Genomic DNA, 72,089 nt, shown 5'->3' with positions numbered 1-72,089 from the left:
TTCGTGGAACAGAAGCTGGAACGAACTCTTCCATACAATACATTTTTTTTTTTAAATTTGTCAATTAAAACAAAATTATTCACCACCCATTGAAGTTATTATTCAGGAATATCTTAATAGCCAAGTTAGTTTTTATTATAATATTATTAACATGTATCGAAGTAGCACCTAATTTTTTTTTTTCTTATCTAGCAAATTATTCAAATTTATATTTCAAAATTTTGACAAACAACAAAAAAAAAAATTATTTACTCCAAAATGTTAATTTGAAATTACATATCTGCTTCAATAATCAACATATTTCAATGTTTTTTTATCCAAAATAAAGAGTAAGTTGTGCTGCAGTTTTAACCACCAAACTCGAAATTCGTACCTCAAAAATAACTACAAAAATAAAAAAAAAAAAATATTCACTCCAATATGTTTCTATACTGCCTCCAAAAATAAAAAATTTTAAATAATCTTCTTTTATTTTAAAATTGGTGGTACAAACTTACTCTTTATTTTGGAATAAAAAACATTGAAATACGTTGATTATTAAACCCAGATATGCAATTGTTAAGGTTGATTCCCAGTCGCATCACCGAACCAATATTTATGCCACAAAGAGCCCGTATATCAAAAACGCTATTTTTTATTCCCGTGTCCTAAAATTTTTTGTGGCGGCACTGATGAAAAAACTAAGTTCTTTAGTAGTATGTGTGTGCGTGGCTACACACTAGCAAGCAAAGATTACATCGTACACTGGAGCCATGCTTGTTTCATGTCTGTGTGCTGCACTTCTCACGAAATTTTTGAATTTTAAAGTTATTTATTTTTTAAACACAACAGATGAAAAAATAAAAATTCATATCAAAAAATTTGTCTCTTCTAGCACTACAAACTGATAGAAATTCAACGTTTTCTGTTCCGTTTTGAATAAGTTATTAATGAAAATATGAGGTACCACCTATAGCTTGCGTGTTAAAGTTGTCAACTTTGACAGTAAATATCTCAAAAAAACCACACAAAAAAAAATTGAAAAAAATTGACAATGTAGATTCACATTTCATTTATATATGAGATAAAAATAAAAAAAAACTGTTGTGATTTCAGATTTCCAGAATCACCTTAAGGTCGAAAGCAAAGAAAATTTCCCTTCTATGAATTTTTGGTCTTAAATGAAAGCCTGAATAATTATCTATTTCCATGAATTATTTCAAAATTTTCTCACTAGTTTTTTTTAAGATAATTGATGTCAAAGTTGACAACTTTAACACACAAGGATAGGGATAGAACACACATTTACGCTTGTAATTAAAAAAATTTTTTATGAATATTGCTTTTTTTTAAATCACTTTGTAGTACTTTTTAATACGGATTTTTTAAGCCTTCATAGATCATTTTCCACCTACGATTTTAAGAGATATTCAACTTTTAATTATTAAATTTTCTATCATTAGCAGTCTTTCTATTTCTTTTATTCGTCGTGCTGTCTCATGTTTTTTGGCTATGGTAGTATGTGTGTGCCTATCCAGATGGAATACAGACACGCATACTACCAAAAACCTGTCAGTATAGTGAATATATTTTCGACAGAGAGGGGCACTGAAAATATTTTTTATCACCATATGTAGGTGCGCACCCTCTTGGGCCCAAAGTTTATTCGACGATGGGATTTACTTTCGACCTTAATTAACATTTTGGGGTAAATAATTTTTTTTTGTTGTTATTTTTGAGGTACAAATTCCGGGCTTGGTGGTACGAATTAGTACAAATCATTCAGCGTTTGTAGCATTTTCCTTTCCCTCTTCAGTCATCTAGAAAAAAAGTCGAGTTTTAACCCTTTCTCCGTCTTATGATTTTGAGGTACAAATTAAAACAATTGTTGGAAAAGCGTCGGAGGGAAAAAGCTCTAAATTGTAATGCCCTGTGGGCCCTGTGAATATGGATGTAGAAGTAAATTTTTGAGTTTTCGAAAGCTTAGTATAGGTAAGTGGCTCAATCTAGTGATTTATTAAGAAACTTTGAATGGAAAGATGCCAAGATGGCTACCGAGTCTGGCAATACGGCACAAGCCACAAAAGCACGCAAAAGTATTAGCTCTGTCGTGTCACGAAAAATTAATTATTAATTAATAAAGCACACGTCATCTACCGCAAGTAAATAGCTGGCTAAATTATTTTGTCTTTTTTCATTACTGGGGTAAGTGAAAAATCATTCAATATTTTTAATTTTAAATTTGTATAATTGAAAATGTATTTTTTAACCTCAATCTCATTTTAATGACTATTCATAGCAATTCATAGCTTGATCAATAGGAATCTGACCTATGGACGGGCTTTGGTCGCTCACGCACACTTTTATTGTGTAAAAGCTTATCTGTGAGACAGTATGGCGCAGATGGCGCATTCCAGATCGTTTTACTATAGTATGCTATCGTCAACAAACTATACTATATAAAGTTTTTACACTGTCCGCCACCAGATGCCATGGTGTAGAGGTCAGATCGCTATACATAAAAAAAAATAATTATAATTATTTTTTTTTCCTTTTATAAAGAAAAAATCATAATATTTTTTTTTGGTCATATATTAAGGAGGTATGTTAGTCCCAAGGTAGGACGATTCTTTAGGTTCAAAAAGGCACCCTTGTAACCATAGTTTATAAAGAATTAATAAGTCCTCTCTAATGTCTAAAATTTCTGCACTTTATTGCCGCGTCTTGAGATTTAAGAAGTACATATGAGTGAGGGCGGCCTGTAATTACATACACTAATACTACTTCAGCAGATTTTCAATCAATTTTCAATGCTTCGCCCGGTACTTTTTGACTGTTTTTAACCCTAAATTTTCGTCTTAAATAATTAATTAACTTTAAAATAGTCCATGGGCTGATGGCAAAGAATCCGAACAGAACCGCATCGTACAAATATCTGTTAAATGATAGTTTTTGAGACCAAAAACACGTTGCACCTAGTGTCAAGCAGTCTTTTTTGTCGCCCGTCCACAGGTATGACAGGTAAAAAATCAATAATTTAAACAACTAATAATTACATAATTTTTTGTTTAATACTTGTAATTTTATTATATCAAGTAAATTTTGAAACTACAATTCAATTAATTGTCACCCGGCCGAGATATTAATTTTTGAAAATTGAAAAAAACACCAATTATAAAGTACATTAAAACATATTAGTGAGCTAGGGTATTTATTTTTAAATGTATTTTAAATATAAAAAAAATCTCAATTAAAAAAAAGTGGTTAAAAGGGTTAAGGTTGAATGTAAATACAAATTTCCTCTACTCGATTTTGCTAATTTTTTTTTAATCGCTAGCTAGATTAATTCTCTATTTTATAGAATTTTTTCAGATTTTTCGACATTAAAATAAAGTTGACCGATTTTACAGGGCCGTAAACAGAAAAACCCACGTTTTGATCTGTATCTAAAAACCTCTCTGCTCGAAATTACTAAATTAGATTACTAAATCAAATTTGATTCAGATTTGTAGTTCTTTTAATTACGAAAATGAAAAAAAAAAATTATCAATTTCGACCACGTTTTTTAGAAGATATTCAATCGCAAATGATTAATTAACTCCGAAATTTACTTCACTTTACTGCTGCAGTCGTATTTGTGTGTGTTCGTATAGACCGGGTACACTTACACTACTACAGATGTGATAGTAACGGACACAGATGGCACCAATTTATTTTAAAAAAGCATGAACTGGGGCGAGCCCCTTTGGCACAAAAAAGTTATTCGGTGATGGGACTTACATTCAACCTTAAAGAAATTATCAAACATTTTGAATTGTAGAGCAATGCAGGGGCTGAGTGGTATGGAAATTACAGAGGGACACGAACATAATAAAGTGACGGGGAAATTTTTCTTTTTTTTTTTCTCTATAGTTTTCCTTTTCTAATATAAACTCCAAGCTGACTGCCAACAAAAAGATTATCATACATAAATTTCAATTACTTAAATATTTAAATACATACATTGACTTTTCATTATTTATTCCAAAGTATTTGTTGATAATACTATCATAAACTTATATTATACTATGTAATATAAATATATATATATTTGTTGATAATGATGATTTTTTTTTCTTTTTTTAATTTTTCAAGTTTTCAAATATTGTCCTATTGTGTCATCACCGCATCATCTCAATCAACAGTACCTAACAGACGTTGAGGAGTATATTTTCTATCGAAGCTGAACATAAAAATCTATATTGATATATTGACGAAATTTCGAGTAAGAAAATTTATTCATTATTTATTATTATTTATTTATTAATAATTAATAACCGAGGAAATAATACTTAAACCACGAATCAACACTGACAATATACGTATTTTGACAATCAGCATAAAATTGTTGATCAGTGTACGTTGAAATAAATAAAATCATTTTTTTAATTTTAGCTTTTTTTATTGATAACGGATATTGATTGCCAAATATTAGTAAGTTTTCAAATTTAATTAATAAAATTTTAATTTAGTGTTATTAAAACTCAAATATAAAACTTTTGAATATTTAATTATGTTTTAGTTATGGATACGAATATTTCAACTTCAAGTATTAAAAGCAATAATAAATACTTTTGTAACCAAGAGTCACCTTATTATGATCCAAAAATTTGTGAGTTGCTGTGTAATAATGCTAAAGAATGTGAATTGAACATTTCTAAGAGAGCATTAACTATCCTTCCAAGAGATTTATTTCATGGTCTCAAGGATCTTCAACCTCAAAAATTGAATATTAGCAAGAACAAGCTGACAAAACTGCCAAAAGATGTCTTTAAACTTCTTGATGATCTTCGTACGTTGCAAATAGAGTCTAACGAACTGAAGTATCTAGAGCCGGGTATTTTCTATGATTTATTACAACTCAAAGAACTTGATCTCAGCTTTAACAAACTTATAACTCTATCAAAAGATATATTTAATGGTCTACAAAATTTATCTTGCCTAGTATTAAGTGCAAATCAACTAATTCATCTTGAGAAAGGTACTTTTGATGATTTATTGAACCTAAAGTGCTTAGGTATCAGCAACAACAATCTCACAACTTTATCAAAAGATATATTTAGTAGTTTGAAAGAGCTTTGTTTACTTCATTTAAATTCAAACAAACTAAAAAATCTCGAGCCAGGTTGTTTTAATGGTTTGTCAAAACTGTCTGAGCTTGATATGAGGAACAACAGTCAGCTAGCAACATTAACCGAAGGTGTTTTCAATGGTCTTGAAAATCTTCAGATACTAAATTTATCTTTTAACAAGCTACACAATCTTGAGTCAGGTTGTTTCAATTGTTTATCACAACTTCGCGAGCTTGATATAAGCAACAGCGAGCTTTACAATCTTGAGTCAGGTTGTTTCAATTGTTTATCCCAACTTTGCAAGCTTGATATCAGCGATAACAGCCTAGCAACATTATCCAAAGATGTATTCAATGACCTTGTAAATCTTCATGACTTAAATTTAAAATCAAACAGATTAAACAATCTTGAGTCAGGTTGTTTCGATGATTTATCACAACTTGAGAATCTTGATATCAGCAATAACAGACTGACATCATTGCCCGAAAGTGTATTCAATGGTCTCGAAAATCTTTGTTACCTACTTTTACAATCAAACAACCTAGATAATCTTGAGTCAGGTATGTTCAATAATTTACCAAGGCTTAAGACACTTTATATCAATAAAAATAAATTGACAAGTTTATCAAAAGATATATTCAATGATCAACAAAGGCTTCAGACCTTACATTTAAATTCGAATAAACTACAAAACCTTGAGCCAGGTATTTTCAATTATTTATCACAACTTGATATACTTGATATTAGCGAAAACAAACTTACAACTTTATCAAAAGATATATTCAGTGGTCTACTGAGTCTACGTCTCCTACGATTAAATTCAAACCAACTGATTCACCTTGAGACAGGTACTTTTAATGATTTATTGAAACTAAAAGATCTTTCTATCGGTGAAAACAATTTGACAACTCTATCAAAAGATATATTTAGTAGTTTAAAAGAACTTTGTAAACTGGATTTGAATTCAAACAAATTAAAAAATCTCGAGTCAGGTTGTTTCAATGATTTATCACAACTTCAGGGACTTAATCTCAGCAAAAACAAACTGACAACTTTATCAAAAGATATATTTAGTAGTTCAAAAGGGCTTTCTAATCTTGATTTGAATTCAAACCAACTCCAAAATCTTGAGTCAGGTTGTTTCAATGATTTATCACAACTTCATGGACTTTATCTCAGCAAAAACAAACTGACAACTTTATCAAAAGATATATTTGATGGTTTACAAATGCTCGGTGTCTTACATTTAAATTCAAATGAGCTACAAAACCTTGAGTCAGGTTGTTTCAATGATTTATCACAACTTCAGAGACTTAATCTCAGCAAAAACAAACTAACAACTTTATCAAAAGACGTATTAAATGGTTTACAAAAGCTTTTTATTCTAAATTTAGATTCGAATGAACTACAAAACCTTGAGCCAGGTATTTTCAATAATTTATCAGAACTTCATACACTTATTATTAGCGGAAACAAACTGACAACTTTATCGAAAGATATATTTAATGGTTTGCAAAAGCTCCGTACTTTAGATTTAAATTCGAATGAGCTGCAAAACCTTGAGTCAGGTTGTTTCAATAATTTATCAGAACTTCATACACTTGATATTAGCGGAAACAAACTGACGACTATATCAAAAGATGTTTTAAATGGTTTACAAAAGCTTAGTGTCTTAAATTTAAACTCGAATGAACTACAAAACTTTGAGTTAGGTAGTTTCAATAATTTATTAGAACTTCAGGAACTGAATATTAGTAGAAACAAACTGACACTTTTATCAAAAGATTTATTATATGGTTTACAAAAGCTTCGTATTTTAAATTTAAATTCGAATAAACTACAAAACCTTGAGTTAAGTATTTTCAATGATTTATCAGAACTTAAGCAACTTGATATCAGCAAAAACTTTACTTTTGATATAATTCATAAATCATAAGTGATTCATAGTAAATGTCATCGTAAGTTTCCCATCCTCGCACGTATTGCTAACACACACATTTTTTTTTTTATGTTAACACGATAATATTCGTGCATAAATAACTCGATAATATTGTGTTTTAATATGTTAATTTTATATTTTAGTTGATTCGTAATGACAAAAATGTATGAACTGAATTATTTCATATGAAAACACATTATAATAAAGATAAGTGGCAAGTGAATTTTAAACTTGGAATCGTCAATTATTTTCATGTCAAAATTATTTGTAATTCTTTCTTTTTCACAAGTATACATAGTTCATTATTGATCATCAATTTATCATTGTTTACATGATTCATAAATATTAAACTAATGTAATAAACGAATTTTTTTAATCTGTTTGACTGCAGCCAAATACATATATGAAATGTGTTATTCAAATTAACCTTCGAAAGTTTATTATGTATAATAAAAAAAACGTTTACTATAAATGTTTGATAACTTGATGACAATGCAAGTTATTATATTGATTGATTGAAAATTTTTTCCTCTTGATTATTTTTAAATTGCAATTTTTTTTTTTTAGTTTATTTCATGAAATAAACTAAAAAAAAAAAAATTTAGTAACGGCTGCATTCTCTTTGAAAATTGAAAAATTGAAAAACTCCGGTGGGAGGACGCTAATTTTTATTTATAATTTAATAATGAATTGTAATATAATAATTTATTATATTACAATTGTTTGTTATATTAAATTTATTTATAAAACTTTAACCTCAAACTTTCAAAAAACAGGATAAATACAAAATAAATAAACCAAATTGATTCATAGAATTGTTGAGTGCTACCATCTGCGATCTTAAAAAAAAATATCTAATGATAAAAATGAGTGGTTATTGTGATTAAGCTCTACAGTCACAAGTGCGCATGCGCTCGGCAAAAAAAATAATGAAAAAAAATAATAATCAATGTTAAAATCTTCATTAATTGTTTAAATAATTAACTAAAAAAATCTCATATTATAGTCAAAAAATTTGTTAAAAAATTTTCTACAACCTGATAAGCCAAATAAGCTCATTGAACGATTTCTTTGTGGTTCTTTTTATTTTATAAACTACTCACTCTGATATTTTTTATAAACAATCGTTAATTATCAAAAAACTAATTGTCGAAAAAATTTCGAGTATGGCCCTGGTTGTAGATTTTTCGACGAGGAATCCATTAAAACTGAAATAAAACCCCTTAGTTAATTTTTTATAAAGTTATGTATGTTCCAAAAAAACGTAGTTTCAGTTTTTCTTGAATAAACAAACGAATTTGATTTAAAAAAATTTAAACTTTTTTTAATTATCTTTATTTTACCATTTACTGTTATCTGTGAAATTTTCGCATCCATGATTTTTTCTTAGTTTTCTTAATATCTCGCTTCAAAGATTTCGTTACATTTTTCTTTTGTCATTTGTAAACTCAATAATTACCCAAAAAATTTTAATTTTATTAGAGGCTCTAGAGCTCGTCAAGACATTTAATTATTTTGGAAGCTATGAGCGGTATTCATAAAACATATAGTGAAAACAAAACTATGGTGGGACGCTTCGCGTCTATCCCACCTCCGTAAAATCAATCTCCGATAGATAAAATTTTTTTTTAGATTGTTGGATATGGTATATAAACGTGGATGATTCTATTAATGAACTTCTACAATTTAACATTCAAATAGTTGATCAATCTAAAAATTCAAACTAAATGTAAAAACTAAAAATAATTATTTTAAAGACCTTTGATATAAGGAACAAAGACAACAGTCATTGATTATATTTTACCGTTTTGACTCATTTACTTTTGGAAAATGCCAAATTAGTCCAAGGGAATTATGGAACGATAGTATGCTTGTATTCCTAACCACAAATGTAAATCGGAAGAAAAAAAATTTTCATCATCTCTCAGCAGAATCGTTTGCTTTAAACACACTTTGTTAAATTGTACAATGAGAAAACAAACAAACATTTTTTTCTGTGTTAGCATGTAATCGTCGGGCAAAAATCGATTTTTGGGTTTTTTAATGTTTTGATAAATAAAAAATACTGTGTACGAAGTAGAGTATATATAGGTATAACAAATAAAAATGAGCTAAATACAAAATACTTCGCCTTTACTACGCAGCACAGTAATTCTTCTTAGAATTTGGGGTAACGAATATTTTTATTTTTTTCTTTAAATAAGTCAATTTCACTTATTGCCGCACATATGTATAGAAATAAAAAGAATAAATAAAAATACAAGAATTTCAAATAATGCTGACAAAAAAAGACTTAGATAATTACTTCCAGAGTTCGAGTTGATGAGCTTTGGGAGACATTTTTTGTAGTCACCAGATGTATTCTCCTGTAATCAAATAAATGAAAAAAAAAATTGAAAACATAATTACTGTTGGTGGTGCTGATCAGGATTTTTTTTTTCTGAAATTAATAAATAGCAACTCACTGAAATGCGTTTTTCAAGAGTTTTCCTATATTTTTGATAAAAGGCTTCTTTATTATCTCCCATGTCAACTTCGGAACGTGTAACACAAATAAAAATCAACTTCTGATCTTTTGTTTCTATTTCAGACAACGAGTCATTTAATTGCTCAGCAAAATACAAAGCACTATTTTTTACACATTCCACTGAAATCATATAAAGACAAAATATTGATTCAAATATTCATTAAAATTTAAGTTGAAATATTGATTATCATTAAAATTTAAGTTGAAATATTAATTATTAAATTCAAAAATAATAATAATATAAATAACTTAAATCCGTTATCGAATTTTTGTCAATGACAAAACAAGGATAAAAGTTTAAGGAAAAAATATAAAAATAACAAAAAATACAAAAGTTTATAACAATAAAAAATAAAAAATGTTTTAAAAAAATACGTAATAGTTTCTAAAAACTAAGCAATTGTAAGAAGGGCTTTTTGGGTATTACTATAAAATTCACGATGAATCATAGTTGATATATCATGGTTATATAGTTTAGAGTATTCTTGAAAAATTAATCTCAATTGGTGTACATTTCATTGAGCAAAAATAAAATTGAATTCAAACTCATTTGTTCCCAAGTGACAAGTACTAGCATTGTGAAGTCTTGTTGCATCAGATTATGCAGATTTTATATCAGTTTGTGTACTTTGATCAGGTTGACCATTACACAATGATACCAATAATCTCTCAAAATGGCCTGATGTATTACTACGAATATCACTCTCCAACGATTTGCCATATTTGTTTTCATAGCTGGCACGTATTTGGTGGATATCTTGACTACTCAATGTGCAAAGAATAATAATAAGTACGTCTTTATCTGGACTCATTCCCGAAATGCTGTCATGAATTTCTTTGACATAATAATCAATAATTGGTGTCATCATCGCAACAATTAAATCCTTGAATTTACCACTCAGCTTAGACTTCAGTTCAACATTCAACTGTCCTAAAAATCAGGATGATGATGATCGTGATGATAAAATTACGACATTTAGATTTTCCAATGATATTAATTTATAATGATTAACTGCACAATACATTGCACAAATATGATACACAAATACATGCACAAAAATAATATGAATTACTAATTATCCGTGATTGTTGAAGAATATCTGCAGTTATAAAAAAAGAAAATAACGTAACATTATTAGCCGAAAAAAAAAAAAAATTTTCTTTATTAAATAAATATTTCAATTTACTCTCAAACAAAAATATTAATAATTTTTTTGAATTTTAATAAACTATTTTTTTTTATTACCAGCAGATTTTAGTTGCTAATAGATAAAGAAAAAAAATAAAAATTAAGTTTTCATATTTTTGGTTTTTTTATTACTAAAACAAATTGATTTTTTTTTTTTTTTACTTCTACATGGCCATAAAATACCTGATAAATATGATTTCTTTACAACTTTTACTAAAAAACAAATTTAAAACAAATTTTAAAAATAAAATATCAAAGTTATCAAGAGACTCGGTAGAGTCTCGCCTCAATTTTACTCTAGCGCGAGACCTTACCGTATAAGTATTTTAAGTCAGCGGTCTGTGACGTCACGATTTTTAATTTCTGTTCTATCTCTTTAATTAATGTTAGAAAAAAAAAACTAAAAATAGTTTCATTATATATATCGATGCCTCTCTTTCCAATAAGCCTACTCTCGATTTTTTCTACCGAATATTAAAAAAGATATACAACTCAATAAAAGCCAGGTAACAAATCTTACTAAAAAATAAATTTTCAAGTTGAAATGTCCACATTTCTTCGGATACGTCGCGCCATACCCCGCGCCTATCCCTTCCCCTGAATTTTTCTCTCCATGCATATACGTGTGTTTATGCAGAGGCATGTGTTGGTGATTTTACCATTGATGGTATAGCAGAATTTGTTTTTTATTTTTATTTTTTCATAGCTATACATATAATATATATATATGTGCTTTAATTTTCGATTCATTCATATACAAGAAGATTTGTTATTTCTTTTATATAATTAACAGTTATATTATTTCATCATGGTATTCACGGAGAAATTAAAATAGAAGATTTGTACAAATATAATTTTCATAAACTATTATTAGTTAAACAAAATGAGTGAAATAAAAACAAAACATAAATTTACAATTGATGTCCCCAAAAGCCTCAATTTTACATGAGCTGTTTATTTTTTTATCGTAACTTTAATAATCAAAAGAAGTGAAATAAAAAAAAAATGGAAAAATTTTGAAGTATAAAGTTGAATAATTTGCTGGATAAAAAAAAACAAAAAAAAAAATTAGACGCTTTTTTACGATAACGCATGATAATAATATTGATAGTAAAATTAAAAAAAAGTATGAAAACAAAATCATGAAAAAAAATACATGAAGAAAACTGTTTATTTTATTTCAATTCCACTAAGCCCTCAATTTTTCGTCGGGCGATGGGAGGGGGGGGGGGAGTCTCAATAGTGCACAATAGTTTTACAATATTAAGATAACTTAAACCTCAACTCAAAACTAAAACTTGTACCGTTACCCGTTACTCAAGTATGTGTTCAATTTTTAGTTTTTTTTTTGCAATGTAATTATCGAGTTAACGAATTGGTAGTTTGATCTTTCTACTGTGTTATATATTTATGGCATAAATAATTGTAAATACAGGTGAAAACATTTTCTGATATAGTCATACAACAACGCATTATTTCATTCAAGCTCTATGAATAAAAAAAAATATTTATTATCTATTGAAGTTATTATTTTTAAATGACGCAATAGCCAAATTAGTTAATTGTTAAAATTCAAATTAAAATAATAAACCCTAAATATAATTTTAAAAAAATAAAAATAAGAATAACATGATTCTGTGATTATATATTTTTGTCAATGACAAAACAAGATTAAAAAGATGTGGTAACGTTTGTTAGGGCGTGTGTCCGGCGTTACCGTTGAAAATTAAAAGTTTTCAATACTCCGGCGAAGGCTGTGTTAAATTTTAATTGTCAAATGATTTTTGAAAGTAACAATACAATAATAGTACATTTATTTTTATTTTTCTCAAAATCAATTTTTTTTTTTTTTTCCGTTCGAGTTAAGGCAAGCTATAACTTTTGTTAGAATCAACGGGATGACTTCGAATTAGGCTCAAAAAACGCGGTTTTCGAAAGTCTATCGCCTCTCAAGGAGTTTATCTTGATTCCAATAGTTAATTTTTTTCTATTCGAAAAAAAAATGAAAATATTTCATAAATTCTATTTTTTATGATTTTTAAACAATTTTTTTTTTTTCATTTTTTGCCAAATTTTCTGCGTTTGTAGCAATTTTCCTTTCCCTTTTCAGTCATCTAGAAAAAAAGTCGAGTTTTAACCCTTTCTCCGTCTTATGATTTTGAGGTACAAATTAAAACAATTGTGGGAAAAGCGTCGGAGGGAAAAAGCTCTAAATTGTAATGCCCTGTGGGCCCTGTGAATATAGATGCAGGAGTGAATTTGTAAGTTTTCGAAAGCTTAATAGGTAAAGCAGCTCAATCTAGTGGTTTTTTGAGAAACTTTTAGTGGGAAGATGCCAAGATCGCTACCGAGTCTGGCAATACGGCACAAGCCACAAAAGCACGCAAAAGTATTAGTTCTGTCGTGTCACGAAAAATTAATTATTAATTAATAAAGCACACGTCAAGATCTACTGTTGCCACGTATAAATAGCTGGCTAAATTATTTTGTCTTTTTTCATTACTGGGGTAAGTGAAAAACCATTCAATATTTTTAATTTTAAATTTGTATAATTGAAAATGTATTTTTTAACCTCAATCTCATTTTAATGACTATTCATAGCTTGATCAATAGGGATCTGACCTATGGACGGGCTTTGGTCGCTCACGCACACTTTTATTGTGTAAAAGCTTATCTGTGAGACAGTATGGCGCATTCCAGATCGTTTTACTATAGTATGCTATCGTCAACAAACTATACTATATAAAATTTTTCAATGTAGTTTGATGTAGTTTCAACAAATAGTTCACTGTCCGCCACCAGATGCCATGATGAATAGGTCAGATCCCTATACATAAAAAAAATTATTATAATGATTTAACCTCACTTTTCCTTTTTACAATAATCAAGTCTCTCTGGACTGAATATGGCATACCCATCAATTGCAAATTATAATATTAATTGTTATATAATTATTTGAAATTTATGACTGATAATTCTTATTTTATAGAAAAATGTTTAAAAAAATATTAATAACAATAAAAATTAAAGTTGTTATGATGTTTACCTTTTTCACTGTCTTTTTTTATTCATAAATTTTTCAGTTGACACCACGATTGAATTACTGTTAACATCATTTAATTATTCATAGTTTTTGACATTGGATAAATAATATTTAATGTTAATATTATTTATAATAAATTAATATTTTTATTGTTGAAAATTAATAAATAATACATACGCAGTATAAAGTACGCGCAGCTTTTGGTGCGCAGGCTCCTCCCTTTTTTGGTTAAAAACCAAAAAATTTTTAACCGCCGGTTATTAACCGACTCACAGCTCTAGCTTCAGTAAAATAGCAAAGCTTACACTCCTTATTCACCTCCATGGTCCTCTCTAATGTCTAAAATTTCTATACTTTACTGCCGCGTCTTGAGATTTGAGTAGCATGAGTGAGGGCGGCTTGTATTTACACACACTCATACTACTTCAGCAGATTTTCAATCAATTTTCAATACTTCGCCTGGTACTTTTTGACTGTTTTTGACCCTAAATTTATGTCTTGAATAATTAATAACTTTTAAAGTAGTCCACCTAGTGTCAAGCAGTTTTTTTTGTCGCCCGTCCACAGGTAAGACAGGTGAAAAATCGATAATTTAAACAACTAATAATTACATAATTATTTGTTCAATACTTGTAATTTTATTATAACAAGCTAATTTTGAAATTACAATTCAATTAATTGTCACCCTGCCGAGATATTAATTATATTAATTTTTGAAAATTTTGAAAAAAAACACCGATTATAAAATACATAGGTTAAAACATATTGGCGAGCTAGGGTATTTTTTTTAAATTGTATTTTAAATATAAGAACAAATCTCAATAAAAAAAACATGGTTGAAGGGACTAAAGAAATTATTAAAAATTTTAAATTGAAATATGCGGGGGCTAAGCGGCATGGAGATTACAGTGGGGCACGAACATAATAGAGTGGTAGGGAGTTTTTTCATCTATTTTTTCTCTATAGTTTTCTTTACTAATATAAACTCCAAGCCAACTGCCAACAAAAACATTATCATAGATAAATTTCAATTAATTAATTATTTATACAATCATTGATTTTTTATTCTTTATTCTATAGTATTTGTTGATAGTACTGTATCATAAACTTATATTATACTATGTAATATAAATATATATATATTTGTTGATAATGATAATTTTTTTTCTTTTTTTAATTTCTTAAGTTTTCAAATATTGTCCTATTGTGTCATCACCGCATCATCTCAATCAACAGTTCCTAACAGACGTTGAGGAGTATATTCACTATCAAAGCTGAACATAAAAATTAATATTGAAATATTGACAAAATTTCGAGTAAGTAAATTTATTTATTATTCATTATTTATTTATCATTAGTTTATTAGTTATTTATCATTTATTAATAACCGAGGGAATAATAGTTAAACTTCGTTCAATTTCGTGTTATTAAAACTCAAATATAAATTTTTCGAATATTTAATGATGTTTTAGATATGGATACGAATATTTCAACTTCAAGTATTAAAAGCAATAATAAATACTTTTGTAACGAAGAGTCACCTTATTATGATCCAGATATTTATGAGTTGCTGTGTAATAATGCTAAAGAATGTAAATTGAACATTTCTAAGAGAGCATTAACTATTCTTCCAGAAGATTTATTTCATGGTCTCGAGGATCTTCAACCTCAAAAATTAAATATTAGCGAGAACAAGCTGACAGAACTGCCAAAAGATATCTTCAAACCTCTTGATGATCTTCGTACGTTGAAAATAGAGTCCAACGAACTAAAATATCTAGAGCCGAGTATTTTCTATGATTTATTACAACTCAAAGAACTTTATCTCAGCAACAACAAATTAATAACTTTATCAAAAGATATATTTAATGGTCTACAAGATTTATCTTACCTAGTATTAAGTTCAAATCGACTAATTCATCTTGAGATTGGTACTTTTGATGATTTATTGAACTTAGAGTGGTTATGTATCAGCAACAACAATCTAACAACTTTATCAAAAGATATATTTAGTAGTTTGAAAGAGCTTGATCATCTTGATTTAGATTCAAACAAACTAAAAAATCTCGAGTCAGGTTGTTTTAATGGTTTGTCAAAACTATCTGAGCTTGATATGAGCAACAACAGTCAACTAGCAACATTAACCGAAGGTGTTTTCAATGGTCTTGAAAATCTTCAGATACTAAATTTATCTTTTAACAAGCTACACAATCTTGAGTCAGGTTGTTTCAATTGTTTATCACAACTTCGCGAACTTGATATAAGCAACAGCGAGCTATACAATCTTGAGTCAGGTTGTTTCAATTGTTTATCACAACTTTGCAAGCTTGATATCAGCGATAACAGTCTAGCAACATTATCCAAAGATGTATTCAATGACCTTGTAAATCTTCATGACTTAAATTTAAAATCAAACAGATTAAACAATCTTGAGTCAGGTTGTTTCGATGATTTATCACAACTTGATATACTTGATATTAGCGAAAACAAACTTACAACTTTATCAAAAGATATATTCAGTGGTCTACTGAGTCTACGTCTCCTACGATTACATTCAAACCAACTGATTCACCTTGAGACAGGTACTTTTAATGATTTATTGAAACTAAAAGATCTTTCTATCGGCGAAAACAATTTGACAACTCTATCAAAAGATATATTTAGTAGTTTAAAAGAGCTTTGTAAACTGGATTTGAATTCAAACAAATTAAAAAATCTCGAGTCTGGTTGTTTCAATGATTTATCACAACTTCAGGGACTTAATCTCAGCAAAAACAAACTGACAACTTTATCAAAAGACATATTTAGTAGTTTAAAAGAGCTTTCCAATATCGATTTAAATTCGAACAAACTACAAAATCTCGAGTCAGGTTGTTTCAACGATTTATTACAACTTCAGGGCCTTAATCTCAGCAAAAATAAACTAACAACTTTATCAAAAGACGTATTGAATGGTTTACAAAAGCTTTTTCTTTTGAATTTAGATTCGAATAAACTACGAAACCTTGAGCCAGGTATTTTCAATAATTTATCAGAACTTCATACACTTATTATTAGCGGAAACCAACTGACAACTTTATCGAAAGATATATTTAATGGTTCGCAAAAGCTCCGTACTTTAGATTTAAATTCGAATGAGCTGCAAAACCTTGAGTCAGGTTGTTTCAATAATTTATCAGAACTTCGAACACTTGATATTAGCGGAAACAAACTGGCAACTTTATCAAAAAATGTTTTAAATAGTTTACAAAAGCTTAGTGTCTTAAATTTAAACTCAAATAAACTACAAAACTTTGAGTCAGGTTGTTTCGACGATTTATCACAACTTCAGGAACTTAATCTCAGCAAAAACAAACTGAAAACTTTATCAAAAGACATATTTAGTAGTTTAAAAGAGCTTTCTAATCTTGTTTTAAGTTCAAACAAACTACAAAATCTCGAGTCACGTTGTTTCAACGATTTATCACAACTCCATGGACTTAATCTCAGCAAAAATAAACTAACAACTTTATCAAAAGGCGTATTAAATGGTTTAGAAAAGCTTTCTATTTTGAATTTAGATTCGAATGAACTACGAAACCTTGAGCCAGGTATTTTCTATAATTTATCAGAACTTCATACACTTATTATTAGCGGAAACAAACTGACAACTTTATCAAAAGATGTATTGAATGGTTTACAAAAGCTTCGTATTTTAAATTTTAATTCGAATAAACTACAAAATTTTGGGTCAGGTGTTTTCAATAATCTATCAGAACTTCAGGAACTTAATATTAGTGAAAACAAACTGACAACTTTATCAAAAGATGTATTGAATGGTTTACAAAAACTCCGTATTATGAATTTAAATTCGAATGAACTACAAAACCTTGAGTTGAGTATTTTCAATGATTTATCAGAACTTAAGCAACTTGATATCAGCAAAAATTTTACTTTTGATATGATTCATAAATTATAAGTGATTCAAAATCAATTTCATAGTAAGTTTTACTTCCTCGCAAATACTGCTGTGTCACACACATTTTTTTTTTTATTATGTCAACACGATAATATTCGTGCATCAATAATTCGATAATACCGTGTTATAATATGTTTATTTTATATATTAGTTGATTCGTAATGACAAAAATGTATTAACTGAATTCCTTCATATGAAAACACATTATAATAAAGATAAGTGGCAAGTCAAATTTAAACTTGGAATCGTCAATTATTTCCAGGTCAAAATTATTTGTGATTATTTCTTCTTCACAGGTATACATAGTCTATTATTGATCATTACTTTATCATTGTTTACATGATTCATAAATATAAAACTAATGTAATAAACGAACTTTTTTAATCTGTTTGACTGCAGTCAAATACATATATGAAATGTGTTATTCAAATTAACCTTCGAAAGTTTATTATGTATAATGAAAAAAACGTTTACAATAAGTGTCTGATAACTTGATGACAATGCAAGTTATTATATTGATTGATTGAAAATTTTTTCCTCTTGATTATTTTTAAATTGAAATAAACTAAAAAATCAATCTCCGATAGATTAAATTTTTTTTTAGATCGTTCGATATCACTCACTCTTATATAGTTTTCTTTTTTTTTTGAATATTTCTATTATATTTTTCTATTTATTTCGTTAGCAACAAAAAAACAGAATAAAAAGAGTGAGTGAGACGTAGTTTGTTTTTTTTGTCGCTAACGAGATGAATTGTATAAACAAAAAGTGATCTTCAAAGGATTAAATGTCAATAAAAGAAATCTATAAAAATCAATTTAAAAAATATATGATTTTAAAAAATGGAAACGAAATAGATTGACTGTAGGTGGAAGAAAATCAATAGGAATACACCTCAATCGTGTAATCGTTGTTCCAAAATAAACGTAAAATAGATCGGCTACAAGCAGGAGGAAATTTCAAGGAATGCATCTGACTTTGACTTACAGCTTTTTTTTTTTAGTTTAATTTATTACAAGCTAGCCTGGAATAGATTTAGAAGAATTAAAAAAGAATTTATCACCTGTGGTCAGAGGAAAATCTCATGACGTACACCTATTCTCGACATACCCAAAAATTAATTAGATATTATTTATCTTCATAATTGAAAAAATTATATGAAGAATTTTTTCTTCAATTTTTTCGTAAAATAAAGAATAACTAAGTAATTATTATAACTATATCGTGAAAATTGATGATAACACGCAAATTACAATAAATATAAGTTAAAAAATATTATTACAGGCACGCGAAGCGCGCCAATGTGCTCGTAAACAAAAAAAGAAATCATTAATTTGAATTTTAATAAACGATTTTTTTTTATTACCAGCAGATTTTAGTTGTTAATATAGATAAAGAAAAAAAATAAAAATTGAGTTTTCATTTTCTGATTCTTTGTTAGTAAAACAAATTATAATTTTTTTTTCATTCAGACATTGACATAAAAATACCTTCCTTTACACTAATTTCTACCAAAAACAGATTCAAAACGAATAGTAAAGATAAAATATCCAAGTTATTGATAATATTGACAGTAAAATAAAAAAAAAATATGAAAACAAATCCATAAAAAAGATTTGAGTTGTTAATATAGATAAAGAAAAAAAATAAAAATTGAGTTTTTATTTTCTGATTCTTTGTTAATGTGATTCACAAAAAAAAAAAAAAAAAAAACACATGATGAAAACTGTTTATGTTTTTTTAATGTCATGATGTTAATGATGAAACAGTTGCTGAAGCAACTGTGCCTGCCCTGCGGGGGGAATTTAAATTTCCTTATCAAAATTCGTGATTACAAATCTATTTTATTTTCTATTGTTACTATTAATTATTGTACTATTTATCCCCCTGTTAATTAGAACTTGCGCATGCGCGAGTACACTGATAAAAACCGGCGACCAAATGTCATGTTGAGGATTAATAAAATGTGTACAATGATAAACAATAACATTTTTCAAATAATCAACAACTAAGTAAATATCAAATTACTATCTTATCAATTCATTATAGAATTTAATAAAAAAAAAAATAAATCAAACTTCAATAGGTGCTTTCTTTTGTGTATTTATTTTTTTTCACTTCAATGCGCATGATCATGCACATGCGTATGTCATGCAAAATTGAAGAGAGAGCAGTGGCGTCGAAACAAATAATTCTTAAAAAATAAGAATTAAAACATGGCTGATCCAGCTCCTTATGTCCTCCGCTGTTGCAATCTGATTTTTTGCCTGCTGCGCATTCAACTGCGCATGCGCGAAAATAAACAGGAAAAAAAATAAACACCCAAAAGAAAGCACCTAATATCTGTTATTTTTTATCACTGTAACCGCGCATGCGCAAGTACTAATTAACAGGAGGATGAATAGTACAATAGTTTTTAATTAATATTTAAAAAAATAAAAATTATTGGACAATGACAAACGAAAAATAATGATGTACAAACAATTTGCTATCGATTAAGCATCTTATTACGATAAAAATATCAGCCATTTGAAAATTATAAATTGTCGGCTATCTGGCAACTTCAAATATTCATTAATTAATTAAAACTAATGAGGGGGTTGACAAACAAAACTAAATATATTACAATCATCTACAATCCAAGTAAAATCAGCTACAATTATTGTTTTTTTGTCGGCCCATTACTTGTCGGCTAACTGTTAATAAACTTTTTTTTCTCCCCTCATCTAGATAAAAGTCGAGTTTTAACTCTTTCTCCACCTTATAATTTTGAGGTACAAATTAAAACAATTGTGGTAAAAGCGGTGGAGGGAAAAAGCTCTAAATTGTAATGCCCTGTGGGCCCTGTGAATATGGATGTAGGAGTAAACTTTTAAGTTTTTGAAAGCTTAGTATAGGTAAGTGGCTCAATCTAGTGGTTTTGTAAGAAACTTTTAGTGGGAAGATAGCTACCGAGTCTGGCAATACCAGGCAATACGGCATAAGCCGCAAAAGTATTAGCTCTGTCGTGTGACGAAAAAATTAATTATTAATTGATAAAGCACTACACGTCAAGATCTACCGTTGTCAAGTAAATAGCTGGCTAAATTATTTTATCTTTTTTCATCACTGGGGTAAGTGAAAAATCATTCAATACTTTTAATTTTAAATTTGTATAACTGAAAATGTATTTTTTAACCTCAATCTCATTTTAATGACCATTCATAGCTTGATCAATACATAAAAAAAAATTATTATAATGATTTTTTTTTCCTTTCATTAAAAAAAAGTTATAATTTTTTTTTTTTGTCATTAAGGTGGTATTTAAGTCCCAAGGTAGGACAATTCTTTAGATTCAAAGAAGCACCCTTGTAAACATTGGTAACCATAGTTTAAAGAAATAATAAGTGCCTTCTAATGTCTCAAATTCCTATACTTTACTGCCGCGTCTTTAGAAGTATGAGTGAGGGCGGCTTGTATTTACACACACTAATACTACTTCAGCAGATTTTCAATCAATTTTTAATGCTTTGCCTGGTACTTTTTGACTGTTTTCAACCCTAAATTTTCGTTTCAAACAATGTAGCCCATGGGTTGATGGCAAAGAACCCGAACAGAACCACATTGTACAAATACCTGTTAAGGTTGTTTTTAAATCGCATGGCCGGGCGACGTTTTGGGTTCACAGGGGTACTTACAAACGTATGTTAAATAAAAAAATTATAGCGCCCCCTCATGCCTAAAATCTTTTCACTTTACTGATGCGTCATAAGTAGTGTGAGTGTTGCCGGCTTATATTTACAGACACTAATACTACTCTAGCAATAAACATTCAGGGGGAAGTTCCAAAACCGTACATTTCTTGTAAGAGAAGGATAGAAGAAGAGATAGAAGATTGAGCCAGAAGAGATAGAGAGAAGGATAGAGCTAGAAAAATAAAACTGAACGGCGGTATTGGAACGTACCCCAAATTTTCAATGTAATTCAGCCGGCTGAAACCCGTAAATTTAAAAAGTAATTAGCCAATATCTTTTAAACGGCACTGAGGAAATGGATAATTTTTTTTTCATTAATTTGTATTTATAAAATGTACAAATCTGTAGAAAAAAATCAAAATTTAAATTAAGAGTTTTAAAAGTACAAGCGCAAACGTACCTATACTCCCTATGCTTGCGTGTTAAAGTTGTCAACTTTGACACTAATTATCTGGATTTTGACGCAGAGGAAAATTACGAAAAAAATTCCACCAAATAGATAATTATTTCATTTAAACATTAAAAAAAAAAAATTAAAAATTAAATTACGGGAATTTCATTTGAAAACAACCTTAAATGATGGTTTGTGAGACCCAGAACACGTTGCACCTATAGTGTCAAGCAGTTTTTTTTGTAGCCCGTCCACAAGTAAGACAGGTATAAAGTCGATAATTTGAACAACTAATGATTACATAATTATTTGTTTGATACTTGTAATTTTATTATAAAAAGTTAATTTTGAGATTACAATTTAATTAATTGTCACCCGGCCGAGATATTAATTTTTAAAAATTGAAAAAAACACCAATTGTAAAGTACGTTGAAACATATTGGCGAGCTAGGGTATTTTTTTTAGATGTATTTTAAATATAAAAAAAAATTTCAAAAAAAAAAAAATGGTTAAAGGGGTTAAAGAAATTATCAAAAATTTTGAATTGTAGAGCAATGCGGGGGCTGAGCAGTATGGAGATTACAGAGGAGCACGAACATAATAGAGTGGTGGGGAGTTTTTTCATCTTTTTTTTCTCTATATCGTTTTCCTTTTCTAATATAAACTCCAAGCTGACTGCCAACAAAAACATTATCATAGATAAATTTCAATTAATTAATTATTTAAATTATTTCATAGTATTTGTTCATAACACTATTATAAACTTGTTTTATACAATTATGTTATATACATATTCAATGATAATGATGATTTTTTTTTTTTTTTTCATTTGTTAAGTTTTCAATTATCGTCACATTGTATCATCACCGCATCACCGGAATCAACAGTACCTAACAGACGTTGAGAAGTATATTTACTATCGAAGCTGAACATAAAAATCTATATCGATATATTGACAAAATTTCGAGTAAGTAAATTTATTCATTATTTATTATTATTTATTTATTAATAATTAATAACTGAGGAAATAATACGTAAACCACGAATCAACACTGACAATGTACGTATGACAATCAGCATAAAATTGATCAGTATACGTTGAAATAAATAAAATTATTATTTTAATTGTAGTTTTTATAATAAAATTTTAATTCAGTGTTATTAAAACTCAAATATAAAACTTTTGAATATTTAATTATGTTTTAGATATGGATACGAATATTTCAACTACAAGTATTAAAAGCAATAATAAATACTTTTGTAATCAAGAGTCACCTTATTATGATCCAAAAATTTGTGAGTTGTTGTGTGATAATGCTAAAGAATGTGAATTGAACATTTCTAAAAAAGCATTAACTATTCTTCCAAGATATTTATTTCATGGTCTCGAGGATCTTCAACCTCAAAAATTAAATATTAGCGAGAACAAGCTGACAGAACTGCCAAAAGATATCTTCAAACCTCTTGATGATCTTCGTACGTTGAAAATAGAGTCCAACGAACTAAAATATCTAGAGCCGAGTATTTTCTATGATTTATTACAACTCAAAAAACTTTATCTCAGCAACAACAAATTAATAACTTTATCAAAAGATATATTTAATGGTCTACAAGATTTATCTTACCTAGACTTAAGTTCAAATCAACTAATTCATCTTGAGAAAGGTACTTTTGATGATTTATTGAACCTAAAGTGGTTGGATATCAGCAACAACAATCTCACAACTTTATCAAAAGATATATTTAGTAGTTTAAAAGAGCTTTCTCAACTTCATTTAGATTCAAACAAACTAAAAAATCTCGAGTCAGGTTGTTTTAATGGTTTGTCAAAACTTTCTGAGCTTAATATAAGCGACAACAGTCAACTAGCAACATTATCCGAAGGTATTTTCAATGGTCTTGAAAATCTTAAGATACTACATCTATCTTTTAACAAGATACACAATCTTGAGTCAGGTTGTTTCAATTGTTTATCACAACTTCAGGAGCTTTATATAAGCTACGGCGAGCTATACAATCTTGAGTCAGGTTGTTTCAATTGTTTATCACAACTTTGCAAGCTTGATATCAGCGATAACAGTCTAGCAACATTATCCAAAGATGTATTCAATGACCTTGTAAATCTTCGTGACTTAAATTTAAAATCAAACACAATATACAATCTTGAGTCAGGGTGTTTCGATGATTTATCACAACTTGAGAATCTTGATATCAGCAATAACAGACTGACATCATTGCCCAAAAGTGTATTCAATGGTCTCGAAAATCTTTGTTACCTACATTTACAATCAAACAACCTGGATAATCTTGAGTCAGGTATTTTCAATAATTTACCAAGTCTCAAGAAACTTGATATCAATAAAAACCAATTGACAAGTTTATCAAAAGATATATTCAGTGATCAACAGAGGCTTCAGACCCTACATTTGAATTCGAATGAACTACAAAACCTTGAGCCAGGTGTTTTTAATGATTTATCACAACTTGATATACTTGATATTAGCGAAAACAAACTTACAAATTTATCAAAAGATATATTTAGTGGTCTACTGAGACTACGTCTTCTACGATTAAATTCAAACCAACTGATTCACCTTGAGACAGGTACTTTTAATGATTTATTGAAACTAGAAGATCTTTCTATCAGCGAAAACAATTTTACAACTTTATCAAAAGATATATTTAGTAGTTTAAAAAAGCTTTGTAATCTTGATTTGAATTCAAACAAATTAAGAAATTTCGAGTCAGGTTGTTTCAATGGTTTATCACAACTTCAGGGACTTAATCTCAGCAAAAACAAACTGACAACTTTATCAAAAGATATATTTGATGGTTTACAAATGCTCAGTGCCTTACATTTAAATTCGAATGAGCTACGAAATCTCGAGTCAGGTTGTTTCAATGATTTATCACAACTTCAAAAACTTAATCTCAGCGAAAACATACTGACAACTTTATCAAAAGACATATTTAGTAGTTTGAAAGAGCTTTCTAATCTTGATTTGAATTCAAACAAACTACAAAATCTCGAGTCAGGTTGTTTTAATGATTTATCAAAACTTCATGGACTTAATCTCAGCAAAAACAAACTAACAACTTTATCAAAAGATGTATTAAATGGTTTACAAAAGCTTCATATTTTAAATTTAAATTCGAATGAACTACAAAACCTTGAGCCAGGTATTTTCAATAATTTATCAGAACTTCATACACTTATTATTAGCGGAAACAAACTGACAACTTTATCGAAAAATATATTTAATGGTTTGCAAAAGCTCCGTACATTAGATTTAAATTCGAATGAGCTACAAAACCTTGAGTCAGGTTGTTTCAACAATTTATCAGAACTTCATACACTTGATATTAGCGGAAACAAACCGACAACTTTATCAAAAGATGTTTTAGATGGTTTACAAAAGCTTAGTGTCTTAAATTTAAACTCGAATGAACTACAATATTTTGAGTTAGGTAGTTTCAATAATTTATTAGAACTTCAGGAACTTAATATTAGTAGAAACAAACTGACACTTTTATCAAAAGATGTATTGAATGGTTTACAAAAACTCCGTATTTTAAATTTAAATTCAAATGAACTACAAAATTTTGAGTCACGTGTTTTCAATAATTTATCAGAACTTCAGGAACTTGATATTAGTGGAAACAAACTGACAACTTTATCAAAAGATGTATTAAATGGTTTACAAAAGCTTCGTATTTTAAATTTAAATTCGAATAAACTACAAAACCTTGAGTTGAGTATTTTCAATGATTTATCAGAACTTAAACAACTTGATATCAGCAAAAATTTTAATTTTGATATAATTCATAAATTATAAGTTTTTCATAGTAAATTTCATAGTAAGTTTCACTTCCTCGAATCCTCGCACGTATTGCTAACACACACATTTTTTTTCATGTTAACACGATAATATTCGTGCATCAGTAAATTGATAATATTAATATTGTGTTTTAATATGTTAATTTTATATTTTAGTTGATTCGTAATGACAAAGATGTATTAACTGAATTATTTCATATGAAAACACATTATAATAAAGATAAGTGGCAAGTGAATTTTAAACTTGGAATCGTCAGTTATTTTCAGGTCAAAATTATTTGTAATTATTTCTTTTTCACAGGTATACATAATTCATTATTGATCATCAATTTATCATTGTTTACATAAATCATAAATATAAAACTTATGTAATAATAGTATATTTCGTTACAAGTGCTCAGGCAGAGAGTGTGCTCACAACGAATTTGGAGGGGCAAGCACATGCCTTGGCGAGTGTTTCCCCTCCAAATGAGTTGTGAGCGGGCTCTCTGATTCATCATCTTCCAGCAGAATCGTCTGCTTTAAACACACTTTGTTAAATTGTACAATGAGAAAGCAAACAAACATTTTTTACTGTGCTAGCATGTAATCGTCGGGCAAAAATCGATTTGTGGGTTTTTTAATGTTATCTGATAAATAAAAAATACTGTGTCGATAATATAAATTACAGTACACATTATATCACTTATTGCTTTGCAGAATAGTTAAAATTCAGATATGCGAAGTATAGTATATATAAGTATAACAAATAAAAATGAGCTAAATTCAAAATACTCCGCCTTTACTACGCAGCACAGTAATTCTGCTTCCCTAGCGAAAATGCCGATAGTCGGATTGTGCACTGATCTCATACAAAAACGACACAAAACCGACACACGACTATAAGAATTTCTAAGTCACAAAAATAAATAGTAAGAAGCATTTAAAAAATAAAATATTATGTCTAAAAATTTCTAAATAATATTTTTATAATTTAAGACACATTAGAATTTTTTTTAAATAATTTTTTTATTGAAAAAACTCAATTCTGTTTATGTATTAAAAGTGAGGTTAGCTGTCAGAATCATCTGTACACGACTGTGAGATTTTACAATTCTCACACACCTACACGACTGTGAGAATTGTAAATCCGACACAATTCCGACACAAATCCGACAGACGTACGACAGTATATTTTTACTTTGTATTTAATATAAAAAGAGCATTTTATTAATAAAATTTTTGTCAATTTATAATATTTTAATAATTTTAGGCATATGAGATTTTTTGAATAAATTTTGACAAAATAATAATCGTCTGTGAGAATTCACTCACACAATTCCGACACACACTGTGAGAAATTTCCGACACAAACGCACAAATACAGACGTACGACAGTATATTTTTATTTTGTATTTAATATAAAAGAGCATTTTATTAATAAAAATTTTGTTCAATATTAAAGTTATAATATTTTAATAATTTTAGGCATATTAGATTTTTTGAATAAATTTTGACAATAAATAATTGGAATCGTCTCAGAGAATTCGAGTTACAAAAATACCAAATACGTGGAAACTGATTAAATGTATTAGTTTTGAAAAAACCAAAAAATGATCATTTTCTAATTAAAAATCTAATATGCCTATAATTATTAAAAGATTATAATTTTATTATTATAAAAAATTTTTGCAAATCGCAAATTCTCACAGACGATTCAATTATTTTTTTATCAAAATTCATTCAGAATAAAAAAATCTAATATGCCTAAAATTATTAAAATATTATAACTTTAATATTGAACAAAAATTTTTATTAATAAAATGCTCTTTTTTTATATTAAATACAAAATAAAAATATACTGTCGTATGTCTGTCATGTGTCGGAATTTCGGATTTACAATTCTCACAGTCGTGTGTCAGGTGTGTCGGAATTGTGTGAAATTGTAAAATCTCACAGTCGTGTACAGATGATTCTGACAGCTAACCTCACTTTTAATACATAAACAGAATTGAGTTTTTCAATAAAAAATTATTTAAAAAATTCTAATGTGTCTTAAATTATAAAAATATTATTTAAAATTTTTAATATTTTATTTTTTAAATGCTTCTTACTATTTATTTTTGTGACTTAGAAATTCTTATAGTCGTGTGTCGGTTTTGTGTCGTTTTTGTATGACATCAGTGCACAAACCGACTGTCGGACTGGTGTCGGATCGGTGTCGCCATTTTCGCTAGGGTAGAATTTGGGTTTAGGAAGATTTTTTGTTTGTTCTTTAATTTCATCGATAAACTCACATATAGAAATATATAAAATAAAAGATAATTCAAGAATTTCAAATAATATTGACAAAAAGCAACTTAAATGATCAATTATTGTATCACATATAGAAATAAATGAAACCAATAAAAATACAAGAATTTTATATAATGCTAACAAAAAGAAACTTAACAGATCAATTATTGTTGCACATATAGAAATAAATGAATTAAATAAAAATACAAGAATTTTAAATGATGCTGACGAGGAGAGACTTAGATAATTACTTTCAGACTTTAAGTTGAGGAGCTTTATGAGACATTCTTTTAAGTCACCAGATGTATTCTCCTGTAATCAAATAAATAAATAAAAAATTAAAAACATTATTACTGTTGATGGTGCTGATCCGGATTTTTTTTTTTGTTAAATTAATAAATAGCAACTTACTGAAATGCGTTTTCCAAGAGTTTTTCCATATTTTTGATAAAAGGCTTCTTTAATATCTCCCATGTCAACTTCGGAACGTGTAACACAGATAAAAATTAATTTCTGATCTTTTGTTTTTTTTTCAGACATCGAGTCATTTAATTGCTCAGCAAACCACAAAGCACTATTTTTTACACATTCCACTGAAATCACAAAATATTGATATTATTATCATTTAGATTCAAGTTAAAATATTAATTACTAAAACCAAAAATAATAATAATACAAATAACTTAAATCCGTTATCGAATTTTCGTCAATGACAAAACAAGGATAAAAGTTTAAGAAAAAAATATAAAAATAACAAAAATACAAAAGTTTATAACAATAAAAAATAAAAAAAATGTTTTAAACAATGACGTAATAGTTTTTAAAAACTTACCAATTGTAAGAAGGGCCTCTTCGGTATTCCCAGAAAATTCACGACTAATTGTAGTTGATATATCATGGCCATATAGGTTTAAGTATTCTTGAAAAATTAATCTTAATTGGTGTACATTTCTTTGAGCAAAAATAAAATCGAATTCAAACTCATTTGTTCCCAAGTGACAAGTACTAGCACTGTGAAGTCTTTTTGCATCTGATTTTGCAGATTTTATATCAGTTTGTGAACTTTGATCACGTTGACCATTACACAATGATACCAATAATCTCTGAAAGTGGCCTGATGTATTACTACGTATATCACTCTCCAACGATTTGCCATATTTGTTTTCATAGCTAGCACGTATTTGGTGAATATCGTGATTACTCAATGTGCAAAGAATAATAATAAGTACGTCATTATCTGTACTAATTCCCGAAATGCTGTCATGAATTTCTTTGACATAATAATCAATAATTGGTGTCATCATCGCAACAATTAAATCCTTGAATCTATCGCTCAGCTTAGACTTTAGTTCTTTTATGATATCTCTTCCATGTAGTGTTTCAAGACTATTTACAATATTTTGTCTGTGTTTGTTATTGCGATCACTCAATATTGAAATAATGGCATACTTGTCTGTTTCAAAGCCATCCATTGCTTTCCGTAAAGCTTCGGCATCATTAAGAGCATTGAAACTTGGGTTATGTAAAACAGTTGGTGTTAATTTACTAACAAATTGTGTGCTTGTTGCTAATGGATCGTCTTGACGAGAAGGTGCTGAAGGTAGATATGCATGTTGAGGTAGTTGCAAAATTGCTTCACCAGGATCACTAGATTGATCTTGTAGTGGTTGACTTGGATGTGTAGGTGAGTTGTTTGGATACGGTGTTGATTGAGCGGGATATGGTGCCGTTAAATATGGATATATCCCTGGCTGATTTGGATACGGTGTTGCTTGAGTTGGCATCGGCATCGGCATTGGCATATCTCCTATTGATTGATTATCAAATGGACATGGCATGCCTGATGAATTTTGACCTGGTGGTGGTCCTTGTGGTTCCTATAATAAATAATCAAACATATAAAAAAAATATACAAATAATACCAATTAAATTTATTTAAGATTATTTTTTTAAAACATTAAAAATATATAAAAAAAAATAAAAATTTATTTTCAAATTCTATATTTATTTTACAGTATAAAATTTTTTTTTGTTACAAATAGAAATTATGTAAAATTAAAAGAATAAATATTTTTTTTTTTTATAAATCTTACTTGTCCGTATTCGTATCCGTTCATATTGATGTATGATAAATTGAGTTTTTATGAGTTAAAAGGAATCGAGCTATGAACACTAAATCGAGCTGTAAACACTAGTCTGTACGTTTAAGTGAAGCAACCTGAAAACACTTGTTGACTTGTTGAAGATTTTTTTAGTTATGACTGTCTCGAGCCGCAGTTTGGTAAGGTGGCTATGAATGACTGTTCTCGCATCTACGGTTCTCCTATGATACTAACAACGTGGACCAATGAAACGCACGATTGCGAATTGAGTAGATGGGAGAAGATATACTGTTATACCAAGGAAAAACCACCACGTGTATTTGTGATTCCAATTGGTCCTCTCTTCCCAACTACACAAACAAAAAAATTTTTAGAGAGTAGGAAAATAATAATGATATAAACACAATATCACTGTGTGGTAGTGACGTTGAAGTTTGAGGCCATATTCATTTACAATGATTAACTGCACAATACATTTATGCACAAAAATAATATGAATTACTAATTATCCTAATTATTTGGAGAATATCTGTAGTTATAGAAAAAGAAAATAAAAAATTTAAAAAAAATTTATTTTTATTAAATAAGTATTTCAATTTACTCTCGAACAAAAATATACTTAAATAATTTTTTTGAATTTTAATAAACTATTTTTTTTTTATTACCAGCAGATTTTAGTTGTTAATAGATAAAGAAAAAAAATAAAAATTAAGTTTTTATATTTTTTTTTTTTTATTATTAAAACAAATCGTTTTTTTTTTTTTTTTATTCTTACATGGATATAAAATACCTGATGAATATTATTTCTTCACAACTTTTACTAAAAAACAAATTTAAAACAAATTTGAAAAATAAAATATTAAAGTTATTGATAATATTGATAGTAAAATTAAAAAAAAGTATGAAAACAAAATCACGAAAAAAAATACATGATGGAAACTGTTTATTTTATTTCAATTCTAGTAAGCCCCCATTTTTTGGTCGGGCGGGGGAGAGGGGAAGTCTCAATAATGCACAATAATTTCACAATATTAAGATAACTTAACTCTCAACTCAAAACTAGAACTTGTACCCTTACCCGTTACTCAAGTATGTTTTTAATTTTTAGTTTTTTTTTGCATTGTAATTATCGAGTTAACCAATTGGTAGTTTGATCTTTTTACCGTGTTATTTATGGCATAAATAATTTTAGATACTGGTGAAAACATTTTCTTATATAGTCATACCACAACGCAATATTTTTTTCAAGCTCTATGAATAAAAAAAAAAATATTTATTATCTATATTGAAGTTATTCCTTGATAAAAAAGGACAAGACACATTCAGTTAGCTTCACGTGGCAACGTTTATTCGTCATTCTATTGGCTGACGCTGACGACACATCCATTTTCATTACTTCTCAGACACACACATACACGTTATAGGTTCGATACATTAAAAAAGTCGATATATTTAAAATTAAATAAAGTTAATTTGACATGCAATTTAATGGCTATGAATACTATTGAGTACACTGTAAACAAAATAATAGAAAAATATCTTGCCCCATTGTCACAGTCGCAATAAGCTGACTGCCAACAAAAACATTATCATAGATAAATTTCAATTAATTAATTATTTAAATACAATCATTAATTTTTTATTATTTATTCCATAATATTTGTTGATAATACTATCATAAACTTATTTTATACTATGTAACATAAATATATATATTAGACCGTTTCAAAAAAAAAAAAAATTTTTTTTTTCTCTCCCACCCCCTAAAATCTTAGTATTCAACAAGACAAACAATCTACTATTTTCAATTTTTTTTTTTTTTTTTTTTTTAATGTCGCTCATCGACTTTGAATATTTTCCATTTAAAATACATGTAAGCAGAGTGTTCATTTTATACTTTTGTTTATAACTTTATCAATTTTTAAGCTAGAGACTTGGAAATACCATTCGAAAGCTTAAAAAAAAAGCTTTGAAATACATATTGAAAAAAAAATTTTGATCAACTGTTTCGCGGCTAGAAAACTACGTAAACGTTTATTTCTAAACAAACGATAATTTATTTATTCGAAGACCTCTGGGCATTCATATAAAATTAAAAATTCGGCATATAAGATATAATGTCTAAAGCTTTTTAATCAAGCTTTTTAAATAATCATCTTGAATTGAAATATATTGATTATTTCGAAAGTTATGATTTTTTGAAACACCTAACCGAAAACAGCATTCATTCGTTTATAAAAAAATTGCACAAATAACATTTTTTTTTTTTTCAGTATTTCAAAAAAGCATAACTTTTATAATAATCACTATATTTCAATTCAAGATGATTATTTAAAAAGCTTAATCAAAAAGCTTTAGACACTATATTTTATATGCCGAATTTTTAATTTTATATGAATGCCCAGAGGTCTTCGAGTAAATAAATTAGAAATAAACGTTTATAAAGTTATCTAGCCACGAAACAGTTGATCCAAATTTTTTTTTCAATATGTATTTTAAAGCTTTTTTTTGAGCTTTCGAATGGTCGTATTACCAAGTCTCTAGCTCAAAAATTGATAAAGTTATAAACAAAAGTATAAAATGAACATTCTGCTTTTATGTATTTTAAATGGAAAATATTCAAAGTCGATAAGCGACATTAATAGTAGATGGTTTGTCTTGTTAAATACTAAGATTTTAGGGGGTAGGAGAGAAAAAAAAGAAGATTTTTTTTCTTTCCCACTCCCCCAAAATCTTAGTAACAAGACAAACCATCTACTATTTTCAATTTTTTTTTTTTTTTTTACGTAGGCGAAGCCTATAGTATTAAATTCATACACGTTTTTTTTAAAATGATCATATCTTGTAAAGTAATAAAGGTAGAAGGATCGTATTAGGACCAAATTATTCGTCTATGAAAATACTAAAACCAGGGAATTACTAAAAGTAATTTTAATTGTTAGTTAATTTATTATTAACAAAAAACGATCACCGTGTAATTTTCAAAGTCAAATAATAAGAAAACTAAGAACAAATCATGGATGCGATTTTTTGCCAGGATATTAAGAATGACGGAATTTATAATAATCGAGTTGAAAATTGTTTTTAATGTCGTTGAAGATTGTTAATAAACAAAAAACAAAATTGTTTTTTATGTTTTGCATAACTCTTTAAAATTTTAACTTACAAGCTTTGTTTATAGCTCAAATTAATTGTCTTTTCGATACCGAGAGCCAGCCACTCTTGATAAAATTTGCTCTGATCATTCGTTAATTAGATATCAGCAATTGTTTATAACAATCACTATCAGCCTTTATGTTACAGTCGAAAAATAGTAACGAAGGAGTGATTTTAGCGATATTTTATCAAGACAGGGTGGCTCTCAAGATAATATCAAATTTTTGAGCTTATAAAACTTTTTATGTTAATTTGTTCAAAAGTTATCCGAAATATAAACAATTACCGATTTTATTTTGAACATTTTCTTCAAAAAGAGTTTAAAGCGCATGCGTAAAACTTTCTTTGCTGTGGTTACAATTTGCTTGATCGATAAAATAGTTATTTATATTACCATGTTATTAAAAAGAAAAAAAAAACTACGATGGACAAATTTTTATAAATAAAAGTAATAAACAAAATGGTTCTAAAAAAGATTTGTTTAGTTAAAAACAAAGTAAATTGAACGATTTATTTTTTTTATATTTGTATTGATTTCTTTTTTGAACGAATCTAATAAAATTATTAATTACAAGTGGTATAACCTCAAATTTTTTTCATCTGTATTTTGATTTATGTACATAATTTGACAGGTGAAAAACAGCGCGAAAAAAACAAAAAATATTTAATCATATAATTTAAAATTATTAATAAAAAAAAAAACTAAAATGAATTTGGAATAATCAAGAGGAACCACACGGGCTTTCGCCGGAGTCTTGAAAATTTTCAATTTTCAATAGAACGAATCCGTTACTAAAATTTTTTTTTTTTAATGTATTTCAAACCAACTGATTCACGTTGAGACAGGTACTTTTAATAATTTTTTGAAACTAAAAGATCTTTCTATCAGCGAAAACAATTTGACAACTTTATCAAAAGATATATTTAGTAGTTTAAAAGAGCTTGGTAAACTGGATTTGAATTCGAATAAATTAAAAAATCTCGAGTCAGTTTCTTTCAATGATTTATCAGAACTTCAGGAACTTAATATTAGTGAAAACAAACTTACAACTTTATCAAAAGATGTATTGAATGGTTTACAAAAACTCCGTATTTTAAATTTAAATTCAAATGAAATACAAAACCTTGAGTTGAGTATTTTAAATGATTTATCAGAACTTAAACAACTTGATATCAGCAAAAATTTTAATTTTAATTCAATTCATAAATTATAAGTGTTTCATCGTAAATTTCATAGTAAGTTTCTCTTCCTCGCACGTATTGCTAACACACACATTTTTTTTTTATGTTAACACTATAATATTCGTGCATCAGTAAATCGATAATATTAATATTGTGTTTTAATATGTTAATTTTATATTTTAGTTGATTCGTAATGACAAAAATGTATGAACTAAATTTTTTTATATGAAAACACATTATAATAAAGATAAGTGGCAAGTAAATTTTAAACTTGGAAGCATCAATTATTTTCAGGTCAAAATAATTTGTGATTATTTCTTTTTCACAAGTATACATAGTTTATTATTGATCATTACTTTATTATTGTTTACATGATTCATAAATATAAAACTAATGTAATAAACAAATCTTTTTAATCTGTTTTACTGTAGTCGAATATATATATGAAATGTGTTATTCAAATTAACCTTCGAAAAATTATTATATCCTGAAAAGAAAACGTTTACTATAAATGTTAATAACTTGATGACAATGCAAGTCATTATATTGAATGATTGAAAATTTTTTCCTCTTGATTATTGTTAAATTGAAATAAACCAAAAAATTATTTTCCGATAGATGAAATTTTTTTTTTTTAGATTGTTGGATATAGTATAAATGTGGATGATTCTATCAATGAACTTTTACAATTTTAGAATCTAAAAATTCAAACTAAAAATAAAGACCTTTGATAAAGAACAAAGACATGAGTTATTGATTATATTTTACAGTTTTGACTCATTTACTTCTGAAAAATGCCAAAGTTGTCCGGGGGAATTATAGAACGATAGTATGCTTGTATCCCTAACCGCAAATATAAATCGGAAAAAAAAAATATTCATCATCTATTAGCAGAATCTTTTGCTTTAAACACACTTTGTTGACTTGTACACTGAGAAAACAAACTAACATTTTTTACTGTGCTAGCATGTAATCGTCGAGCAAAAATCGATTTTTGGGTTTTTTAATGTTCTGATAAATAAAAAATATTGTGTCGATAATATAAATTACAGTAGGTACATCACTTTTTCCTTTGCAACATAGTAAAAATTGAGATATGAAGGGTAGTATATAGGTATAACAAATAAAAATGAGCTAAATACAAGATACCCCGCACTCACTACGCAGCACAGTTATTCTACTTAGGATTTGTGGTAATATTAAAGTTTTTTATTTCTTTTTGCAGATAAGTCAATTTTACTTGAGTACGCATATATGATAATGTAAAATCATCATGGCAATTACGGCTATAAGGAATAATGCCAACAAAAAGTAAATTAGATAATCACTTTCAGAGTTCAAGTTGATGAGCTCAATGAGACATTTTTTAAAGTCACCGGATATATTCTCCTGTAATCAAATGAATAAAGAAAAAATTGAAAACATTATTACTGTTGGTAGTGCTGATCCAGATTTTTTTTTTAAATCAATAAATTGCAACTTACTAAAATGCGTTTTTCAAGAGTTTTTCCATATTTTTGATAAAAGGCTTCTTTAATATCTCCCATGTCAACTTCGGAACGTGTAACACATATAAAAATTAATTTCTGATCTTTTGTTTCTATTTCAGCCATCGAGTCATTTAATTGCTCAGCAAAATACAAAGCACTATTTTTTACACATTCCACTGAAATCATATAAGGAAAAAATATTGATATTATGATCATTAAAATTTAGGTTAGAATATTAATTACTAAATTCAAATATAATGATCATACAAATATTGATCATCAACAAAAGTTTATAACAATGGAAAATTAAAAAAATTTTTTAAAAAATGATGTAATAGTTTCTAAAAACTTACCAATTGTAAGAAGGGCCTCTTCGGCATTTCCAGAAAATTCACGACTAATTGTAGTTGATATATCATGGCCATAAAGTTTTGAGTATTCTTGAAAAATTAATCTTAATTGGTGTACATTTCTTTGAGCGAAAATAAAGTTGAATTCAAACTCATTTGTTCCCAAGTGACAAGTACTAGCACTGTGAAGTTTTTTTGCATCAGATTTTGCAGATTTTTTATTAGTTTGTGTACTTTGATCACGTTGACCATTACACAATGATACCAATAATCTCTCAAAGTGGCCTGATGTATTACTACGTATATCACTCTCCAACGATTTGCCATATTTGTTTTCATAGCTGGCACGTATTTGGTGAATATCGTGATTACTCAATGTGCAAAGAATAATAATAAGTACGTCTTTATCTGAACTAATTCCCGAAATGCTGTCATGAATTTCTTTGACATAATAATCAATAATTGGTGTCATCATCGCAACAATTAAATCCTTGAATCTATCGCTCAGCTTAGACTTTAGTTCTTTTATGATATCTCTTCCATGTAGTGTTTCAAGTCTATTTACAATATTTTGTCTGTGTTGGTTATTGCGATTACTCAACATTGAAATAATGGCATACTTGTCTGTTTCAAAGCCATTCATTGCTCTTCGTAAAGCTTCGGCATCATCAGGAGCATTGAAACTTGGGTTATGTAAAACAGTTGGTGTTAATTTGCCAACAAATTGTGTGTTTGTTGCTAATTGATCATCTTGACAAGAAGATGCTGAAGGTGGATATGCTTGTTTTGATGGTTGTGAAATTGCTTCACTAGGATCACTCGATTGAGCTTGTAGTGGTTGACTTGGATGTTTAAGTAAGTTGTTTGGATACGGTGTTGCTTGAGTTGGCATTGGCATCGGCATACCTCCAATTGATTGATTATCAAATGAACATGGGATGCCTGATGGATTATGACCTGCTGGTGGTCGTTGTGGTCCCTGTAATAAATAATTAAAAGACAGAAAAATAAATAAATAATACTGATACAATTTTTTTTTTTAAAAATTAAAAATCTCAGAAGAAAAATAAAAATCTATTGTTAAATTCTATATTTTTTTTAAATATTTGACTTTTATTTGTTATGAATAGAAACGATGTTAAATTATCAGATTTGATATTTTTTTTTATAAATCTTACTTGTCCGTTTTCGTATCCACTATTTTCGACCCATTTCACTGAAATCATAAAGAAAATTGATATTATTATTATCATCAAAATTTAAATTAACATGATCATAATGATAGTAATAAAATAATTCCGTTTATCATCAAATTCATTGTCAATGACAAAATTACGATAAAAGTTTTCAAAAAAATTGAAAAATAACGTGCTCAGAATTACTTAGTGTTTATCATCAACAAAAGTTGATAACAATAAAATATTAAAAACTGTTTTAAAAAATTATGTAATAGTTTCTAAAAACTTACCAATTGTAATAAGGGCCTTTTCGGTATACCCAGAAAATTCACGACAAATCGTAGTTGATATATCATGTTCGTATAGTTTGGAGTATTCTTGAAAAATTAATCTCAATTGGTGTACATTTCGTTGAGCAAAAATAAAACTGAATTCAAACTCATTCGTTCCCAAGTGACAAGTACTAGCACTGTGAAGTCTTGTTGCATCAGATTTTGCAGTTTTTTTGTTAGTTTGTTTACTTTCATCACGTTGACCATTACACAGTAAAACCAATAATGTCTTCAAATGGCCTGATGTATTACTACGTATATCCTTCTTCAATGAATTGCCATAATTGTTTTTATAATTGGCACATATTTGGTGGATTTCCTGATTCCTCAATGTGCAAAGAGTGATAATAAGTACATCTTTATCTGTACCAACTCCCGAAATGCTGTCATGGATTTCTTTGACATAGTAATCAGTTGGCTTTGGACTGATTGGTGGTGTTTGTGCCATTGCTTTTCGAATAGCACTACAATGTTCCTGGTCAGGAGCTGGATATGGTGTTGTTATATATGGATATACCTCTGGCTGATTTGGATACGGTGTTGCTTGAGTTGGCATCGGCATTGACATATCTTCCATCGATTGATTACCAAATGGACATGGCATGCCCGATGGATTTTGACTTGGTGGTGGTCCTTCTCGTTTCTGAAACAAACAATTTAAAAAAAAAATTATAATTAAATGAAACTAGTTCAATTTATATTAAAAACATTTTCTAGAACGTTATAAATATACAAACAGGAATAAAAATCAATTATTGAATTCTATATTTATTTTTAAATATATAAATTTTTTTTAATAATTGAATTTATATGTAGAATTAAAAGAATAGATATTTGCATTTTTCGAAATCTCACTTGTCCGTATTCGTATCCGTTCATATTGATTAATAATGAAATTTCTCCAATAAATATTTTTATAAGTAAAAACTTTCTCGAGTTTAAATAAAGGGAGCTATAAACACTCGTTGAGTTATTTACTTGGCGTCTATGATAATTTCGTGAGATGGTTGAATCGCTGTTCTATACACATCTATGGTTCTACTATGATACTAACAACGTGGACCAATGAAATGCACGATTGCAAATTAAATAGATGGGAGAAGATATACTGTATATACCAAGGAAAAACTACCACGTGGATTTGTGACGTCACTTGGTCATCCTTTTTCAACGACACAAAAGAAAAAAATTTCTGAAAGACAGGGAAAATAACAATGATAACTAAAATATCACTGTGTGGTAGTGATGTAGAAAAGTTAGACCATAATGCCATAATGATCAATGATTTAATGATTTGAAGATAAAAAAAAAAAATTACATCGCTACCGAATAGAGTATATTAAATATAATCAATTCTCCATTAAATAAATATTTTATATTAATCTCAAATAAAAATGGAAACATTTTTTTTTAATTTTATCATATTAGTTTTTTTTTTACCAGCAGATTTTGTAATAGGTAAAGAAAAAAAATAAAAATAGAGTTTTTATTTTTAGTTTTTTTATTATAATACAATTAACCTTAATACTATTAACCTTTCTTCTATAGTTACTCACAAATTTGATAGTTTACTCAAGCTTTTTATAAATTTTTTCATTCAAAGAATAAATTTCTAATATTTTTTTATGGCTTGTGAAATTAAAATATGTTTTTATATTTTACTGTGTTTACTATAAATTACTATTCGTAATAATATGGATTTATTTGAAAATTTTTTCTATTGATTTTTTGTAAATTGAAACAAATTGAAAAATCGTTCTCCAAGAAATTAAATTTTTTTCTAGACTTGTTGGAAATTGGGTGCTTCTATATTGAAGAACTTTTACAATTTAAAATTTAAGTAATTTATCAATAAATCAATCCAGACTCAATTCACTAAAAAACACATCTTTATATAGAAAGAAATAAAAGACAGGAGTCATTGATTATATATTTTACAGGTTTGACTAATTTAATTTTGAATATGCCGATTAAGTCCACGTGAATTTTGGGACGATGGTACTTGCATCCCCAACTACAAATCCATATCAAGAAATGAAAAATAAAAAAATATTCATCATCTGTTTGCAAAATTGTTTGCTTCAAACACACTTTGTTAAATCACAAAATTAATATTTAATTGAGTAAATATTTATAGATGAAATAATTATTTTCGTTTTTATTTACAAAAACAGAGATATAAAAAATAATATTAGAATCAGATATCGATTTTAGTGACATGTTTAATAAATTTAATTGTTCAGCTGCAGATGAGCTCGAGCAATGAGCATGTCATGAAAAAGATTGCTATCCAATAATAATTTCTATAGGGTTGAAGTCGATGAGCTCTTTGAGACAAATTTGTAATCATGGTTACTAATAGAAATAATATAAAATCAAAAGATATTAGATATTTTTTTTTCTTAAATCTTACTTGTTCGTAATTGTATCCGTTCATATTAATGTTTAATTAATAAAGTTTCACCAATTTATAACTATAAAAGCAAAAACTTTCGTGAGTTCAAATGAAGGGAGCTACAAACACTTGTTGAGTTATTTACTTGGCGTCTATGATAGTCTCGTGAGATGGTCGAATCGCTGTTCTATACACATCTACGGTTCTACTATGATACTAACAACGTGGACCAATGAAATGCACGATTGCGAATTGAGTAAATGGGAGAAGATATACTGTATATACCAAGGAAAAACCACCACGTGTATTTGTAACGTCAATTGGTCCTCCCTTTCCAACAACACATGCAAAAAAAATTTTCACAAAGATAGGATAATAATAATATCAAATAGAATATCACTGTTTAGTAGTGACATGAAAGTTCCAGGCCATATAAATTTAATGATTATTACAAAACATTAATGCACAAAAATAATATTATAATCTTATAAACTAATTATCTGGGATTTGTCAAGAATATCTGCAAGTATAAAAAAAGAAAGTAACATTATTGGCAAAAAAAAAAAATCCGTTTTATTAAACAAATATTTTAGTTTACTCTCAAACAAAAATAGAAATAATTAATTTGAATTTTAATAAACGATTTTTTGTTTATTACCAACGGATTTTAGTTGTTAATAGATAAAGAAAAGATATAAAAATTAAACTTTTATTTTCTGATTCTTTGTTAGTAAAACAAATTATAATTTTTTTTTCATTCAGATATTGACATAAAAATACCTTCCTTTACTTTTGAAAAATGCCAAATTAGCCCAGATGAGTTATGAAACGATAGTATGCTTGTATGCCTAACCGCAAATGTAAATCGGAAAAAAAAATTTTCATCATCTATCAGCAGAATCGTTTGCTTTAAACACACTTTGTTAAATTATAAAATTATCATTTACTCATTTTGATACCTACAAGAATAGGAATAAGCATGAGAAACAAGCACAGTAAAAAAAAAAATGTTAACAAAAAGAGACTTAGATGATTAAATCCAGAGCTCAAGTTGGTGAGCTTTAAGAGACATTTTTTGTAGTAATCAGATGTATTCTCCTGTAATCAAATAAATGAATAAAAAATTAAAAACATTATTACTGTTGGTGGTGCTGATCAGGATTTTTTTTTTTTTTTTTTTTTCAAATTAATAAATAGCAACTTACTGAAATGCTTTTTCCAAGAGTTTTTCCATATTTGTTGAACTCATTTGTTCCCAAGTGACAAGTACTAGCACTGTGAAGTTTTTTTGCATCAGATTTTGCGGATTTTTTATTAGTTTGTGTACTTTGATCACGTTGACCATTACACAATGATACTAATAATCTCTCAAAGTGGCCTGATGTATTACTACGTATATCACTTTCCAACGATTTGCCATATTTGTTTTTATAGCTGGCACATATTTGGTGGATATTTTGATTACTCAATGTGCAAAGAATAATAATAATAAGTACGTCTTTATCTGTACTAATTACCGAAATGCTGTCATGAATTTCTTTGACATAATAATCAACAATTGGTGTCATCATTGCAGCAATCAAATCCTTACATTTACCAGATACTTTATACTGAAGTTGCTTTATTAAATCTCTTCCATGTAGTATTTTATAACACTTTGCAATTTTTTGTCTTTGTTGGTTATTGCGATTACTCAATATTGAAATAATTGCATTCTTGTCTGCTCCATAGCCTTTTATGGCTTCCTGTAAAACTTCAGCATCGTTCGAAGCATTAAAATTCGAATTGTGTACAACAGTTGGTGTTAATTTAACTACAAATAGTGTGTTTCTTTTTAATCGAGCAACTCGACGAGAAGATGCTGGTGTATGGTAATTGTTCGTTGGAGCATAATTGTATTCACTGGCTGATTGTGGACTTACTGGTGGTGCTGTTGGTTGTACTGTATGCATTGGATTGATAATTGGTGTTCGTGCTATTGGTTTTGAAACTGCACAAAAATTTTCTTGGTCAAGAGCCTGAGATGCTCGATGTGAATATGCTTGTTGCGGTCGTTGTAAAATTGCTTCACTAGGATAACTAGATTGAGCTTGTAGTAGTTGACTTGGATGTATAGGCGAGATGATTGGATACGTTGTTGATTGAATGAAATATGGTTCCATTAAAGTTGAATGTAAAAACGAATTCCCTCTACTCGATTTTGCTAATTTTTTTTTTAATCGCTAGCTAAAACTTTTGTCTATTTTATAGAATTTTTTTCAAATTTTTCGACCGTGAAATAAACTTGACCGATTTAACACGGCCGTAAACGGAAAAACCCACGTTTTGATCTGTATCTAAAAACCCCTCTACTCGAAATTACTAAATGTGATTTAGATTTGTAGTTTTTTTAATTACGAAAATTTAAAAAAAAAATCATCAATTTCGACCGTGTTTTTTAGAAGATATTCAATCGCAAATGATTAATTAACTCCGAAATTTACTTCACTTTACTGCTGCAGTCGTAGTTGTGTGTGTTCGTGTAGGCCGGGTACACTCATACTACTACAGAAGTGATAGTAACGGACACAGATTTTAGGCATAGAGGGCACCAATTTATTTTAAAAAAGCATGGGCTGGGGCGAGCCCCTTTGGCACAAAAAAGTTATTCGACGATGGGACTTACATTCAACCTTAAATATGGATATATCCCTGGCTGACTTGGATACGCTGTTGCTTGAGTTGGCATCAGCATTGGCATTGGCATATCTTCCATCGATTGATTACTAAATGGATATGGCATGCCCAATGGATTACGACTTTGTGGTGGGCCTTGTGGTTCCTGTAACAAACGATTAAAAAAAAAAAAAATGATGAAATAAAACTAATTAAATTCTCTTAAAATTTTTTGTAGAAAAGTTGTTTTATAAAGTTAAACTGTAGAAATTACCTTTATTTCGTAGAAATGGTGTTTTATCGATGAATCATGTAAAATTTATATTTTTTTTTGTTTTTGAATAATATATGTATAACGATTTTAAATTGCTAAAAAAAAAATCATCTTTTTTATTCAGAATATTAACGGGTTTTGTTTGTTTTATTTTTATTTTTGCTTGTCCCGACCGGGATTTGAACCTACATCTGCCTAAACCTATATAAACCTATAATCCTAAAGCCAGTGCGTTATCCCCTAAGCCATCGCGTGTAAACTTAAAAGTCGGAAAATTTTCGTCCATATCAAGAATGACATTCGACAAATAAAAATAATACATTTTTAATTGATAAATTAAATCAATAAAGAAATAAACATATAAAAAAAATTAAAACATTGATGAAGTATAAAAATTAAAAACAAATAAATAAACTAGAATTATTGTGTCAAATAACTGTGATATAAATATAGACTACGAATCAATTTATTTGGACACTGGCTATTGGCAAATATTGGCTGAGAAAAGGATGTGACCAAATGAATTAATTCGTAGTCCAGTCTAATTTAACAGCCATTTGATACAATAATTTTATTTTAATATAGGGATAGGGCTGTAATATTAATCTAGACAACGAATTGATTTATTTGGATGTATCTTTTCCTCAGCGGTATTTGCCAATAAGCGGTACATGTAAATTTATTTTTTAAAAATACAAATGTCCAAGGAAAAGCAGTAGTTATGAGGGTCAGTAGCTGGTAAATGTGACAGGAATTATTTCCTTGAAACATAATTCTTGGCATCATTAATTCCTTAGCCACATTGATTTTTAGCTACTTTTTCCTTGATTTGAAACTAAATTTACATGTATTTTATTTATAAAATAAATAAAAATGTCCAAGGAAAGCAGTAGCAGAAAGATGTAGCTATGAATTAATGACTAAGGAATTTTTCTTCGAAAATATTATTTTGGCAACATTAATTCCTGCAGTTGTATTAGCTACTGCTTTTCCTTGGACATTTGTATTTTTAAAAAAAAAATTTACATGTATTTTATTTATAAAATAAATAAAAAATGTCCAAGGGAAAGCAGTAGCTAAGGAAAAGATGTAGCTAAAGAATTAAGGTTGCCAAAAAATTATGTTTGAAGAAAATAATGTTGCTTGAAATATAATTCTTTGGCAACCTTAATTCCTTAGCTACTGCTTTTCCTTGGGATTTTGTATTTTAAAATTACATGTATTATTTTTATAAAATAAATATGAACAGGTGAACGCAGTAGCTAAGGAAAAGATGTAGCTAAGGAATTAATGTGACTAAGGAATTCTTTCCTTGAGAAATATTTTTTTGGCAACATTAATTCTTTAGCCACATTAATTCCTTAGCTACTGCTTCCCCTTGGACATTTTTTATTTATTTTATAAATAAAATACATGTAAATTTATTTTTTTAAAATACAAATGTCCAAGGAAAAGCAGTAGCTAAGGAAAAAATGTAGCTAAGGAATTGAGGTTGCCAAAGAATTATGTTTTAAGAAAATAATTCCTTAGTCACATTAATTCTTTAGCTACATCTTTTCCTTAGCTACTGCTTTTACTTGGACATTTTTTATTTATTTTATAAATAAAATACATGTAAATTTATTTTTTTAAAATACAAATGTCCAAGGAAAAGCAGTAGCTAAGGAATTAATGTGGCTAAGGAATTAATGTTGCCAAAAAATTATGTTTCAAGGAAAGAATTCCTTAGTCACATTAATTCCTTAGCTATATCTTCTCCTCAGCTGCAGCTTTTCTTGGAAATTTTCATTTTCAAAGAATAATTTTGATGTATCTCATTTTTTAAATAAATAAAATACATACAACTTATTCACTCAATAAATAAAATACATGTAGTTCATTTATCTAATAATAAATAAAATACCGCTGCCGATAATGTCATTATAATAAAAACCATGCTAGGAATTTTTTTTTTTTCAAATACCATAACCTCGATTTAACGACGACAAATGGGCAAGTTCGACATTGTACCGACATACGGCCGACATTGGGTCGACTTTGAATTCGACTCAACTATGTCGAACGCTAAAAAATATTTCTACCAGGGATGTTAATTTAATATTTTAGTTGATTCGTAATGATAAAAATGTATGAACTGAATTATTTCATATGAAAACACATTACAATAAAGATAAGTGGCAAGTGAATTTTAAACTTGGAATCGTCAATTATTTTCAGGTCAAAATTATTTGTAATTATTTCTTTTTCACAGGTATACATATAATTCATTATTGATCATCAATTTATCATTGTTTACATGATTTATAAATATAAAACTTATGTAATAATAGTATATTTCGTTACAAGTGCTCAGGCAGAGAGTGTGCTCACAACGAATTTGGAGGGGCAAGCACATGCCTTGGCGAGTGTTTCCTCTCCAAATGAGTTGTGAGCGGGCTTTCTGATTCATCATTTTTCAGCAGAATCGTTTGCTTTAAACAGACTTTGTTAAATTGTACAATGAGAAAGCAAACAAACATTTTTTACTGTGCTAGCATGTAATCGTCGGGCAAAAATCGATTTGTGGGTTTTTCAATGTTCTGATAAATAAAAAATACTGTGTCGATAATATAAATTTACACACTTTATATCACTTTTTGCTTTGCAGAATAGTGAAAATTGAGATATGCCCAGTATAGAATATATAACAAATAAAAATAAGCTAAATTCAAAATACTCCGCCTTTACTACGCAGCACAGTAATTCTTCTTAGAATTTGGGGTAACGAATATTTTCTTTTTCCTGTCTCTCAATTTCAATTATTGCCACACATATCGAAATGAATAAAATAAATAAAAATACAAGAATTTTAAATAATGCTAACAAAAAGAGACTTAGATAATTACTTTTAGAGTTCGAGTTAAGGAGTTTTATGAGACATTTTTTGAAGTCACCAGATGTATTCTCCTGTAATCAAATAAATAAATAAAAAATTAAAAACATTATTACTGTTGGTAGTGCTGATCAGGATTTTTTTTTTCAAATCAATAAATTGCAACTTACTGAAATGCGTTTTTCAAGAGTTTTTCCATATTTTTGAGAAAAGGCTTCTTTAATATCTCCCATGTTAATTTCGGAACGTGTAACACAAATAAATATTAATTTCTGATTTTTTGTTTCTTTTTCAGACATCGAGTCATGTAATTGTTCAGCGAAAAACAAAGCACTATTTTTTACACATTCCACTGAAATCATATAAGGAAAAAATATTGATATTATGATCATTAAAATTTATCATTAAAATATTGATCATCAACAAAAGTTTATGAATAAGGAAAAAAATATTTTTATAAATGATGTAATAGTTTCCGAAAACTTACCAATTGTAAGAAGGGCCTCTTCGGTATTCCCAGAAAATTCACGACTAATTGTAGTTGATATATCATGGCCATATAGTTTTAAGTATTCTTGAAAAATTAATCTTAATTGGTGTACATTTCTTTGAGAAAAAATAAAATCGAATTCAAACTCATTTGTTCCCAAGTGACAAGTACTAGCACTGTGAAGTCTTTTTGCATCAGATTTTGCAGATTTTATATCAGTTTGTGTACTTTGATCACGTTGACCATTACACAATGATACCAATAATCTCTCAAAGTGGCCTGATGTATTACTACGTATATCACTCTCCAACGATTTGCCATATTTGTTTTCATAGCTGGCACGTATTTGGTGAATATCGTGATTACTCAATGTGCAAAGAATAATAATAAGTACGTCCTTATCTGTACTAGTTCCCGAAATGCTGTCATGAATTTCTTTGACATAATAATCAATAATTGGTGTCATCATTGCAACAATTAAATCCTTGAATCTACCACTCAGCTTAGACTTTAGTTCTTTTATGATATCTCTTCCATGTAGTGTTTCAAGACTATTTACAATATTTTGTCTGTGTTTGTTATTTCGATCACTCAATATTGAAATGATGGCATACTTGTCTGTTTCAAAGCCATCCATTGCTTTCCGTAGAGCTTCGGCATCATTAAGAGCATTAAAACTTGGGTTATGTAAAACAGTTGGTGTTAATTTACTAACAAATTGTGTGCTTGTTGCTAATGGATCGTCTTGACGAGAAGGTGCTGAAGGTGGATATGCATGTTGAGGTAGTTGCAAAATTGCTTCACCAGGATCACTGGATTGATCTTGTAGTGGTTGACTTGGATGTATAGGTGAGTTGTTTGGATACGGTGTTGATTGAGCGGGATATGGTGCCGTTAAATATGGATATATCCCTGGCTGATTTGGATACGGTGTTGCTTGAGTTGGTATTGGCATCGGCATTGGCATACCTCCTATTGATTGATTATCAAATGGACATGGCATGCCTGATGAATTTTGACCTGGTGGTGGTCCTTGTGGTTCCTATAATAAATAATCAAAAAAATAAAAAAAAATATACAAATAATACCAATTAAATTTATTTAAGATTATTTTTTTAAAACATTAAAAATATATAAAAAAAAATAAAAATTTATTTTCAAATTCTATATTTATTTTACAGTATAAAAATTTTTTTTGTTACAAATAGAAATTATGTAAAATTAAAAGAATAAATAATTTTTTTTTATAAATCTTACTTGTCCGTATTTGTATCCGTTCATATTGATGTATGATAAATTGAGTTTTAGCAATTTATAACTTAAAGTATAAACTTTTATGAGTTAAAAGGAATCGAGCTATAAACACTAAATCGAGCTGTAAACACTAGTCTGTACGTTTAAGTGAAGCAACCTGAAAACACTTGTTGACTTGTTGAAGATTTTTTTAGTTATGACTGTCTCGAGCCGCAGTTTGGTACGGTGGCTGAATGACTGTTCTCGCATCTACGGTTCTCCTATGATACTAACAACGTGGACCAATGAAACGCACGATTGCGAATTGAGTAGATGGGAGAAGATATATGTTATACCAAGGAAAAACCACCACGTGTATTTGTGATTCCAATTGGTCCTCTCTTCCCAACTACACAAACAAAAAAATTTTTAGAGATAGGAAAATAATAATGATATAAACACAGTATCACTGTGTGGTAGTGACGTTGAAGTTTGAGGCCATATTAATTTATAATGATTAACTGCACAATACATTTATGCACAAAAATAATATGAATTACTAATTATCCTAATTATTTGGATAATATCTGCAGTTATAAAAATTAAAAATTAATAAAAAATTTTTTTTTATTAAATAAGTATTTCAATTTACTCTCAAACAAAAATATACTTAAATAATTTTTTTGAATTTTAATAAAGTATTTTTTTTTTATTACCAGCCGATTTTAGTTGTTAATAGATTAAAAAATTAAATATTAGCGAGAACAAGCTGACAAAACTGCCAAAAGATATCTTTAAACCTCTCGATGATCTTCGTACGTTGAAAATAGAGTCCAACGAACTAAAATATCTAGAGCCGAGTATTTTCTATGATTTATTACAACTCAAAGAACTTTATCTCAGCATCAACAAATTAATAACTTTATCAAAAGATATATTTAATGGTTTCTACATCAAAACTAACACTTTTTATTTGAAAAATTTTCCGATAAAATCACTTTATTTTTTGGCCTGATTTTCTCTGTTTATGGATTTTCCTGAAAAAATATGGCTTTAATTAACAAATGTTATTTAGAAAAGTTGTAGCGCTCAAAAAGACAAAAACAAAAAAAAAAAAAAAAATTTTGTGAGCCATCTAGACTCGCGGGTTTATTATGTGTAAACATCTTCGGCGTGTTTCTACGAAAAATTCCTACGAATGGACAAAGTGGTTAAAAATGGAGTTGAAATATGAAAAAAACGGCTATTTATCGGTTGTATGTCGTATAGTTATTGAAATAACGATTAATTCTCAAATTTAATAATGGCAATCAATAGAGATCGTCAGGGAGAAGAAAATGTTTTTAAAAAAATTTCGATATCTCGAATAGTTTTCGAGTTATAATATTTTTTAAAATTTCGATTTCTCGATATCTTTCTAATGTTAATAATAATTGTTTCATAATTGATAATATAATGGAGCTGAGTAAAAAAATATAGCTAACAAAAATATAGAAGCTGAAAAAATAAAGCTAAGCTAAGTAAAAAAAAATAGCTAAGTAAAAAATATAGCTAAGTAAAAGATATAGCTGGTAAAATTATGTAGGTATTGTGTGTTTGGCTATAAATATAGCTAAGTAAAAAATATTGCTAATTTAAAAATATAGCTAAGTAAAAAATATATAGCTAAGTAAAAAATATAGCTAAGTCAAAAATATAGCTGGTAAAATTATGTAGATATTGTGTGTTTGGCTATGAATATAGCTAAGTAAAAAAATTGCTAAGTTAAAAATATAGCTAAGTAAAAAATATAGCTAAGTTAAAAATATAGCTCAGTAAAAAACCTAGCGACCAAGTAAAATAAACTTGGATATATTCATTATTTTCGAAAAAAAAATATATATTCGTGCTTAACAATACGCGACAATCAATAATTAGCAGTTTTTCTTTAAAAAAAAACAAAAATTTCGACTTTTCTTTGAAAAAAAAAAATTGTATACATTTTAAAAAAAATATCGATAAAATATCGATAAAAAGTAATATATGCAGCTGAAACGTTCAACTGACTAATGTTTATGAAAAAAAAAAAAAATTTCATTGTCTATTTACAAAAAGTAAATTAAAATAAATTTCAGTTATACCTGTTAGGATTTGTATACAATGTCATTTTTAGATTTTTAAGGTAAAAGTATGTTTTATAGTTGATTTGTAAACGTTACCAAAAATGTTATGTTTAGTAAATTTACAAAAAAAAACGAAACTAAATTTTAAAACAATTTTGATTATGTCTGTCCAAATATATATATTTAAATTTACTTGAGATTTTTTCCAAATATAAAATAAATTGATTTTGTATTTTCATTGAATATATATTTTTTCACTTATAAAATGACATATGTCAATATTGTAATTCAATATTCAAAATTGTTTATGGTAAATAGTATTACTAACCTTAATAAAAATATTATACCATACATAATCTACCATTGCGCTTATTATAGTAATGGAGTCAGGCTAACATCCGTCACAGGATATGACGCTCTTTTTTTGGTTTTTTCATTTCACTCTTACTGGCACCCGCGCCTAAAGATGTTTACACATCAAAAAAAAACTCAATTTAAAAATGGCAGAGTTTCCGGTATGAACATTTTTCTTTTCGAGGTTAGGTGTGATTTTTTTTTATTAAAAAATTGTTCACATCAAGGCTAACACTTTTTCTTAATAAAATTTAGCCTTAGCCTAGATAAAATCGGCCCGAAAAAAAAGTAATTTTATCGAAAAATTTTTTGAATAAAAAGTGTTAGTTTTGATGTAAAAAACATTTTGGTGCAAAAAAAAAATGCAGTATCCATTAAAAAAAACTATATTTATACCGGAAACTCCGCCATTTTGGATTTTTCGAATTTTTTTTTTTTTTTTTTCTTCGTCCCCCTCCAAACCCTACAACTTTTACTTCAAACATTTTACAATTTAAGCTATACTTTTCGAAAAAAATCCATTGATAAATTAAAATGGGACACTCTGTATAAAAGCATAACAAATAAAAATGAGCGGAATTCAAAATACTCCGCCTTTACTACGCAGCACAGTAATTCTTCTTAGAATTTTGGGTAACGAATATTTTTGATGTGTAAACATCTTTGGGCGCGGGTTGGGTATGGAGTAAAAGGAAAAAAATTGAGTTTAGACGTCAGATCCGGTAACGGATCTGGGCAGGAATCCATTTTCTGTCAGTCTACATTGCGCCATGCAGCGCCATGGTAATCGGTCAGTTACCGTTACCATCATGGCTTGTAGTATATAGATGAATTTAAATGCGAGTATTTATATATTTATTTATTTATTGTTATATATATGCCGTTGTATATATTAATATATTCAAAGTTTATTTTATTTGTATTTATTGGTTATGCTTGCATTTGTAGGCGAAATTAAGTTCATATTGTACATTATATGTATATTGCAAAGTGGTCCTGAGGCTATGGTGGAATTTGATCACTCTCTCATTTGTTAGAAATATATAAAAAAATTCTTCAAATTTTCAAATTTTACCTAACGATAACCCTGCCGCAAAAGCTTTTTTCTATTTTGATTTCATTTTAGCGATTACGATATTCATAGAGACAAGATTTTATGAATATTATTAGAAACGCATTGTAAGCAAAAAATATTAATGCAACAGAACTTCGATATCTTGAATACTGTTCGAGGTATCGAAGAAACATGATATTGAATTTTTCTTTTCGTCATTTTTTAGTAAATTTTAGTAAAGAAAAATTTTGGAATCGATTTTATTAGTATTTTACGAGGAATATTAGTTCAAACAGAAATATCGTACCTTCAACTGTTTTCGAGATACTGAGCTTTGAAGGTAAAATACTAAAATATATTACTAACTTTTCATTGATTTAATATTTTTAAATAATTATAAATTTAAAAAATTAATAATGATTCTAGTAAGATTTCTTACGGAGAAAAACAATAGTGATGATAAAAATTTAATATCTCTATCCATTTTCGAGACATCGATTACTGAAAATTAAAAATATCGATATATTTATAAGATGACGAGTTGTAACTAGAAAAAACTAGATTCCATAGTTATTACAAATATGAATAAAAGGATATAACTTTTCGTTTTTACGAAATAATGTAAAAGTCAACTGGCAAGACTCATGATGGTGGAGCTGCCCTTCCACATTTCATAAGAGCCCAATTGTTGAGTGAGTAAGAGCTATGCTTGCCCATCATAAATTCTTGCCAGTCGGCCTTTAGCTGATGAAAAGATGCAGCTAAGGAAGCAATTATGCCGGTAAAATAACGTAGATTTTGTCCCTGGTGAAAATAATCTCTCCAGATTTACTCCGGATTTCTCATGATTTCTCCGGACTTACTCCGGATTTTCTACGTAATTGAGACTTTCGTAGCTAAAGAAAAGAACGTAGCGGGTAAAATGATGTAGATATTGTATGTTTAGCTATAATTAAGGCTAAATAAATGATATAGCAAAGGTCAAGATATAGCTGAGAAAAGATCTAGCGGCTATAAGCAAAACATTTTTCTTTATCCAAGTTGGAATATGACTTTGGAATCTAGTTTTTTCTAGTTACAACTCGTCATCTTACAAATATATCGATATTTTTAATTTTCAATAATCGATGTCTCGAAAATGGATAGAGTCATTAAATTTTTATCATCACTATTGTTTTTCTCCGTAAGAAATCTTACTAGAATCATTATTAATATTGATTTTTTTTTAAATTTATAATTATTTAAAAATATTAAATCAATGAAAAGTTAGTAATATATTTCGATTTATTTTACCTTCAAAGCTCAGTATCTCGAAAACAGTTGAAGGTACGATATTTCTGTTTGAACCACAATATTCCTCGTAAAAAATACTAATAAAATCGATTCCAAAATTTTTTCTTTACTAAACTATTTATCTACTAAAAAAAATGACGAAAGAAAAATTCAATATCATAAGTTTCTTCGATACCTCGAACAGTATTCAAGATATCGAAGTATCTGTTGCGACCAATATTTTTTATTGCAATGACGTTCTAATATTATTCATAAAATCTTGTCTCATGAATATCGTAAAATTGCTAAAAATCCCGAAATCGAAAAATAGAAAAAAGCTTTGCGGCACGGGTTAATGTTGAGTAAATTCTGAAAATTTTGAGAGAATTTTTTTTTGTATATTTCTAAATCAATCAAATGAGGGGTGAGAGTGATCAAATTTTCCATAGCCTTTTAATTACCAATTATAATATATATATATATTTTGCAAATATAATAACGGCAGTCGATAAAACTCTTCGAGTAAAAAAGAAAGTCAAAATGAAAATTTCGATATATTAAATTTTTTTTTTTCTTTTTTAAACCACTAGATTTAACTAAGCCACTAAATTTTATACTTAGCCGCTAGACTTTTTACTTAGTCTCCGTTATAGCTAAATATATTTTTATCAGCTTAATTTTCCTCTCAGCTACATCTTTTTCTTAGAACAAAAAATCGATATATCGAAATTCTAAAATCATTGATTATTGAAAATTACTGAACAACAATAATTGTATGAAAATGGAAAAAAATGAAATAAAAACAAACAATATTTTTATAAATGAATGAAAAAAATTTGTTTAAATGTGTACTTATTATTATTTTGTTCAATTACAACAACACGCCGAAGTTGTTTACACATAATAAACCCGCGAGTCTAGATGGCTCACAAAATTTTTTTTTTTTTCTTTCTCTCAATTTCACCTATTGCTACACATATAACAAATAAATAAAATGAATGAACATAGAAGAATTTTAAATAATGCTAACAAAAAGAAACTTAACAGATCAATTATTGTTGCACATATAGAAATAAATGAATTAAATAAAAATACAAGAATTTTAAATGATGCTGACAAAAAGAGACTTAGATAATTACTTTCAGACTTCAAGTTGAGGAGCTTTATGAGACATTTTTTGAAGTCACCAGATGTATTCTCCTGTAATCGAATAAATAAATAAAAAATTAAATTGATCCAGATTTTTTTTTTTGTTAATTTAATGAATAGCAACTTACTGAAATGCGTTTTCCAAGAGTTTTTCCATATTTTTGATAAAAGGCTTCTTTAATATCTCCCATGTCAACTTCGGAACGTGTAACACAGATAAAAATTAATTTCTGATCTTTTGTTTCTTTTTCAGACATCGAGTCATTTAATTGCTCAGCAAAAAACAAAGCACTATTTTTCACACATTCCACTGAAATCATAAAGACAAAATATTGATATTATTATCATTTAAATTCAAGTTAAAATATTAATTACTAAAACCAAAAATAATAATAATACAAATAACTTAAATCCGTTATCAAATTTTTGTCAATGACAAAACAAGGATAAAAGTCTGAGAAGAAAATATAAAAATAACAAAAATACAAAAGTTTATAACAATAAAAAATAAAAAAATGTTTTAAAAAATGACGTAATAGTTTCTAAAAACTTACCAATTATAAGAAAGGCCTCTTCGGCATTCCCAGAAAATTCACGACTAATTGTAGTTGATATATCATGACCATAAAGTTTTAAGTATTCTTGAAAAATTAATCTTAATTGGTGTACATTTCTTTGAGTGAAAATAAAGTTGAATTCAAACTCATTTGTTCCCAAGTGACAAGTACTAGCACTGTGAAGTTTTTTTGCATCAGATTTTGCAGATTTTATATCAGTTTGTGTACTTTGATCACGTTGACCATTACACAATGATACCAATAATCTCTCAAAGTGGCCTGATGTATTACTACGTATATCACTCTCCAACGATTTGCCATATTTGTTTTCATAGCTGGCACGTATTTGGTGAATATCGTGATTACTCAATGTGCAAAGAATAATAATAAGTACGTCCTTATCTGTACTAGTTCCCGAAATGCTGTCATGAATTTCTTTGACATAATAATCAATAATTGGTGTCATCATTGCAACAATTAAATCCTTGAATCTACCACTCAGCTTAGACTTTAGTTCTTTTATGATATCTCTTCCATGTAGTGTTTCAAGACTATTTACAATATTTTGTCTGTGTTTGTTATTTCGATCACTCAATATTGAAATAATGGCATACTTGTCTGTTTCAAAGCCATCCATTGCTTTCCGTAGAGCTTCGGCATCATTAAGAGCATTGAAACTTGGGTTATGTAAAACAGTTGGTGTTAATTTACTAACAAATTGTGTGCTTGTTGCTAATGGATCGTTTTGACGAGAAGGTGCTGAAGGTAGATATGTATGTTGAGGTGGTTGTGAAATTGCTTCACCAGGTTCACTAGATTGAGCTTGTAGTGGTTGACTTGGATGTGTAGGTGAGTTGTTTGGATACGGTGTTGCTTGAGTTGGCATTGGCATCGGCATACCTCCAATTGATTGATTATCAAATGAACATGGGATGCCTGATGGATTATGACCTGCTGGTGGTCGTTGTGGTCCCTGTAATAAATAATTAAAAGACAGAAAAATAAATAAATAATACTGATAAATTTTTTTTTTTTAAACATTAAAAATCTCCAAAGAAAAATAAAAATCTATTGTTAAATTTTATATTTTTTTGAAATATTTGACTTTTATCTGTTATAAATAGAAATGATGTTAAATTATCAGATTTGATATTTTTTTTTATAAATCTTACTTGTCCATTTTCGTATCCACTATTTTCGACCCATTTCACTGAAATCATAAAGAAAATTGATATTATTATTATCATCAAAATTCAAATGAACATGATCATAATGATAGTAACAAAATAATTCCGTTTATCATCAAATTCATCGTCAATGACAAAATTACGATAAAAGTTTTCAAAAAAATTGAAAAATAACGTGCTCAGAATTACTTAGTGTTTATCATCAACAAAAGTTGATAACAATAAAATATTAAAAACTGTTTTAAAAAATTATGTAATAGTTTCTAAAAACTTACCAATTGTAATAAGGGCCTTTTCGGTATACCCAGAAAATTCACGACAAATCGTAGTTGATATATCATGTTCGTATAGTTTGGAGTATTCTTGAAAAATTAATCTCAATTGGTGTACATTTCGTTGAGCAAAAATAAAACTGAATTCAAACTCATTTGTTCCCAAGTGACAAGTACTAGCACTGTGAAGTCTTGTTGCATCAGATCTTGCAGTTTTTTTGTTAGTTTGTTTACTTTCATCACGTTGACCATTACACAGTAAAACCAATAATGTCTTCAAATGGCCTGATGTATTACTACGTATATCCTTCTTCAACGATTTGCCATAATTGTTTTTATAATTGGCACATATTTGGTGGATTTCCTGATTCCTCAATGTGCAAAGAGTGATAATAAGTACATCTTTATCTGTACCAACTCCCGAAATGCTGTCATGGATTTCTTTGACATAATAATCAGTTGGTTTTGGACTGATTGGTGGTGTTTGTGCCATTGCTTTTCGAATAGCACTACAATGTTCCTGGTCAGGAGCTGGATATGGTGTTGTTATATATGGATATACCTCTGGCTGATTTGGATACGGTGTTGCTTGAGTTGGCATCGGCATTGACATATCTTCCATCGATTGATTACCAAATGGACAGGGCATGCCCGGTGGATTTTGACTTGGTGGTGGTCCTTGTCGTTTCTGAAACAAACAATTAAAAAAAAATTATAATTAAATGAAACTAGTTCAATTTATATTAAAAACATTTTCTAGAACATTATATAAATATACAATTATAATAAATATACATTATAAATATGCATTGTATAAAAAGGAATAAAATCAATTATAAAATTCTATATTTATTTTTAAATATATATAAATTTTTTTTAATAATTGAATTTTGCGTAGAATTGAAAGAATAGATATTTGCAATTTTCGAAAACTCACTTGTCCGAATTCGTATCCGTTCATATTGATGTATAATTAATAATGAAATTTCTCTGATAAATATTTATATAAGTAAAAACTTTCTCGAGTTTAAATAAAGGGAGCCATATAAACAAAACATAAATTTACAATTAATGTCGCCAAAAAGCCTCAATTTTTAAATACCTGTCTTTTTATCGTACCTTTAATAATCAAAAGACGTAAAATATCCAAAAGAATGTCAAAATTTTGAAGTATAAACTTAAATAATTTGCTGGATAAAAAAAAATTGAAAAAAAAATTAGGCACTGCGGCAGTTTTTATTATTATATTATTATTATACCATGTATCGAAATAGCGCCTATTTTTTTTTTCAATTTTTTTTTATCCAGCAAATTGTTTAACTTTATACTTCAAAATTTTGACATTCTTTTGGATATTTTACGTCTTTTGATTATTAAAGGTACGATAAAAAGACAGGTATTTAAAAATTGAGGCTTCTGGCGACATTAATTGTAAATTTATGTTTTGTTTATATTTCACTTATTTTGTTTAAATTAATAATAAATTATATTTGTAATTCATCTACTTTAAATTGACCGTGAATACCATAATAAATAATGAATAATATTCGAATACTAATTTTCTGGAATATAAAAATTTAAACGTGTATTATATATATGTACGCTTTGAATATGAAAGGAAAAAGAAAACAAATTCTGCTATACCATCAATGATAAATAACTAACACATGCGGCTGCATATGCGCAACGTATCCTAAGAAATTAGACATTTCAGCTTGAAAATTTATTTTTTAGTAAGATTTAATACCTGGCTTTTACTGACTCATATCTTTTTTATTATTTGTTGGAAAAAATCGAGAGTAGGCTTATTGGAAAGAGAGGCATCGATATACATAATGAAACTATTTTTATTTTTTTTTCTTAATAAATAATTTGAACGACATTTGATAGATCAAAAACGATGACGTCACGGACCACTGACTTAAAATACTTATACCCGGTAAAGAGTCTCGCTTTTTTAAAAATTGAGGCGAGACTCTACCGAGTCTCTTGATAAACACTCGTTGAGTTATTTACTTGGCGTCTATGATAATCTCGTGAGATGGTTGAATCGCTGTTCTATACACATCTATGGTTCTACTATGATACTAACAACGTGGACCAATGAAATGCACGATTGCAAATTAAATAGATGGGAGAAGATATACTGTATATACCAAGGAAAAACTACCACGTGGATTTGTGACGTCAATTGGTCATCCTTTTTCAACGACACAAAGGAAAAAAAATTCTGAAAGACAGGGAAAATAACAATAATAACTAAAATATCACTATGTGGTAGTGATGTAGAAAAGTTAGACCATAATGCCATAATGATCAATGATTTAATGATTTGAAAATAGAAAAAAAAAATTACATCGCTACCGAAGAGAGTATATTAAACATAATCAATTCTCTATTAATTAAATATTTTATATTAATCTCAAACAAAAATAGAAACATTTTTTTTTAATTTTATTAAATTAGTTTTTTTTCACCAGCAGATTTTGTAATAGATAAAGAAAAAAAATAAAAATAGAGTTTTTATTTTTAGTTTTTTTATTATAATATAATAAACCTTAATACTATTAACCTTTCTTCTATAGTTACTCACAAGTTTGATAGTTTACTCAAGCTTATTTTTTATAAATTTTTTCATTCAAAGAATAAATTTCTAATATTTTTTTATGGCTTGTAAAATTAAAATATGTTTATATATTTTACTGTGTTTACTATAAATTATTATTCGTAATAATATGGATCTATTTGAAAATTTTTTCTATTGATTATTTGTAAATTGAAACAAATTGAAAAATCATTCTCCAAGAAATTAAATTTTTTTCTAGACTCGTTGAAAATTGGGTGCTTCTATATTAAAGAACTTTTACAATTTAAAATTTAAGTAATTTATCAATAAATCAATCCAGACTCAATTCACTAAAAAACACAAGTATATATATTAATATAGAAAGAAATAAAAGACAGGAGTCATTGATTATATATTTTACAGGTTTGACTAATTTAATTTTGAATATGCGGATTAAGTCCACGTGAATTTTGGGACGATGGTACTTGCACCCCCCAACCGCAAATACATATCAAAAAAATGAAAAATAAAAAAACATTCATCATCTGTCAGCAAAATTGTTTGCTTTAAACACACTTTGTTAAATCACAAAACTAATATTTACTAATTAGTAAATTAATACAATAATTATTTTCGTTTCATTTACATAATCAGAGATATAAAAAATAATATAAGTTATCGATTTTAGTGACGCATGTTTAATAAATTTAACTGTTCAGCTGCAGATAAGCTCGATAAGGAATGAGAATATCATGAAAAAGAATGCCATCCAATAATAATTTATAAGGTTCAAGTTGATGAGCTCTTTGAGACAATTTTTGTAATCATGAAATGATATAAAATTAAAAGATATTAGATATTTTTTTTCTTAAATCTTACTTGTTCGTAATTGTATCCGTTCATATTAATGTTTAATTAATAAAGTTCCACCAATTTATAACTTTAAAAGCAAAAACTTTCGTGAGTTCAAATGAAGGGAGCTATAAACACTTGTTGAGTTATTAACTTGGCGTCTATGATAGTCTCGTGAGGTGGTTGAATCGCTGTTCTATACACATCTACGGTTCTACTATGATACTAACAACGTGGACCAATGAAATGCACGATTGCGAATTGAGTAAATGGGAGAAGATATACTGTATATACCAAGGAAAAACCACCACGTGTATTTGTAACGTCAATTGGTCCTCCCTTTCCAACAACACATACAAAAAAAATTTTCACAAAGATAGGATAATAATAACATCAAACAGAATATCACTGTATAGTAGTGACGTGAGAGTTCCAAGCCATATAAATTTAATGATTATTACAAAACATTAATGCACAAAAATAATATTATAATCTTATAAACTAATTATCTGGGATTTGTCAAGAATATCTACAAGTATAAAAAAAGAAAGTAACATTATTGGCAAAAAAAAAAAAATTTTTTTTATTAAACAAATATTTTAGTTTACTCTCAAACATATATAGAAATAATTAATTTAAATTATTATAAACGATTTTTTTTTTATTACCAGCAGATTTTAGTTGTAAATCTAAATGTAAAATCGCAAATGTAAATCGAAAAAAAAATTTTCATCATCTATCAGCAGAATCGTTTTCTTTAAACACACTTTGTTAAATTATAAAATTATCATTTACTCATTTTGATACCTACAAGAATAGGAATAAGCATGAGAAACAAGCACGGTATTAAAAAAAATGTTAACAAAAAGAGACTTAGATGATCAATTCCAGAGCTCGAGTTGGTGAGCTTTAAGAGACATTTTTTGTAGTAACCAGATGTATTCTCCTGTAATCGAATAAATAAATAAAAAATTAAAAACATACTGTTGATGGTGCTGATCCGGATTTTTTTTTTTGTTGAATTAATAAATAGCAACTTACTGAAATGCGTTTTCCAAGAGTTTTTCCATATTTTTGATAAAAGGCTTCTTTAATATCTCCCATGTCAACTTCGGAACGTGTAACACAGATAAAAATTAATTTCTGATCTTTTGTTTTTTTTTCAGACATCGAGTCATTTAATTGCTCAGCAAAATACAAAGCACTATTTTTTACACATTCCACTGAAATCATAAAGACAAAATATTGATATTATTATCATTAAAATTCAAGTTAAAATATTAATTACTAAATTCAAGAATAATAATCATACAAATATTGATCATCAACAAAAGTTTATAACAATAAAAAATAAAAAAATGTTTTAAAAAATGATGTAATAGTTTCTAAAAACTTACCAATTGTAAGAAGGGCTTTTTGAGTATTCCCAGAAAATTCACGATTAATCACAGTTGATATATCATGGCGATATCGTTTAGAGTATTCTTGAAAAATTAATCTCAATTGGTGTACATTTCGTTGAGCAAAAATAAAATTGAATTTGAACTCGTTTGTTCCCAAACCACAAATACCAGCACTATGAAGTCTTTCTGCATCAGATTTTGCAGATTTTTTATTAGTTTTTTTACTTTCATCACGTTGACCATTACACAATAATACCAACAATCTCTCAAAGTGGCCTGATGTATTACTACGTATATCACTTTCCAACGATTTGCCATATTTGTTTTCATAGCTGGCACGTATTTGGTGAATATCGTGATTACTCAATGTGCAAAGAATGATAATAAGTACGTCTTTATCTGTCTTAATTCCCGAAATGCTGTCATGAATTTCTTTGACATAATAATCAACAATTGGTGTCATCATTGCAGCAATCAAATCCTTACATTTACCAGATATTTTATACTGAAGTTGTTTTATTAAATCTCTTCCATGTAGTATTTTATAACACTTTGCAATTGTTTGTCTTTGTTGGTTATTGCGATTACTCAATATTGAAATAATTGCATTCTTGTCTGCTCCATAGCCTTTTATGGCTTCCTGTAAAACTTCAGCATCGTTCGAAGCATTGAAATTCGAGTTACGGACAACAGTTGGTGTTAATTTAACTACAAATTGTGTGTTTCTTTTTAATCGAGCAACTCGACGAGAAGATGCTGGTGTATGGTAATTGTTTGGTGGAGCATAATTGTATTCACCTACTAATTGTGGACTTACTGGTGGTGCTGTTGGTTGTACTGTATGCATTGGATTGATAATTGGTGTTCGTGCTATTGGTTTTGGAACTGTACAAAAATTTTCTTGGTCCAGAGCCTGAGATGCTCGATGTGGATATGCTTGTTGCGGTCGTTGTAACATTGCTTCACTAGGATCACTAGATTGAGCTTGTAGTAGTTGACTTGGATGTATAGGTGAGATGATTGGATACGTTGTTGATTGAACCAAATATGGCTCCATTAAATATGGATATATCCCTGGCTGACGTGGATACGCTGTTGCTTGAGTTGGCATCGGCATTGGCATTGACATATCTTCCATCGATTGATTACCAGATGGATATGGCATGCCCGATGGATTACGACTTTGTGGTGGGCCTTGTGGTTCCTGTAACAAACAATTAAAAAAAAAAAATGATGAAATAAAACTAATTAAATTCTCTTAAAATTATTTTCTAAAACATTAAAAATATATAAAGAAGAATAAAAATTTATTATCAAATTCTATTATTATTTTGCAGTATTAAAATTTTTTTTGTTACTAATATAAATTATGTAAAATTAAAAGCATAGATATTTGTTTTTATAAATCTTACTTGTCCGTATTCGTATCCGTTCATATTGATGTATAATCAATCAAATTTCTTCGATAAATATTTATAAGTAAAAACTTTTATGAGTTTCAATAAAGCGAGCTATAAACACGTGCTCACTTGTTCAAGAGTTTTTTAGGTTATGCCTATTTCGAGTTTCAGTCTCGTGCAGTCTCGTGAGATGCCTGAGATGCAGTGAGACGGTTGAATGGCTGTTCTACACTATTCTACGGTAGTACCGGTAGTACGGTTCTATAAGGGAACTGACCTATGGGCGGAGTTTAGTAGCCCTTACCTACACTCACCGTGTCCGTGTGTCAACATGGCGCATTCCAAATGGTTTTTTGAGCTCTATTTGAATAATAAATACAGTATATTATTTGAGTGTTATATTTTTATTATATCATTATCGATCATTTTTGATAAATTTTTCTACAATAACAAACGATCTACTTTTTCCAAGTTTTTGTTTTTAATTATTTAATTATTTTGTCTATAATTAGGTATTTATTGGGCTTTAAAAATATATGAAATATTAAATTAAAATTTTTTCTAGTAAGATTGATAGAATTTCCTACTGAACATATATATTTAGTTTCTTTTATACGCTCTGGAGAAATACCAGCCTCGACATTCATTTTTTAATTATCAATATATTTATTGTTATTTATAATATTAAATCTGTATACGTATTTTGACATTTGGCTACGACTCACTACTACTTCACTATTTGTATGCGTTGGTATGTCCTGTATGTATTATATTATTATTATGATTCCGACCATTTGGAAATAGTTTACTATTCGGCCACCAGATGCCATGGTGAAAAGGTCAGAACCCTAATATAATACTAACAACGTGGACCATTGACAATTGAGTAGATGAAAGGAGATATATTGTATATATCAAGACAAAACCACCACGTGTATTTGTGACGTCAATTGGTCCTCTTTTTCCGACAACACATACGAAAAAAAATTTTTCACAAAGATAGGATAATAATAATAATAATAATAAACAGAATACCACTGTATAGTAATAACGTAAAAGTTTTCTGCCATATAAATTTAATGATCATTAGAAAACATTTATGCACAAAAATAATATTATAAACTGATTATCTGGGATTTTTAAAAAAATATCTGCAAGTATAAAAAAAGAAAATAACATTATTAGCAAAAAAAAAAAAAAAATAAATTCTTTATTAAACAAATATTTCAGTTTACTCTCAAACAAAAATAGCAATAATTTATTTAAATTTTAGTTTATCCCAGGTATTCACGCGCCCGATAGTTCTCAGGCCGGATAAGAATATTACTTGTTAAATTTCTGTGATGTATTAAAAGAAACTAGCCTGTGATAGAAGTATTGCTTATGTTATGGATCATTTAATATAAATATATAATTAGCTTTACGAATGTTATTGTGCTGAGAAGGAAAAGTCACCAATTATTGAATAAATGGCATGTTAGTTTTGACGAGTAATTTTAAATATGCAACTTTAACAATCATGTTCATGTTTGGATCGGTTTGGATTAAAAACAACAAGTTTAATAAATAAAAAAATCGTCTTGAATATTGTATTAGAATATAATTACCGATTGTTTTAACATCTGTATATTGTATTGTTGACTCAGGTATATTACTATTATGATTATTATCATTATCATGTAGGAAATAAGGTAGCTAACCATACTGCTTTTCCTTGGACATTTTTTATTTATTTTATAAATAAAATACATGTAAATTTATTTAACAAAAATAGAAAAGTCCAAGGAAAAGCAGTAGCTAAGGAAAAGATGTAGCTAAGGAATTAATGTGACTAAGGAATTATTTCCTTGAGACATAATTTTTTGGCAACATTAATTCCTTAGCTTCATCTTTTCCTTAGCTACTATTTTTCCTTGGACATTTTTATTTTTAAAAAATAAATTTACATGGATTTTATTATAGTAATAATAAATGTCCAGAAAGTAGTTGGCGAAGCTAAGGAATTAATGTGACTAAGGAATTATTTCCTTGAGACATAATTTTTTGGCAACATTAATTCCTTAGCTTCATCTTTTCCTTAGCTACTATTTTTCCTTGGACATTTTTATTTTTAAAAAATAAATTTACATGTATTTTATTTATAAAATAAATAAAAATGTCCAAGGAAAGCAGTAAAGCATGAAAGATGTAGCTATGAATTAATGTGACTAAGGAATTATTTCCTTGAGACATAATTTTTTGGCAACATTAATTCCTTAGCTTCATCTTTTCCTTAGCTACTGCTTTTCTTTGGACATTTTTATTTTTAAAAAAATAAATTTACATGTATTTTATTTATCCTTAGCTACTATTTTTCCTTGGACATTTTTATTTTTAAGAAATAAATTTACATGTATTTTATTTATAAAATAAATAAAAATGTCCAAGGAAAAGCAGTAGCTAAGGAAAAGATGTAGCTAAGGAATTAATGTGACTAAGGAATTATTTCCTTGAGACATACTCTATAACATTAATTTTACTATCTTTAGCCACTGTTTTTCCTTGACATTTTTATTTTTAAGAAATAAATTTACATGTATTTTATTTGAAAATAAATAAAAATGTCCAAGGAAAAGCAGTAGCTATATGAAAAATGTAGCTAAGGAATTAATGTGACTATATTTCTTGAGACATACAATTTTGGCAACACACCTTACTCATCTTTCTACACTGTTTTTCCTTGACATTTTTATTTTTAAAAAAATAAATTTACATATATTTTTTTTATTTATAAAATTAAAAATGTCCAAATGAAGCTATGAAGATGCCAGCTGGGCGGAATTATGTGACTAGAAATTATTTCCTTGACATTAATTTTTGGCAACATTAATTCTCTTAGCTTCATCTTTCCTTAGTTATTTCTTTATTTTCTTTGGACATTTTTTTTTTTTAAATAAATTTACATGTATTTTATTTATAAAATAAATAAAAATGTCCATGAGTAGTAGTTGGTAAAGATAAATTAATAGGATTAGAAATTATTTCCTTGAGACATAATTTGGCAACATTAATTCCTTAGCTTCATCTTTTCCTTATTACTATTTTTCCTGGACATTTTATTTTTTAAAAAATAATTTACATATATTTTATTTATAAATTTAAAAATGTTCAGGAAGTAGTTAGCTATGAATTAATACGTGACTAGGAAATTATTTCCTGAGACATAATTTTTTAAACATTAATTCCTTAGCTTCATCTTTTCCATACTATTTTTCCCAATTATTTTTAAAAAATAAATTTACATGTATTTTATTTATAAAATAAATAAATGTCCAAGGGAGTAGTAGCTATAGCTAAGGAATTAATGTGACTAGGAAATTATTTCCTTGAGACATAATTTTTTGGCAACATTAATTCCTTAGCTTCATCTTTTCCTTAGCTACTATTTTTCCTTGGACATTTTTATTTTTTAAAAAATAAATTTACATGTATTTTATAAATAAAATACATGTAAATTTATTTTTTAAAAAATAAAAATGGGAAAGTAGTAGCAAGGAAAAATAGTGGCTAACGAAAAGATGAAGCTAAGGAATTAATGTTGCCAAAAAATTATGTCTCAAGGAAATAATTTCCTAGTCACATTAATTCCTTAGCTACATCTTTTCCTTAGCTACTGCTTTTCCTTGGACATTTTTATTTATTTTATAAATAAAATACATGTAAATTTATTTTTTAAAAAATAAAAATGTCCAAGGAAAAATAGTAGCTAAGGAAAAGATGAAGCTAAGGAATTATTGCTAAAATTATGTCTCAAGGAAATAATTCTAAGTCACATTAATTCCTTAGCTACATCTTTTTCTTCTTAGCTACTGTTTTTCCTTCTTTTCTATTTCTGTTAAATAATTTTACATGTTTTATTTATAAAATAAATAAAAAATGTCCAAGGAAAAGTTGGTATGGTTAGCTACCTATTTCCTAACATGATAATGATAATAATCATAATAGTAATATACCTGAGTCAACAATACAATATACAGATGTTAAAACAATCGGTATTATATTTCTAATACAATATTCAAGACGATTTTTTATTTATTAAACTTGTTGTTTTTAATCCAAACCGATCCAAACATGAACATGATTGTTAAAGTGTATATTCAAAATTACTGTCGCTAGCCTGCCGGTAAAACAGCAGGCTTAGTATTTTCGATAAAGTAATTGATGAGAACCGTTTTCTCATAAATGTCGTCTAAAATTCGACTAAATCTCAAGCTGTCATTTTAATGTTAATTCGAGTACAAATTATGCTTAATCTATTGAAAAATATTTATGATTAGAATGATTAGAAACAAATTACAAACATAAATAGTCTATCTATCAACAATTTAGTTTCTTTTGGAAAATGCAATCGATATTCTAAATTTTTTACTTTAAGGGAATTTAACAGAATATCCGACGTCGGCCCGACTGAAATCCCGACTTTCCTCCGACTTAATAAGTCGGGACACTCAGTCGGCCGACAGTCGGGCCGACGGAAGTTTTCTACCTGGGATAGTAAACTAAGTTTTTCCATAACCACTAGATTTTTTTCAGGTAAAGAAAAAAATTGAAATAAAGTATTTATTTTCTCTTTTTCTATTATTAAAAAATAAAAAAACATTGATTTTCTGTTTTTAGATTTATGAAAATAATAGAAATTTATATAAATGATTTGTATTTATTTGATTGTCACTGCGGCGATAAAAAATTAGTTGGTATTCAATAAAAACTTACGAAAAGAACTGCTCGATTACCGTACTCCCACCAACATTCATCAAGTATATGAATTTCATTAATTTCTTCTGGAAGACTATTAATTATTTCAAATAGATTCATTGTTATATCTTTTGTCGTATAGCTCAGTAATATTTTGATGCATTTCAATTTATTTAAGTGTGTAAATGCTTGAACAAAGTGATCAGCATTATTAATTAAGGAATTACTGAAAAAGAAATAATTATCCAACAAATCAAATGAATCAGAAAAATAAAACGTGGAATTATTTATTAAAATTTATTAACGTATTTATTTATAATAATTACCATGTTGAACAAACAAATCGTAAAAAATTGTTTTGTTAATATGAATATATGATTATCAGTTGAATGACAACTGTAACTTCCTTCATCATTTTCATTTAAATTTTAAATTTTTGAATTTCTATTTTGTAATTTATATTTGGTTAAATCTAATACGTCAACCTAAATAGTAAATTATTTAATTAATTTATGCAAAAACAGTTTCATTTTCGGTATATGGTTACCGAATGAGAATTTACGGGGATAAGTTACGGAAAGATTTACGGTAAGTATAGCCACCATTGTCTGTGTAAGACTCGCATTACATTGTGTGCGAAACCCGTAAATGCCCTCGTATTTCCCGTAAATTTCTCCGTATCGGTGCCAATAACGATTTCGTTAATTATTTTTTTTTCACCTCAACATCATTGTGGTTCCAGCGATTAATTATTGAAATTAAAGTTTTTGTATTAATGCATTTTAAAATAACATTTTCACTAATGTAGCTTATTATTGTTGATTTTCTGTAAGATCAGATTCATCATCGTTTGAATATTTTCAAATGCTTCTGTAGATGGCTATTATTGTTAGTGGACAAATTTACCATTAATTCGTACTTGTTTTCGAATAAATTTACAAATGCTTCTACTTTTGGAATGAATGTAAAAACCATTAAACTATATTTTCATCGGATAAATTTGCAGTTATTTCATTATTTTAGCTGGGGAATTTGCCATTATCTCAAATTTGGTTTCAAATAAATTTAAACTGCTTCTAATTTTTTTCAAATGAATTTATCATTGATTTGGTATTTCTGATAATTTTTTTCCTGACTCGTTATTTTTTGACGATGTATTTACAATTAACTCATATTTGTCTTTAAAAGAATTTACAAGTATATCAAATTTTTTTTCAAATGAATTTGCAATAGACTCATATTTTCCTTCAACCAAATGAGTTTCTAAGAATAAATTATAAATTTTACTTGTGATTCAAAATATGTAGGAATTAAAAACATAACTAATCCAGCCCCTCATGTACTACGCTGTTGCAAATTGACTAGGTACTTTCTTATGGGTGTTTATTTTTTTTCCTATTTATTTTTGCGCATGCGTAGTTTAATGCGCAGTCAACAAAAAGTCAGTTTGCAATAGCGTAGTACATGAGGGGCTGGATCAGCTATGTTTTAAATCATATGTTTTAAGAATTATTTGCAAACTAACTTTTTGATGACTGTGCATTCAACTACGCATGCTCAGAAATAAATTGAAAAAAAAAATAAACTATCGGAAGAAAGCACCTGGGGTCCGTTAGAGATACACTCATTTTTTCGGATCTTTTTTTTCAGTGGTTTTTTTTTTTTTCAATTCAGGAAGCTAGTTTGCAACAGCGTAGTACACGAAGGGCTGGATTAGTTACGTTTTAATTGTTTTGATATCTTATTTTTGAAGAATGACATATGCGACGCTACTGTTCTCTCTTCACGTTTGCATAATATGCGCCTGTGTATGATCATGCGCATCGAAGTGAAAAAAAATAAACCACTGAACGAAAGCACCCCCTTTTTGCTGACTGCGCATTCAACTACGCACGCTAAAAAATAAATTAAAAAAAAATAAACACAAAAAAAATTTAAACAATGAAAATGTATTTATTTGATTTATTTAATAAAATATATGTAATTTATTTATTAAATGAATGGAAATACCAAGAACAAGCAGTAGCTAAGGAATTAACGTAGCTAATAAAATTATGTGGTAAGCAACATTAATTTCTTAGCTACTGCTTTTTCTTGGACATTTTTATTTTTCAAAAATAAAATAACATGTATTTTCTTTATCAAATAAATAAAAATCTCAAGGACAAGCAGTAGCTAAGGGAAAAATGTAGCTAAGGAATTAAAGTGGCCAGAAAAACTATGTTTCAAGCTACATTAATTCCTTAACTACATCTTTTCCTTAGCTACTGCTTTTCCTGGGACATTTTTTTTATTTCATAAATAAATTACATATTTTATTTTTAAATTTTTACCAATTTCTTTTTTAGCGATCTGCGGATAAAACGTATAATACGACGCCAAAAAAAAAAGCCATATCATACGGCGTATAATACGGCCGGATAAAATAAGCCCAACTTTGGATTTCACATACAAATTACATAAGCTTCACAAGCGCCGCCAGTGGAGGAAAAGAGCCCTAAATTGTAATACCCTGTGAAACGGACTGTTGGACCCGCAATAACTCCCGCACTACTGGAGCAAGAAGCAGCAGAAGCAGTTCTATAACAGAAGAGTGAGAAGACACCACTACATTCACGCAATATAGCTGAAAAATTACCGGCTATTGTTTTGTTAGCAAGTAGATTTTTTAATTATCGACATTTATATAAATTCAATTTTAAATTTTTAGAAAGCTGTGAAGAGTCGTTTTCAGCTGAAAGTTTTGTTGACAAAAAGATCATTTTAGAAAAAACAAAAAAACTTTTACCCACGTGTTTTTAATCTTTGAATTGTATTTAACAAAAATTAATTAATCTATTTTTTTTGGTTATTTTTGTTTATTTTATTCTGGTTGTAACAGATTCAAGTTCATCATTATTTTTTGATTTTAATATATATTTTGAGAGTATCTACTTAAAATGAGTGAAAAAAAAATATGTGTTGAGAAAGACCGACAAACGTCTGATAATGGTGACAAGGATAAAAAAAAAATTGTCAGCAATTTACTGGATTGCGACTCATTAGCAAAAATCTTTATGCTGCTGTCAATACCAGAAAGAATAGACATGGAAAAAGGTATTTATTATTATCGAAATAAAGTTTCTTTGTTGTTAATGAAATATTAATGTATATATTATTAAATTTCTAATCTGATACGTTTGATTCTAGTTTGTACCAAATGGAAAGAAGCATGTCAACTAGCTTGGTATGACATCAAAAAATACAAATGTGAACCATCAATTGGACATTCTTATGATAACCGTTTGCTGACACAATCATACCTCGAGAAAATATTAATGAGATGTGGTATGTATTTAAAAGAATTGTTTCTCTCAGATGTTTGCAATTTAAGTATTTTGCCATTTGTTGGTGATCACTGTAAAAATTTAACAAGTTTTGAATGTGTATTTGATAGCAATTCATTAACTAAATATGCTGCTTACTTTGTTCAAGCATTTACACTGTTGGATAAACTGAAATGCATTAAAATAATAGTGAAAAAGGTTTTTGACAATGATTTGAAATTTGATCTATTTGGAATAATAAATAGTCTTCCAAAAGAAATTAATGAAATTCATCTTTTTTTAAAATCTTTGGATCGCCGAAAAAGAACAGTTTTTTTGGTAAGTTTTTATTGAATACCAACTAGTTGCTTATCACTTGTGACATACAATTCTATTAATAAAATAAATGTTTATTATTTTCAGACTCTTAAAAAATTTGAAAATCTTCAAAAATTGACCGTACATGGCTTTTCATTAGACAACATAATTTTTCAAGAAATAGCAGACAAAACTACACTTGTTCATCTTAATATTGAACTATATAATTTACCTGAAGAGTTTCCTCTATTTAATAAACTAGTCAATTTGGAATATATCGACCTACCAATGATTCGTTCTACAAAAGAACTCAATACTATTATTTGTACATGCAGAAATTTAAAGCATCTTGACATTCCATCTGGTGACTATGATGTAGCTGAAATTTCTCTCGAAAATTGGATAAACTTTCAAAACTTGGAATATCTTAATATCTCTTGTAATATAACACCTGAGTTAGCAAATGCAATTGTTAAATATTGCAAAAATTTGAAACACTTGTGTATAACAAATTCTTATCACCAAGTTACGAATGAAACTGCTTTAAAAAAATTAACAAAGTTAGAAAATCTCGAAAGTTTAGTATTGCTTTATTCCATTGAGCTCAGTGAGGAATCAATAATCGCAATTTCAAACAACTGTAAAAAACTTAAACGTTTAGAAATTCCTGGTTGCGTTATAGTACCTTCTATTCCTGGGGACTCACTTCTTTCTCCATCTGTTCTTGATGAGTTATCAGAATTACAACATCTTGAACATCTAGATTTGCGTGCGGCAAAAAATCTCGAAGATAGTACAATTATTGCTATTGCTAATAATTGTACAAACCTGAAAAGTTTAGTAATCAGTGGTTGCATTGCTATTACTGAAAAAGCTCTCTTTGCTCTAACAAAATTGGAAAGTTTACAAAAACTAGACGTAAGTGTACTCGATATTTCAGACAGCTTTATTATCAAATTAAAAGGATTAAAAGAATTGTGTTGTGTTGGTTGCGAAAAGCTTACTGATACTGGTATCATTCAATTTATAAAAAATAACCCAGACCTTGAAGAGATTAGTGTCTGGGATGTAGATAACGTTACAATTGAATCGGTTATTGCTGCTGATCGAGCAACTAAAAATCGTACAAATGGTATCATTTTATATATAAAAATATTTAATCCGGCAATAAGACAAGACTCTCGGTCTATAATTAAATCTCAATGGTTAGTTATTCAATAGATATAATTGAATTTATCGTATGTCTTTTTTTTTAATGTACGCGTAATATTCTTCCATAATTTATTCTCAAATACACATACAAAATATGTTACTAAATCAAAGACATTCTGAAGATATTGTAAAAGAACATTATTATCATTATACTTGTTACTTGAAATTATAAAAATTTAATGATAATGTTAATATTATTGTAAAACAAAGTTCAAAAATATATATAATTTCTCGAACATCTTTATGTATGAAACAATTATTTTTACCTTTAATTGTACTTATGTCTTTACAAACTCGAAAAATTATTTGTATTTTTTTTTGTTTTTTGATTAACATGCAATTTATTGCTGACATTCACAAACTTCTTCAATAAATTTTTGAACATGATAATCATCTTACTGACAATGAATTTTTTCGTAAATAATAATTCACAAAAATAAATAGATTAATTTTCTTCACCTAAACAAATATTCATACAAACACAAATGTTTCTAAAGACTTTTCAAAAATAAAAAACAAATATTATACTAAAAAAATAAAAAGTATTTCAATTTATTTGATTAACTATTAAGTATCTTAATTTAAAACAAAAAAATTAATAGAATAAGATTGAATTGAATCCAGTTAAATCTCCAAAAATAAAGCATGTCAGTCATTAAA

General features: G+C 27.9%; 5 protein-coding genes across 5 annotated transcripts in view; 3 read left to right on the top strand and 2 right to left on the bottom strand.

Moving 5' to 3' along the window:
* The first annotated feature begins 4,542 nt into the window (after positions 1-4,542).
* LOC122848830 (insulin-like growth factor-binding protein complex acid labile subunit) lies at positions 4,543-7,183 on the top strand. The gene is made up of 3 exons (XM_044147238.1): positions 4,543-6,037; positions 6,083-6,901; positions 7,173-7,183. The coding sequence occupies exons 1-3, from the start codon at positions 4,543-4,545 to the stop codon at positions 7,181-7,183; spliced, it is 2,325 nt and encodes a 774-aa protein (XP_044003173.1).
* Positions 7,184-15,262: 8,079 nt separating this feature from the next.
* LOC122848766 (toll-like receptor 6) lies at positions 15,263-26,020 on the top strand. Its single transcript, XM_044147103.1, has 4 exons — positions 15,263-17,708; positions 23,078-25,413; positions 25,866-25,936; positions 26,011-26,020. Exons 1-4 carry the CDS (start codon positions 15,263-15,265, stop codon positions 26,018-26,020), a joined length of 4,863 nt encoding a protein of 1,620 aa, XP_044003038.1.
* A 259-nt stretch (positions 26,021-26,279) lies between these two features.
* LOC122848689 (annexin B9-like) lies at positions 26,280-30,100 on the bottom strand. Its single transcript, XM_044146977.1, has 5 exons — positions 30,077-30,100; positions 28,816-29,860; positions 28,395-28,576; positions 28,235-28,295; positions 26,280-26,338 (listed from the first exon to the last, which is right to left on the bottom strand). Exons 1-5 carry the CDS (start codon positions 30,098-30,100, stop codon positions 26,280-26,282), a joined length of 1,371 nt encoding a protein of 456 aa, XP_044002912.1.
* Positions 30,101-35,628: 5,528 nt separating this feature from the next.
* On the bottom strand, positions 35,629-42,330 carry LOC122848622 (annexin A6-like). The gene is made up of 6 exons (XM_044146857.1): positions 41,374-42,330; positions 37,732-38,416; positions 37,442-37,479; positions 36,267-37,242; positions 35,908-36,089; positions 35,629-35,812 (listed from the first exon to the last, which is right to left on the bottom strand). The coding sequence occupies exons 1-6, from the start codon at positions 42,328-42,330 to the stop codon at positions 35,660-35,662; spliced, it is 2,991 nt and encodes a 996-aa protein (XP_044002792.1). The 3' UTR covers positions 35,629-35,659.
* A 28,175-nt stretch (positions 42,331-70,505) lies between these two features.
* LOC122848547 (F-box/LRR-repeat protein fbxl-1-like) overlaps positions 70,506-72,089 on the top strand; it is a 2,379-nt gene continuing 795 nt past the window's right edge. Inside the window, exon 1 of the mRNA XM_044146731.1 lies at positions 70,506-71,349. Within this exon, the coding sequence (XP_044002666.1) occupies positions 70,506-71,349 (844 nt within the window). The remainder of the gene's footprint in view (positions 71,350-72,089) is intronic.

This window comes from Aphidius gifuensis, linkage group LG1 (genome assembly GCF_014905175.1).
Source record: "Aphidius gifuensis isolate YNYX2018 linkage group LG1, ASM1490517v1, whole genome shotgun sequence".
NCBI classification, from domain to species: domain Eukaryota; kingdom Metazoa; phylum Arthropoda; class Insecta; order Hymenoptera; family Braconidae; genus Aphidius; species Aphidius gifuensis.
The sequence above is the reverse complement of the archived record's forward strand: the minus strand, read 5'-3'. Positions and strand labels throughout refer to the sequence as shown.

What these genes read in the sequence shown, in the direction of transcription:
- LOC122848622 (XM_044146857.1), bottom strand. Translation starts at nt 42,330, where the DNA reads ATGGAACCATATTTCATTCAATCAACAACGTATCCAATCATCTCGCCT. An exon ending in CTCTTGGAAAAAGCATTTCA is followed by an intron (nt 38,417 to 41,373) that starts GTAAGTTGCTAT and finishes TGTTTGTTTCAG; the next exon opens with AAACGAGAAGGACCACCACC. An exon ending in AGAGGCCCTTCTTACAATTG is followed by an intron (nt 36,090 to 36,266) that starts GTAAGTTTTTAG and finishes ATATGATTTCAG; the next exon opens with TGGAATGTGTAAAAAATAGT.
- LOC122848689 (XM_044146977.1), bottom strand. Translation starts at nt 30,100, where the DNA reads ATGAACGGATACGAATACGGACAA. An exon ending in CTCTTGGAAAACGCATTTCA is followed by an intron (nt 28,296 to 28,394) that starts GTAAGTTGCTAT and finishes ATTTGATTACAG; the next exon opens with GAGAATACATCTGGTGACTT. An exon ending in CCTCAACTTAAAGTCTGAAA is followed by an intron (nt 26,339 to 28,234) that starts GTAATTATCTAA and finishes TTTATTTATCAG; the next exon opens with ATAACATTAAAAAACCCACA.
- LOC122848766 (XM_044147103.1), top strand. Translation starts at nt 15,263, where the DNA reads ATGGATACGAATATTTCAACTTCAAGTATTAAAAGCAATAATAAATAC. An exon ending in ACTTAAGCAACTTGATATCA is followed by an intron (nt 17,709 to 23,077) that starts GCAAAAATTTTA and finishes ATTATGTTTTAG; the next exon opens with ATATGGATACGAATATTTCA. An exon ending in TGACACTTTTATCAAAAGAT is followed by an intron (nt 25,414 to 25,865) that starts GTATTGAATGGT and finishes TTTATATTTTAG; the next exon opens with TTGATTCGTAATGACAAAGA.
- LOC122848830 (XM_044147238.1), top strand. Translation starts at nt 4,543, where the DNA reads ATGGATACGAATATTTCAACTTCAAGTATTAAAAGCAATAATAAATAC. An exon ending in TAGTAGTTTAAAAGAACTTT is followed by an intron (nt 6,038 to 6,082) that starts GTAAACTGGATT and finishes ATCTCGAGTCAG; the next exon opens with GTTGTTTCAATGATTTATCA.